The sequence below is a fragment of the Varanus komodoensis genome, unplaced genomic scaffold (assembly GCF_004798865.1).
Source record: "Varanus komodoensis strain SLA01 unplaced genomic scaffold, ASM479886v1 scaffold7_1, whole genome shotgun sequence".
NCBI classification, from domain to species: domain Eukaryota; kingdom Metazoa; phylum Chordata; class Lepidosauria; order Squamata; family Varanidae; genus Varanus; species Varanus komodoensis.
In genome coordinates, this window is record NW_025336479.1 from 13,827,186 (window position 1) to 13,899,274 (window position 72,089).

Sequence of the window (72,089 nt, forward strand, 5' to 3'; positions counted from 1 at the left end):
GAGGAGACTGAGATAATTATATCAATATCCGATTGAAATTAAACAAAATTAATACGTGATCTAAACACCTGGGAGAACAATAATAGAAAGTCTTCTCCTGACACTGGAAGGGCATTAATGTACGTAAATGCCGCAAGGCAGCGCTCTTTCACAATGCAACACACACATACATGAGATGAGCCTTAAGACAGAAAAAACAGGGAAGAAAACCATTTAGACCAGAAAAAAGGCTTATAACTCTCAGCATGCTCCATGGCTGGTTGGGGCACGCTGGTAGTTGCAGGCCTGTATTTCTTCCTAAAGGTGTATAAGATTCCATCCTTACACTGGCAAAACAAAAGGGATTTAAAATATTTACTATTAATGTGAATGAGTTTACAAAAGAAACAAAATTATGGATTATTGTAACGCACTCTACTTGGGGCTGCCCTTGAAAATGGTCCGGATACTTCAATTGGTACAAAATAGAGCTGCCAGGTTGCTGTTGGGGGCCGGTTATTCTCATAAAATTCTGGTCCACTATCAGCTACACTGGCTCCCAATTGAAGTCCGGGCCCAATTCAAGGTGCTGGTATTAACCTATAAAGCCCTAAATGGCTTAGGTCCAGAATACCTGAAGGATCACCTCCTTCCCTATATGCCCTCATGCCCCTTAAGATTGGCAGGGGAGGCCTTGCTCCGGGAACACTCCTTGATGTACGGAGGGTGTCTACCCAGAGGAGAGCCTTCTCCGCAGTGGCGCCCAGACTATGGAATGAGTTACCCAGAGAGGTGTGCCTGGTGCCGTTAAACTCCTTCCGGCGCCAGGCAAAGACCTTTTTATTCAACCATCATTTTAATAATCAAGGGTTTTAGACATTTTAAGATTTTTTGTTTTCTTTTCTGTTTTCACAGTTGCATTTCCTATTTTATTTTTCCCTTCTTATTCTTTAGTTTATAATGTTCAATTTTACATGTTTTTAATAATTGTGATTTTATTATTGTATTATTGTAATTTCATACTGTGTAAGCTGTCCTGAGCGCTTGTGCAGAATGGGATACAAATGTTTGTAATAAATAAAACAATAAATAATAAAATCAAATTAATGGCATTAAGTGTTAAGTACAGACACAGTTTTGTAATTTGGGAAAGATGCAAATAAAATGGCAAATAAAGGCACAAAAATAGCACTCAATTTCAGGTGTGTTACACCAGGAGAAGGAGTATTCCAACTTGCAGAATCTGGTTTATTTGACAGAACACACAATTCACCTAACAGGGCTTGGTGTAGAAGAAATATCCTTGCAAATAATGGTTCCCGAGTCCAGAAGTTTCATTGCACTGCAGAAATGAAGGAACCTCACAGTCTTTCAGCATGCAAATTCCTCCAGGATACTCCAAATTTTCTACATGTTCTCAGTGGTGTAGCAGTTAAAATGTTGGACTGGGATTCTCTGGTTGTCATTCAAGCAAGAAGCTCACAGGGCGGCTTTGGGCCAACCACTGACTCTTATATCAACCTATCTCACATGGTTGTTGTGAGGATAAAATGGAATGGAGGAGGATAGCTATGTAAGAAGTAAATAGTCTATTTAGGACGGAAGGGTTCTACAGTTGTTAAGTCACTTAGAGTCTGAAATCATGGTCAATCTATTGTGAATCATCCAGAGGCCAACCAATAGATCCAGATCTACTTCCTGCCTCTATCTTCAAGAGTCAGCAGCTAAAATGGCAATATTCTGGAATCCAGAGGAACAGATTTATACTGCTGGCTAATTGTTGTGCTCATCCATTTAGTAATGAAGCTGTATAAATATCTACAAGCATGTTTGGGACAATGAAAAGCTTTGTACGAGTACTTAAAAGATTTATAGAGAATCAATACAAATTGTGCAACTGGCACTTGAAGTGAACTTTACAACAAATTGCTGGAATACACTTTATCTTACACTGATTGTTGAAACTGTTGTTTTCTTTAAACAATGTGGTAAAAATTCCCAGCAAGCCCAGTTGCTACGATTATATGTCCAATGACAAATAAATCTTCACAGGCCCAAGGATACATTCATTGCCATCTGTATATTTGCTGATGGACTCAAGGATATTGCCCCTCCTCCAAGCCCTTAGATCTTAAAGAATGAATTTTCACTTCTTGGAATATTATGATACAGTAATGTATACACATCCGATTGCCTGGTGCACAGGGCCTGAAGGGCCTGTGTTCTACCTTTTTAATTGGATCTAGAAGAACAAACTTGCTAAAAGAGTAATCCTGAATGCGTGTCCTTCCAAAACTAGATGCATCAATTCAGGTCCCAGAAAACCTGTTTATTTTGATTCAAATAGTCTGTTCTATCCCTGTGGCAGCAGAGTAATGTAAGAGAGGGTCAGACAAAGCATCCATATCACTGAAAGGCATACAGTGCAAGTTTACTGTTGGGCTGTGAGCAACAGAAGCAGTGGGGAAAGACCAATAGTTCTAAAACATACTGGATGATGCAATAAACCCAAACCTGATTTGCTGAGAAAGGGATATTTGCAATATGCATATTAGAAGCCTCCAGAAATAACATACAGGCCTAAGGCCATGGTTATTTGACCAGACTTTGCCTTGATCTCCTCCTCACTGAGCCCCCCCCCCCCCCCGGCAAGTGTCCCTGAGGGTTGACCAGTGCTGATGTGGAAGTATACAGGGTGCTTCCAGGTGGGAGGGAAAATGGTTCTGCCAGCAGGTTCTGTTCCAGTCTGTGGCAGTGGTTTCGGCAGGTTTGGACACAAACCATTGTTTGTAGTGGAATGAAAATACTCTCAATTGCAATTTGCTCTTCATATTGATCCTTCTTCTTCTTTAAACAACAACAAAATAATTTACCCCTTTCTGTGTAGCTAATGAGGGCCAGTGTGGTGCTGTGTTAGAATGATGGATTGGGACTTGGGCGATCCAGGTTCTAGTCCCCACCCAGTCATGAATCTCACGGTATGATTGTGGACCACTCCTCACCGGGTTGTTGTGAGGACAAAACAGAATGGAGGAGAACCTTGTAAGAGGAAGAAAAACAGACTATACAATGTAAAGATATTAACAATGTACCTGTTTGGGATGGATGTGCTGTATCTGAAGAGTGGCAAGTTGTCATTCCTGAAATAGGGGTTTAAGGATCAACATGAGCCCCTGATTCGTGCTTGGAAACAGGCAGTCAATGCAATCCATACTGAATACATTCAACATTCCCACCACCTTTCTACATGCTGCATTTTTACCAGTTACAGTTTCTGAATTATCTCCAAGGGCAGCCCCGTATAAAATTCATGCAGTGACCAAGGAATGTACTGTTATGGCTGGATCAGCTTTCTCCAGATAGGGCCACAAACCTGATTAAATTGCAGGAAGCGCTTCTGGCAATTAATGTCACTGGTGTCTCCATAGACAGTGCTGGTTTTTGTTTTTATCTGTTGTTAATACTTGTTGTTGTTTTATTATACTATGCCCTGAAATCTTAATTTGATAAAGATATAAAAATCATTATGATTAAATAAACTGGGATTATTCAAATTCAGGAGTGCTTGATTACATGTTGAATTGGGTCCTTATAGTCCAATACTAACCATGCTTCCTCCAGTGTAAGCCCACATTGAGTGTAAGCCCACTCCGATGTAAGCCCACTTTGTACACTGAGTAGAAAGTGAATCACAAAGTCAGTTTGCCTAAGATTACATCAGCAGTTAAATCGTGCCATTACATGCCAGAAGTTAATCTACCGGTATTTTCCAAATAGATAATGAATCAAAGCCTTTTTAATGGCCTGCCTAAATGGAAGTACTTGGATTGAAACTGATTTGCACCCATCAGCTTAAAAGTGGCTCACTTCAGTTTCCCTGGCTATGGACCTGCCTGGCAGTGATTCTTGCCATTTTACATAATGAATAGCAGGAAACACAAGGCAGTCCTGGTAACAGGGTCCCTTCCAGTATGATGATATGGCCCAGATGGAGTCGAAAAAACCAAGATTATATTCCCTCCTCACTCCAAGCCCCATGTACATGTGTTTGGGGAGCATGCCACATTTGCCATTGCAGGGAAAAATGTCTAGACCAGGGCATAAGGCCTGGTTCCAGTTTAGCATCCAGTGGGGAGAAAACTGCAAATTACACAAACAAATTTACTGAGAGAGAGAGGGTCTAATGATGCACAGGCTGCATAATAATCTCTCTGTGAACCATAAAAATAATAAAAGCTGAGGCCATTTCTAACATAATCTCTGTCAGCAAGATGCCAGCGCTTTTCCAGATTTCCTAACGGGTCCCTGCTAATTCCATGCCAAAACTAGCAGTGGATTTCTTCCTTTTAATCTCCCCTAATGCCTTATTCGATTATTGTCACTGGACTCCGACCGAGCACCGTCCCTTCAAACTGTAATTCCACAACTGAAGCACTCAGATGAGGCTGCACGGCCGGTGGGGGAAAAGCAGACCCCCCCCCACGCGCGCGCACATCCCAAGAGGAAGGTGGGGCTGCAAGGGACGGGAGAGGTCAGCCCAAGTCCAGCCGCAGTTGACCAGTAGTAAACTAACATTCAGGTTGACTACTGGTGGTGCGGAGCGAGCAGAAGGGGAGGACCACCCCACGAAGGAAGATGGGCTCTGAAACTTGCTCCAGTTGACCAGGTCGGCATCGGGGTCCTGGGGGCAGGCATGGCGGGGTGGCTCTCTTGGATATGCCTCACTGTAGGGTAAGTAGAGCTCGAGTTGCCCAAGACTCTCCCCTTGCTGGCCCAGGTGGGAGCGGGCGAGGGTCCGTCCGGGATGGCTGCACGATGAGCAGAAGAGAGGCAAGTTCGTGCGCAAAGAGCGGGGGCGGGCGAGGGCGCGCCGGGTGACGGGCGAGCTCTTTGATTGCCTTGCAGCCTCCACAAAGTGCTGGCGATGGACGCCGTGGCCGACGAGGGCGACCTATACTCCGAGAACATCTCCCGCATCCTCGACAAGCTCTTGGACGGCTATGACAACCGGCTCCGACCTGGCTTTGGAGGCAGAGGCAACCCAGGTGCTTATCCCTTGCACTCCCTGTTCCTCCCTGCCTTTGAAAGCGAAGGAAGGAGCTGCTTCCGACCTTGCCTGGCCGTCTAACGCTGCGGCCCCCTCACTCAGCCACCCTTGCAGAGAACCGAGGCTGCAGTCTAGGCGCGCTCACTCCGGGGAGAGAGCCCTCGAAGACAACCATGTGGGGCCTCCAGCCGTCGGAGGGAAAGTGACGGAGCCGCGCCTTCTCGCGCCTCTTCGGGAGTAAGACCCGCTGAGGTCAATGGCGCGTGCTCCCAGGGAGGTGGGGACAGAGTTGCGGCCCTCTAGAAGGTTTCCGAGAACTAGGATCGGGTGGGAAGCTGAACTCCGGCGCTCCTCCAGTCCGTTGGGTGAAATTTCACTTGGTTCCTGCTCCTCCTGCAGAAGTTTTGCGCGCTCGAGGCTCCCAGTATTCTACTTTGGGCTCTGGCGAAAAGAAACAACTACATCTCTTTGCTAACTGCGTGCAATCAAGTTACTTTTAGCGAGAGGGGTGCAACGGGGTGCCTTTGCTGTTGGGGAGCAAAGAGCAGTGGAGAGCGAAGCGTCGCCTCAACAACTCGGTGTTGCTGGTTGATAACATGTGCAATTCCTCAACTGAAATTTCTCCCCGCCCCCACTGGTGCTCATGCAAACTTTCCCCCCAACTGCTTCCCAGGAGCGGTGACGGAAGTCAAGACGGACATCTACGTGACCAGCTTTGGTCCTGTATCAGATGTGGAAATGGTAAGAATGCGCCCGTCAACCCCAGACGCGCACCCCGAATCCCCCCTCCTAGCAGTTCACATGCATCTTGAATCACAGTGAATTGTGCGCGCCCCCCTTTTCCCTTTCCAGCCCTGAAGTCCCTCAGTTGCAAAGAAGCCTGCGTTGCTCCTGTTTTCTAGGATTCATTACGGTGACATCTGAGTGGACAGTCATTAGAGCAGATTACTCGCTTTAATCTTCTTGACAATCTCTGCCTTGCAGAGACCCGGCAATGCATTTCACAATGTACGGCTGCACGGGGAAACTGTTTTGCATAACCGCTGCCTGTATTTGTGCCTGTGTGTATGTGGGTGGCTGGCTGCCTGCTTGTGGGAACGGGTGGCCTGCTAAAAGCACGTGTGCAATCGGAACACTTCCATTGCAGTGCAAGTGAATGGGCTTTTTAGATATGCTGTGGCCTGTGTGGGAAGGCAGGTTTGTTGGTTAAGAGGGCATCAGTGCTGTAAGAAGATTGCATGCGTTTGCACCACCACCAGAATGCAGAGAATTACGCAGCAACAGAGCTCAGAGGCTGGAAGGGAAACTTGGCCAAATGCGCTTCACACTAAGTGAGAGAATGTTTTTGCTCAGTGGAAGAGCAGATGGCAGCAGGCACTCAGTTATGGAACCAGGGTGTGAGTCATCAGTGTGTGTGTGTGTGTGCGTGTGTGTGCGTGTGCGTGTGCTTATATTTGCTATAGATAGTGCACACCCTAGTCCTCCTGCTCAGAGACATTAGGACCCCTTTCGTTGCAGAACCTGGACTCAGTTTCTAATTAGAATTTTCCTGATTTTGTGCCTGCTATCAGTTGTCAAGCATTTCAAGGCTGCCGTCATGTTTGCATCTCCCACTGAAACTGGTGGGATGTAGGCTGAACTTTTCTATCTAACAAACCTTCCTGAAATCAAGGAGGCTTCTTTGTATAGTGTATAGTGTCGACTTGTATAGTGTCATCTTGTCATGCTTGAGGATATGGTCAAAATCAAGCTAGCAAAATGCGACTTTTCAAACCCAAGTGCTGGTGTTAGGATTCTTTGTCTGCCCACAGAGCCTATCTACAAAGGATTTTGAAAAGTTCTTGCAAATTGCACAGTAATGCGCTCAGAAAGGATTTGAAATATGGAGCATAATGTGTAATCTCACAAATATGAATGACATCAGTTCTTCTTCTATTACTACTAAATATAATGCCGTAAAGTTAGTGAGGCTGGGGTGGGGGCAAGGATTAAATAATAGGAAACCATGGAGATGAAGCTTTCTATAGCCAGTTTATCTACTCAGAATTACTACCTGCTCTATCAAAGGGAACACAGAATTATACTTTCAGACTTAGGGTTTAGTATTCTGTGAAATACTCCAACATACCCTCTCCTCCTTTTATGTGGCCCTGAGGAAGAGGCCAAAAGTAATCATAGAACATTAGAGCTGGAAGGGGCCAGAGGACCTTGGTCCAGCCCCCTGCTCAGTGCAGGCCTCCATGTTAACTGTCTCAGAGGCTGTTAACTTATGTTTCAGTTACCTTGAGTTTTGTAGATGTGGTGGCAGTGTCTAGGAAGTAATAGAGGAACAGTCCCAAGTAGTGACCCTCTGCCTCCTCCTGTCTGCTTCATCTCTCTCAAATATAATTGGTAAAATGAACTTTAGCAAGTGCATACCTGCTCCTGACCTTGCCCAGCCTGGTCTGTTCACTTTTCCTGGAAGCTTCATGGTTGCCTTGCCTTGGAGTCCTGTGCACACCGAGTAAGCCAGTCCTTCTTCTGAGTAGACCTACAGAAGAAGAGTTTGGAGATGCTTTATGGCAGAGATGCAAAGCAGTAGACTTTGGAAGCTTTCAGGACCTGTTACTGGTTCTCCTCTTTTTTATTGTTGATTTTTAATGTCCATATGTGAACCACTTAGAGGTACTATTAAAGTATAATATAGTATAGCATTATGTAATTATTACCATTACATAAATATAAATAATAGCACTATCATCCCAACCCTTCCTGTCACAGTATGCCATTTTGCATTGCAGAGGTCTGCCATTTTGTGTGGGTGTGTGTATTCCAGCAATAACACATGATGGGTAACCATTACAAATATGTTCTGTGTAAGCCTAATTGAAAATGGAAGGGAATAGGACAAAACAAGGGTTTAACTGTTGTGCAAATCTTATGCATTTAAACTGGTCTTATAGAAGCAAGATTTTGATGGTCCAACAGCCTTGATGAGTATGTAGAGGCCCAGAAGTTGGGTTTTAATTCTGACACCAAAAACATCACCAGTGTATTATCTTGAAGGATTTCAGAGCATAATGATGAAAAACACCAGCTAAAAAGGAGGCATATAAATAAAGACAGGACAGAGTGGATAGATGAAGCAGGAATCAGCATTGAATATGCAGCAAGACCTTTTAAACTGATGGTCCACAGGTGCAGAAACCTTTTGGGCCTTGCTTCAGGCAGCATGATGTGGTTGGCTGGCCTGTCTCCTCTTTTTCATGGACCAACCCCCTTGGAATCATGTCCTCATACATAATCTCAAAATGACTCTTCTAAAACCCATTCAGTCTATTTCCACCCTTTCTCTCGGCTCTTAGTCCAGGAAAACTTTCTTTACCCCATTCAGTCTAAACTGTTATTAAAGCCTACCTTGTCCTAAATTTGTGCCACATATCTGTCTTAAGATGTTACTATTGGGAAATTACACTGTGCTTCATGGATACTCATTAAGATCTCTGTTTTACTGATAGTAAAATATCCAGTCACTGATTAATTTGGGGCTATTTTTCATGAAATGATTAAGGAAATGGGATGGTCTTTTCCCTTCATGGGTTGGCTCTTTTGAATAACTACTTAAGGATAATAGGGATAAAGTGATTAAGTAGTGAATGAAATGTGGTTAACGTGAGAACATACGCTTTCCAACCATGTACTGTTACCACGAAACGGGGGTGGGGAACATGAAGCCCTGGTGCAGCCCCTGTCCTAATTCCATGAAGCCCTCAGATTAATTTCAAAACTCTTCTGGAAGGGGTCAGTTCACACCTCTGGGATGAGTGATCTTTTCCTCATGTAGTAGTCCATCAGCTGGGGAGGAAGGTCACAGAGTGGGGTGGAGAAGGAGGGGTGTTTAAAGGTTAGAAACAAAAAGAAAGGAAGGTACAAAGCCAGAGAGTGGGCCTATTCTGCTTTGGTTCTGGTCTTGTTCGCTGATGGATTGGCTTTAAGGGGATGCAGCCTTCAACAGAAAGTCTGGCCCTGATGGATCTTTGGCTGGTTTCTTATTCCGTAGGAATATACGATGGATGTTTTCTTTCGGCAAACATGGATTGATGAAAGGTTGAAATTTGGTGGGCCTACAGAAATTCTGAAACTGAACAATTTGATGGTCAGCAAAATATGGACACCAGACACCTTTTTTAGAAATGGAAAGAAGTCAATTGCTCACAATATGACAACACCTAACAAACTTTTCAGGATAATGCAAAATGGCACCATTCTCTACACAATGAGGTAAGAACTCTCCCAACTTTTCCTGTTTTTCCTCTGACGCTAATTCAGCTCAGGCTGCACACCTCAACTCTCCTCTTGTCCTTCTTAGACTCACCATCAATGCTGACTGTCCAATGCGTCTGGTAAACTTCCCTATGGATGGGCATGCTTGTCCACTGAAGTTTGGGAGCTGTAAGTCTGCAAATAGTACATATCTTTCATTAGACACAAAGCTTAGTTAGTAGAATATAGGTCTCTTGATACACTGTTGTTTGAAATATTCACATAGCATAAACTTCAGTAGGCTGCCCTGATTGCCATGTTTGGGCTTCAAATTAAATTAAATTAAAATTTGAAAATACACTGCAAATACATGTAAAAACAAGCCCTAAAGAAGGAATTCATCACACTAAAATTTACAAACTAAACCAAATGGCCAGTGATAACACATGGAGTTTACAAATACTTACTTATTTAAAGTATAAGCATATGAAACATTGCAGCACAAAATGCCAGTGTCAGTCACAAACAAGAGTATGCTATAATCCCATTTATATGAGTCAGAACTGAGCTATGGAGGCCTGGCTTGTCTCTGATTGGTTTTAGCTTAGTTTATAAGTGGGATGTGTGCTAAGATTTGTGGTGGTTTTTGTGTCTAAAGATGCACAGAATTCGGCCTTAAGAACCCTGAAAAAATAATGTCATATTTGGTGTTCCCAGATTGGTGCTTCTGGAAATGCCCCACCTACTTCCCAGAATATTACAGGGGGTCTTTCCATTGCCACCTTCAGTTTGTAACCCTTCTGCTTTTCTCTGCTGTGTCCATCATTTTTGTTTGTGTGTTTTTAGAAAAATATTCATTAAGGAAGAAAAGATGGACTAGGAATACAGTGCTTTTGGACTGATAGTGCTAGGAACCTTCCATCAGGAAGCATTCAGTTACCTGTTTCCAAAGTATAGCATATAATACATAACTGGCAACCATCCTCTGGCCTAGTATTGGTTGACTCTGACCACTTTTTCTCTCTGCCTTTCTGGATTTTGTCTGTTCTAGACGAGTTTAATAAACTTGCAGGTATGTCCAGTCAGGTTTTGGGAAGGTACTGGATTGACGTAAAAGGTACAGATGTGGTTATTGCCTGAGGATTATATTTTTAATATTGAATATACATATAATGACTCACTACTGGTCTTCAACTGCCTTTTTTATACTTACCATATTTTGGTAAGCAGCTGATTTTACTAGGAACATAACCTTTAACTATCTTCTGTTCCTTGTTCTGGTTGTGTTTCCATTTTCTTGCATGTATCTATTTAGCCGGAATTAACAAATACAAAATTGATTCATGTAAAATTGGTGGATCTAAGCCTCTTCGTCTCCTTCTTCTGCCACTGGAACATGCCCCCTTTACCCTCCCTGAACCCCTCTGAGGAGCCTGCTGCACTCTTGGAGGCCAATTCAATGGAGTGCGTTCCATGGTGGCTGTAAGGGGAATGGGGAAGGAAGAACACACTTGGATTCCTTTGCCTGAGGTGGTAGCAGTGTCTACAGTATTGTGGGTGGGAAGCCATAGCAATCGGTGGCTCCATAACAGTGTTCTGTTACTATGATAAACGTGTGCCTTTGCCATATCAGGCAAGTGCATTTCTGAAAGTAGTGATGGAATAAAGACTTAACATAAAATTGATTAGTAATTTGCTCATAAGACATTTCTTTATTATCTGAGAATATGTCTTCGTGCCTGCGAAGAACATTATTTTGCCAACTATTTTAATTATCCAGATGGCTGTCAAGGAAAAGAGAGTTAATCATTTTTAAGTAAATAAAAAACCCTGAAGAAATAGGAAAGAAACATAGAAACAAAGCAAGTCAGAAGGGGGTTCCTGGGCCATATAGTCTGACCCCCAGCTTCAGCTAATGACATGTTGCTATTGAACCATGGGCTATTGTGTTGTCTGAAACCAGCCAAGAAAACAAACCATGGTAAACAGGCCACAGTTCACAACCCAACAATAAACCTTGGGTTCTTTTCATGGGTTGCTTGTGGTTAACAAGCCATAGCTTCGCAATGCAGCTGGATTCAACAACCCAACATCAACAACTGATTGTCAACATGCACTTAACCCCTGAGTATGGATCATCCTGTTGTATGGATCTACTTCTTCTCTTTCCATATGTATCCTGCTGTCATGAGTTCGTCTCTCCTTCCCTCAGGTTCCAGAACACAAGGCAGTTATATGAAATGTTCTTTTATGCCACAGTTACCAGAACAGTTTAACTCTGAATAGTCTTTTACCAATGCTGGAAGGAGAAGCTTTGACTCCTGTGCAAAGCTCAGTCCAAACTGGAAACTTCAGCTTGGTTCCTTCCTTTCTGTATGGCTGCTGGCACCACTCTTAGGGGAGTTCTCGCCTTTGGAGAACAGTACCGTGAGAATGATGGAGATTTTCCAGCTGAGCAGCTTGCCTCTCCCAGTACCTCCTTACTGGGTCATGGACTGGGCCTGCATGTCCTCGCCTTCCCCTCCTGAACCCCCCCACCCCGTTTCTTTTGCTGTGTGTGAGAAACTGGAAGGAGCTTCAAAAGATTGGGCTGCCCCCCCCCCCCCCCGCCCCCCCCCCCCGGCCCAAACATGACAATGGCTCCAGTACAAACCTGCAGTGAGTGAGAGACTGCCGCTCTGCATCCATGTTGCTATACTGTTTTGGTTATGAAATTATCACTTGAACTAATTAATTGCAAGGTTCCCTTCAATGAGTTGAAGGAACAAGTCTTACCCAGCTGATTTATTTTTTTCAAAAACACTAAATAATTTGTAAAACATAAATTTAGAGTGGCATGCATTTTATAAATATGTTTCCATCCTTGGAAGATGGAAATTTTCATTTCCATTTTCATGCAATTTAGTAGAAAGGAAATTACTTTAAAAAAACATTTCAGTGGAAAGAATTTCAGTCAGTTTTTCACAGGTTTAGAGCAGGGATCTTGTGCTTAGTTATGATGTGTCTGGGAAGCATGTGCAAGTATTTCATTGTGTAGTCATTCTACTGGCGGCTTGCAGCCTCCCTGGCTACCTGCATCTCAGTTAAAGCCCAGAAGAAATGTATTTATTTATTTGATTTATATCCTGCTCCATTAACCAAAAAGTAGTGCTTTCTTCAGGTGACGTTTTCAGCTTAGGAAGCACAGACAGCCAAGTAGCTAGCAGAATGAGAGATACATTGAAACAAGTACACACAGCACCATCTTTTACACAGTAGAGTTAAAAAACCCTACCCCCCCAAAAAAGAAAAATCAGTGCATCTTGAGAATGATGAAAATGAAAGTCTCTTTCATTAAGGATGAAAACTTTGGGGAAATTGTAAGGCAGGTTTTGATATGGTTCAATCTCCATCTCTTCCTCAGAGCTGGACACACCATCATTTTCTTTGTACCTGCCATGGGTTTTTGGGAAAGGATTGGGATTATATGCATTTGTATTTGAGGCCAGATGTTTTCACAATCACCCCATAGAAATGCAGTATTTGGGAGAAGCTGTGCAAGGGTTTGAACTCCTAATCAGAGCTGAGCCAAACATTCTTATTTTTCTGAAATGTTGCTTTTTCTTACTCCCCTAGAGATAGAAGGCCATTTTGCAGAATTTTATCCACCATCTTGCCCGCCATAGTGGCTGACTTCTCACCATTCCACATAATGCCCTGGAATGACAGTAGGTATGGGCACATGGTGACCAAGTTGCTGCTGTTTCCAAAGAACCAAAAGCTTTTGGGAAAGGAAGGACACTCTGTTATAGCCACAGCTGGTGGCAAAGTCAGTCTCCAAGAAATTGTTGAAGAATTTCTTCACCCTTAGAAAAAATACAGCTGAAATGTTCTTTGCCCACTTACAGGATGGAGAATTGTGAAAGGCCATTTGCACATGACTATAATTTGCTTAGGTATTTTTCAGCCTGAAATTCATCAGTTGCGACTGGCAAGGCAAAAATATTTTCCTGGTTCATGTTATTTTATCTCTACCTGTAGAGATTTTGGGATCCAAGTTAGACCGCATGATAGTGATGTCATATTGTCTTTCAAAATGGTGCTTAGACCTATTGTTTCACAGAGGCAGAAAATGTTCCTGCTACTCTCATAGCCTCTGTGCTGCTTATCCTATTCATTGTTAGTCATATGTTGGGTGGGTTTCCACAACCTGACAGGTTACTGTGGTTGCTTGTGCAAGATGGTCTGTCATCTTGTCCAAACCCTGTCATGGTATTTCAGCATGGTATGTTTGGTTTTCAGAAACCACAGTAAGGAAGAATGGCCTGTTCTGTGGTTTCCATGCTTCACCGTGGTTTCTCTGGCGGTCCAAACATGACATTGTGGTTTCGACTGTTCCAGTATGGAGGTATCAGAGAGTTCCCTGGAAAGAGCAGGAGCTGCTCCAGCCAACCAGGGGTTGAATTTCAGGGGTGGTGGCTGATGGGATATGTGCCACTATCAGGAGGAGTGAGCAAGAAGGGTGGAAACATGCCGTGGAAATCAAACAAGGTTGCTTGTTGTGACATGTACACTCAACCATTATATAATTAATTATAGAGAATAAAGCATCTGTAAATCCATACTTTCAGAATGTGCTTACTCCAACGTGAGAATAAAAAGCTTATTCCAGCAGCCTGGTTTGTTCTGGGAAAGAGTGAGTGTGTTAGTTCATATGGGCTGGTTGCTTCTGCTTGCAGCTCCTGCTGCAAGTGGAAGTATTTAAACAATTCAGGGATTCTGTGTTCCTGGGCAGTTTAGCACTGTTTCCAAGCTAGACCTCTAGGTTGTCTAGTAGGGAGGCAAGCCAGAAAAACAGTTGTCCTTTAAGTCTGGATTTCAGTGTTAATATAAGTGACCCATTTTCAACCAATCTTGAGTTGTCATCGCATGGAAAAGTAGTGCACGTAAATTACAATGCATCTGCAAATTCACAGTGTGCGCGTACATACTGGGGGAAATCACCAATGAAACTCTGCAGTCCTCAGAAACAATGTTTGCAGCAGTAGACTTCACTCTGGGGTAAAGGCATGTTCAGCTAGATTGGTGTAGAAGAAGGAAGAGGTTACATGCTGTTCCCTCCCTTATTTTCTGGCTCCACTATTTGCCTGGGGAAAGTGCTGCGCAAGGATGACTTAATGGTAAGACAGAAGTTTGGCAAGCCACACTGCACTTGTGTCACCTGCACTCACATTCCATATTAAACCCTGGAATTGCTAGTTAGGGATGGAAGATAACCTGTTTCAGGCAAAAAATAGCTGTCTCAAGGAGTTTGCATTAGGATGTGAAAACAAGTTTGTCTTAAGTTGCGTCAGAATTTCTTGCCCAAACAGAAGGGGAAAGAAAGCATCCTGCCTGGACTGCCTTTTGAGTTTTCAGTCTTCTTTCCTGCTGAGTTTGACAGAGAAAGGGATACTTGTGGCCAGTCCAAAAGGTAGAAACTGCTCCAGTATTCCTCTTTGGCTAAATTGAAAGAATGTGAACTTGTTTACCTGATTATATGGAAGCGGGGATGATGCCCGAGGATGGTGTCAAAAACCTAATTGTTCTACTACACAGAAAGGGTAGTAGAATTGTTCTACTATACAGAAACTACACACAGGCATTGATCCTAAAGGACGCCCCACCTCATCTCTTTCAGCCACTGGTGTGCTGGTGACACTGAAAGGGGAAAAAAGAAACATACAGTAGCTTCTGCTGGCATCATCAGTGACTTACGATTATTTATTTATTTTCCGATTTATATCCTGACTTTTTCCTACAAAGGGCTCAAGGCAGCTTACATCTCCTCCTCCATCTTATCCCCACAACAACAACCCTGTGAGGTAGGTTGGGCTGAGAGTCTGTGACTGGCCCAAAGTCACCCAGTTGGCTCCATGGCTGAGCGGGGACTAGAACCCGGATCCTCTGAGTCCCAGTCCCATGCTCTTAACCACCACACCACACTGGTGTATACTGTTGATATTGCTAGAAGTAAAGGTCTATTTGGCAAAATGGAGGCATTGTGTTGGAATCATGGTATTAAGTTTCATTGGCTTCCAGAGTAATTGCTGTATAAGTTGTTGCAGCAAAAGCAGCAGCTTATGACACCTGGAAGACCAACAGATTGAAAGCACTCTCCCATCCGTGCTTACGAACTGGGTGGGGCTCATTGAGAATGATGGGGCATATTTTTAGGAAATTGAACACAGGAGTGCACTTCTATTGTAGCACATGCTTCTGAGGACTAAAGCACGTTCCATCAGATGTCTGAGGCATTGTCCTAAATTGGCCAGCCATTTACCCACTCACTCAGTGGGTGGGTTTGCATGATATGAACAGCCATGGTGAAATCTTACAGTTGTGGGTTTGTTATGCTGTCCAGACCCAGTTCTGGAATTCATATGTGGTAGGATTAGTTTTCTGAAACCACAGAAAGACTAAGGTTTCCCTGCTTCACTGTGGCTCCTTTGGTTTTCAGAACCTAGAATCACATTTTACCATTATTGCTTTGGGAACACCATAGAGCCCCTGTCAAGAGCAGTGGTGGAAATGGCTGCTTCTAGCCTTCAATCTGTACTGCCCTCAGCTCTCTAGCAACTGATGTGTCATTGCTCACTTTATTCTATAGGACAAGAAATGGGTCCATCTCTCTGTTTACTTTTGACAGTAGGGAGACAGTGCAAAAATACATGGCGGAGGAGAGAGGGGTCATGGCGAAACTTTTTATTTTCATTTCATAAAAAATATGTGGAGGCTGGGGCAGCTGGGAAGTGTTGTAGACTAGCAGGCATGCTCCTGACTCCTAGGATGCATGCAAGGCTTGCGGGGGCGGGGTGCAGAATGGGGAGTGCAGAAGCTGTACTGCCTTGGTAACCAGGTCAACATCTGGCCAGTAAGTTTGGGCAAAAAATCATGCACTGTGGAAGCAGCATAGGGTTGTTTGCTGTTTGTATGAATCCAGCCAAAGTATAGACAAAACCAGACCAAGCTAATTGCACTGAGAACCCCTTGAAATCAGTGAGGCGATTTTGATGACTTAAAGTCTACTGAAGATTCAGTCCAGCTAACTTAACTTGGCTATTACCCATTGGAGCTGAATGCCGATTAAATACCAGTGTTGCAGTTGGTGCAAGTTCTGCATGAAGCTTATATGCACACAAAGTAAACATAATGGGCATCTAAAAGAGTACAGACTGGTGAATGAGCGCTGTGTTTCTCTTGTGGATGTTGATATAGAATAATTGTAAGTTATACCTCTTGCCGTTCATAGTTGACCACACTGTCCACTGATTTGAATGGTGCACATATAACAGAAGCTCATGCAAATACATGCACAGAAATAGAAATTGCTTGAATCATTAGCTTTCAGTTTAGCAAACAATATAGAATGTCTTTCACCACAACAGTTTTAAGTACTCACTTTCCATTTGGAATATTGAGGCAACTGGGAGCCCCAGAAGCCAAAGTACTCTATAACCTGCTCCAAGCCAGTATTGAATGAATCTGGAGGACATGATTAGTAACACGGTGGAACAGTTTGTTTCTGGGAAGAACCGCTCACAGAGCAAAGATCACACTACACTGTGTGCTCTCACAGCGCCTACGAAAATACAAATTTGCTATTTCATTTGGCACCCAACATTAAATGCAATCAATACATAACAAAGATCTCTCTCTCTCTCCCCCTCTCTCGGCTCAGATGCCTATCCTAAAAGTGAGATTATTTACACCTGGAAAAAAGGACCATTGTATTCCGTGGAAATACCACAAGAATCTTCCAGTCTTCTGCAGTATGACCTGATAGGGCAAACAGTCTCTAGTGAAACAATAAAATCCAATACAGGTAAGAGTGCAGCTGTGTGTGGAGTGCTAATGTTGGAAAATGGCGATTGAAGTAACTGAATTGAGTTTCTGATCACATTTAGTGAGCTTGATTAGTCTAAATCTTCTGGGAAAGTTCCACTGACTTCCTCTGGTATTGAGCATGGTGCTTTTGCAAGCACACAGCATAGGTTGTCTCCTTATGTGCAGTGGCACATGGGCCCAGCTCCTAGTTACATGGGAAGAATGTTAACAACCCAGTTGCCAGGGGTTCTGAGTGCTGCTTCCATTCCAGGTTTACTTGCTTTGCTGTGATGCAGAAAGCCAATTTAGGTTGAAGACAAGTACGGTGTCATGAGCAATACAAATCAATCTTTGCCTCTCAGTTTCAGATCTGGGACTGCCTATAATGCTAACTAAATAAGACCACTCATTTGCATGATGGTGTGTGCTGCAGGAGCACAGGGGAAAAATGCAGAATTGGATACCGAATTTAGAGTTACAGTTTTTGTGTTTTGTTTTTTTAAAGGAAGATTAGCCGATAGAGTTTGGAGGTTTCTGCTTGAAACTTTGTGGATGATGCCAGATGGAATCTGGCAGGATGAAAGCTTGGTGGAATAGACCTTTCATGTGCTCAGGGCTTTAATGTACGCTATGCAGCTCATTGTACCTTCCTAATGACTAGAAAAACTGGTATGCAAAATGCAAACACAAAATGCAAACTGGTCTAGAGTGGAATATGCACATTTATTCTATTTGTGCAATTTGGTTCATGTCACGAAATGCAGCTTTCTTACCATATAATATTAAATACAGCCCCACTTGACTGGTTATTTGCAATGTTCCAAGATTCTATAACACCGCTATACTTGTTTCCTGACAGGTGAATACGTAATAATGACTGTTTATTTCCACTTACAAAGGAAGATGGGCTACTTCATGATACAGATATATACTCCTTGCATCATGACAGTTGTCCTTTCACAGGTGTCTTTCTGGATTAATAAGGAGTCTGTTCCAGCTAGGACAGTTTTTGGTATGCCGGTGTTATGATCTGTGCCTGAAAATGCACTTTGTCATTATATTTTCCCATCTTTTCCCATTGCTTCTGTGTGTGCGTGCATGTGCATGTGTGTTTGGTGACTATTGGTTTCATTTGTTCTGTTGCCTCTACAAAGACGAATAGGCTACTATCTCATACAGACACATGTTCTATGCATTACCACTGCAATTTTGTCTCATTGCATTGTGGATCAACAAAGAATCTGTTTCAATGAGAACTGGGGCTGCTATTCATGCTTTTTTCTCATTATCTTCATTCATTTCCATTCAGTCAATATATTGTACCTGCTGCTCTATTGTGATAGACAATTAGGTTGTTGTTTTTAAGGACTTTAACAGAGGAATTAAAGTATTGAGGGTTAAACTGATCCCAATGAATCAATGGCAGTGACTTTAAGCAATTACAGGTAGGGTTAAACTGTGGCTGGGGAGTGGTCAGACAGTGGAGATTCTCTTAGTAAATATACTTTGGATTTCACCCTAAGGCTGCAGTTCTGTGCATACTATACTAAGAAGTAAGGTCACTGATAGCGGTAAGGCGTTTGAGTAACATAGGGATGTCAAATTTCTTTCAGGCGAAGGGCTGAATTCAATTTAGGAGACATTCTTGGGAGTAGCATTTCAGTGAGAAGCCAAATGCAAAGACATAGGACCAAAATAACACAAATACTAGCATATTTTAGGTTAGAAGAGGCTTTTCATCCTTTTGCAATGTAGGAAATCACAAAAGGAAGTCATGGAAAAAAGAATGGGACCATGGGAAGATAGTCCAGACATCCGGGCAATCCCAGGGAAGCACACTGGGGCTTTGCTAGTGGGGTGGATTTGACCCATGGGCTTGTGGTTCAGTATCCCTGGAGCAAAGCACACACAATTGTGGTACTAAGCACAGTTCCGTAGAGTTTCAAGCTGAATGACTTGGCCCTCCTTTTAAGTAAGCATGACTTAGAGCTCAGGCTGTAAATCAGTTAATTGGCTGAAAAGGTACGTGGCACAAATGGAGGCGAGTCTGGGGATTCATAGAACTAGCAAGCCTACAAAAAGACAGTCACGGACATCTTCCTTTTCATCTTATTTTGCAGGGATCACTACTGTCCTAACGATGACCACGCTGAGCATCAGTGCCCGCCACTCTTTGCCCAAGGTGTCTTATGCTACTGCCATGGATTGGTTCATTGCAGTGTGCTTTGCCTTTGTCTTCTCCGCGCTTATCGAGTTTGCAGCTGTCAACTACTTTACGAATCTTCAGACTCAGAGAGCGATGAGGAAGGCAGCCAGGGCCGCCGCACTAGCAGCCGCGCTCTCAGCAGCTACCGTACCGGCGGAGGACGAGATAGTCTCGGTAATTGCTCACATTTCTGATAATAAGCATTGAATAGGAAGAGACAGCCAAAGTAGTGAATGCCAAACAATTGAACAATATTAAAGTGATCTTAGTCTGGAAGAGATTATATAACCAAAGTGCATCATCCATTCATGAGTTAAATAAGTGGTTGCTCAAAACTTCTCAAACTGAAAGTGAAGCAGAGTGGGTGTTGTTTTGTATTTTAAGAGATCAGTGGAGAGGTTATTCTGCATCTGTTTTATTAGAATAATATTTTCCTGCCATTCAGGTTTTCATGTAAGGAATTATGTAAGGCACATTCTTGAGCAATGTCAGGTCATGGAGAATACTGTTCAAGGGGATGTGCACTGGCCAGATATTCTTGGATCAGTTCATAACTCATTTTCTTTAGGAGGGTCACTGGGAGAAAGAAGGGAAATTAGACTTTACATAAACTAGGCATCTTCACATGTGTTTGGCTATGTTGGAAGCAGCCAAGCCAAAGATATGGAACTGGAAGCTCCCTGTGCCCGACTCGTGCTAAAGTGCACTATTTCATAGAAAGAAAAGATGCTGCACCAATGAATCCGAATGTTGTACATGTTCTGTATAAAAGAGATACAACTGAAGAATGCCTTAGCACAGGGTTCTCAAACTCGCGGCCCACGGGCCAATTGCCGGGCTGGGCTGGGCGGGGCATGGGGGAGGGGCCCTGTGGCCTTCAAAGTGCCGGCGGCACCTGGGCCGGCCTCCGGGAGCCACGTGGGATGAGCGGCCCACCGCCACCACGGTGGTGGGGTACTTGATGCGGCCCAGCCTCACCCAGACTCTACTTCCGGCGGCCTCCAGGTCAGTTGAGTTTGAGACCCCTGCCTTAGCAGCTGCAGCAGTCTAGGCCAAGTCTTTCCTTCCTTCTTCTAAATATCTTCCTGGTCCAGATTTGTACCTTGAGATTTTGCCTCCCTCTTTCATTCTTCTACCACCTGATTACCTATTTCCTTTTACCCAAGATTACCAGGTGCAAAAACATAGCACAGCACTCCTGCACATTCTGAAACTCCCTTTTCTACACCAGTGTTACACTAAAAGTAGACCCATCAAATTTTCCCTTGACATCAGCCCTATTTCCCTCAACCACACAATGGTCGGATAGTTTCTTGGCTTCTGTGCAGTTTTTTCCCCTTTTCGCAAAGGTCAAAATATCTCTTCTAGGGTTTAGCAACTGCCAGTAAGAATTCGAAGCAATGGGTATTTTTGGTCCCATTCCTTTAGGCTTTACTCAAATCTTCTCTGCCTTTAGCTCTACTCACTCTTGGAATGTGGTCACTGAAAACTTCTCCAAAATGAAATTCAGTCCTAAGAGTCAACATCTCTGTTACTAAGGCAGTCAGAAGGCAGTGAAAAGGAGAAGCATCTTGTTTATTGCCCCATTTCTTGGAAAGCCCTTGCTCCCTTCCTGACTTTTCTTTGATGCCACCTGTGTTGCACAGAATCTGCACTTCTGTGTTCTCTTTAGCTGACATTTATACAAATTCAATCCCATTTCTGGATAGCCTGCTTCAGAAAAGACATGCATCTTTTCTTGTGAAAGAGGTGGAGAACAGTCACTAAAATGATCAAGCGGATTCCTGTGAATAAAAAATAAACTCCAATTTTTATATTAAAAATACAACTAAAGGAGAACATTGCATTGGGATCCAGAATTGGACATGGTGGAATTTCTCTGTGTCTGACTAAAACTCATGGACACTTGATGAAATTGATTTCTAGTAGATTCCAGGGAGAGAAGAGAAATCTTTCTTCATTCAATACATAAATTAACTTAGGGAATTGATTCACTACTGCAAAATATAGTGATGTCCACAGGTGTAGATATCCTTGAGGAATTTAGATAAATTAATAGATGGTCTGCAGGAACAGAAGGTGGAGGTTACAGAGAAGTAAAGGATTTTGCCAACTTGTAAATATGGGGTGAGTGTTATGAGGATTCTTTTCCATATATGTGATTATGAGTACAGAATACAGGGAGGTGGAGTGTCTTTTAGGCTATTTCCCAGGTTAATTTAATCAAAGGCAGGAAAACAAATTTTGCATGATACTAGTGGTTGCATGCTTTCCTAAGTCACACTCTCAAAATCACTTAATGCAAATGATTTACTCCTTTACTTCTGTTCCGAAATTGTCTGTCTGTCTCTGAATTCTGGAAACATTAAAGAAATAATACAATATTCACTCCTACAGTTGTGGTGCAGCTTTACAGTAATATTTGGGTCTTTGAGGGCTACATGACATTAGACTAGTTGCTCAATAACTCCATCTCATTTAATCTTTCTTCAGTTTGCCCTCAAAGCGCAAGGAAACTTCTCTTAACAGGTTGTGGTAGCTGCTACCCATCATTGTTTCTCCTCCGATAAGATTCCTGTTCTGCCAAAGTATCTGCCATTGTTATGAGAAACACAAGGGTTGGTGTATTAAAGTTATTGTTAGTGGGTGTGAATGTGAAGAATGGAAAGCTTCCATCTAGGAGGAGTTGGACTGGGTTAGTTCTCAGAATTTACATCCTCCATCCACCTCTTTCCTTCTTCGTTTGTACTTGTGCCATTCGCTCTGTGCCCAGGTTATTGAGCTTCGAGGCTGCTGAAGTGTAGGTGGCCAGTCATGTGGCTGATGATCAAGCTGTGTAGGTTTTACAAAGACTGAATTTGTGGTTGAGTCATATCTGTTTGCCGCTAAGAAGATGGAGATTTCAGTAGAATCTCCTGTTTTTGAGCTGTAGAGGTTACCATTGTTTCATCTTTTTATGGAGACAGGCTGTCTGGTGCTCCGGGCAACTGGTTTTGGGTGTCGTGAAAAGAAAGCAAATGGTTAGGAATAGGTTGAGGAAGCAATAGGTTGAGGAATCTATGATTGCTGTACTTGTACTGCCTGGGAGAGGCTTTTGTGGAATTTTCTGCCTCAGGTACAAAATGATCCAACCAACCCTGGCTCCTGTGTGGCTTGACTAGAGGTGTGGCAAAGCATTTGCTGGTCTTCGGGCAGCCTTGGGTCAGTCCTTTACTGCACACCGTGCAGGTGGTGGTCCGTGGGAAAGGGCAGTTTTATCTGGGTATATGCTTATAGTTTTTAAAGAATATGCAAATCCAAGGAATGTGTGTTGCTATGTAAAGAAAAATCCCAAATTCAAAGTCAGGTAATGCCTTCATTAGGACCAGGCAAAATTCACCAAAGGGCAAACAAGCTGGACTCTTCATTGGTCTCAGACTGGACTGAGGAAGTGTGGCAAGGTCCCAGCAACCCCTCCACTTCCGAGCTTCATGCATTTCCACTGAATGTACTCAGAATCCACCCTGCAGTCAGGAGTATGATGTGCGCAAGTTTCCCAGTTGTGAGGCTGAGTCTACATCAATTCAGCCTTTAGAACCATGGTGGGCAACACATGGCACGTCGTCTGCTTGCGGTTCCCCATGTCCATCTTTGCAGCTTGTCCCCCTCCTGCCCCCAAATTTGTAATGGTGATTGTCTTTGAGCAAGGTATGCAAGGAGTAGTGATGGCAAACCTATGATGCTTAAGCTCATGGAAGTTTTCTGAATTTGCCCCTGAAGCTCACTTGTTCATGTCTATAAGTGAGATTTATAAATCATAAAAATGCACTTTTAATTGGGAAAAGTGCACATTTTTGGAAGTTTGTCTCTAAAATGCACCCATTTTCTCATGCAGGGTTCACAGTTGGGATTATAAACAGTGCTTGTTGGATTGTTCTGCAAACTCCTATTAAATTGTTGTACATTTCTATGAGGGAGCATGTGCCTTCATTTGCGAACAGAATCACCCTCCCAGAAGCCTACTTGACATGCAGTTTCACTTGCAATCATTGCTGGGTTTCTCTGCTGCCATAGAAACTTCAGCAGTGGTGGGTTTGCAGTGTAGCCTGCAGACCCCAGAAGTTGTCAATCGTCTGCTTTAAATCCTATTAATTGTGTGAATGTTGGTAATTGTGGGGGGAGTTGGGGATACTGGGAACATGTGTGATCCCCCTCGCCCCCCACCAGTGTTCTTTGAATGCAAGTACGTCTCATGTCTGAATAGGCCCTGCGAATGTAAATTATACATAGGACCACAGAAGTGAAGAAACCATTATGACCTTTACCCATATAGTATGCATTTGGGGAGAATTTGCCCACTTTTGGAAGTGTGATTTTGCATAAGGGCATTTGCACAGAATCCAAGTGCATGGACAATGGAATGAAAGGCACCTGAAAATCCGCAAAATATAGTACATAAATAAAATGCCCAGGTTACTTTTCTTGGACAGCTCTGTCCAAAAAAGTGTCCAATCTAACTGTGTAGCCCTTTGCCTTTGAAAGCAAGCACAGAAGAAGAAGGATTGGCTTTTGCTTATGAATATCTCTGTGTTGTTTTTGTCTTTAATCCAATATCCAAATGAAAATCAGTGTGCTCTGAGAAGCTGCCTTTTGGTTGCAATATTTATTTTTATTTTTTAACAGCACTCCCCCCTTTTCTGTTCCCAAGTCCACTTTACCGTGAAAGCATCTCAAGGAGCAGGCACAATACCAGCCTTAAACTCTGCTGGAGCCTGTGCCAACTCCATTGCTACTTGACATTGGCACGGAAGTACATGTAAGCCCCAGGCGGCACCTTTATCTCCACACCTTTCTTTGCAGCACCTTATAGAAACATGTAAGAATAAGCATATGTAATATACTTGCTAATGTTCAGGAAATGCTGTTTGGCTTTTTAAAAATGTCATGACATTTGAGAAGGCCTGGGTAGATATGACTGAAATATCATTTGATTTGTTGGAATCCTACTGCTTATTAGGTGCACATTGTTAGAATGGAATAAGGTTACAAAACAACAATAAGCAAGAAAGTTTGGGTTTGCATTTTAATTGATATGTGTGAAATCAAATGTTGTTTGAGCAAGGCTTTCTCTTCCCTCTGCTTGATGCCAGATCTTCTTCAGAGGATCCCTGAAGTTTCTGGGCAGTTTTGGGCTGCTAATGGAATGGGACATCCAGTAGGTTTCCAGTCTACTTGCTGATGACTACCATTGAACCTAACCCTAAGGCTAGATCCTTTTAGGCATGTTGGGGAAATCTGCAACAGATTCAGATGAATGTGAATTTCTGTGAAAGCAACCCACAGTTTCTGTAGTGGACTGACTTTTCCTGAGTCACACAGATGTGTGATGTTGCAAACCATTTTTTTTAACTTCCATAATTTTAGGCAATTTTAGTCATAAAAAATACAAAAAATAAAAACAAACAAAAAAAAACAAAATGCAAATTTTCCTGCCATTAACTTCAGCATTAAAATATGTTGTTTGTGCAGATTTGTGTAGTTTGGGTGGATTTGCACATTTGTGGAAGTATGAATTTGCATAAATGCAGTTGCAGAGTCTCCAATTCCATTGATGTGTGGATAATAGGTTGAAAGGGATCTGAAAATCCCCAGTATGCAGATGGCTTGGATTTAACTTGGATTTAACAATGACTGTACATCCTTAGATCCTTTGCACATTTATTTGGGAGTAAGCCTTGTTGGACTCCATGGGAGTTAAATCTGAATAAAAAGGCGGAAGATTGGATTGAACACACACAGTTGAAGTGTAACTTCACTGCACCAGTGCTGTGGGGAAGTAGTGACTGCAGTCAGTGTTGGTGGTCAGAGCATTGGGCGAGCATCAGGAAGGTGCAGGTTCAGTTTCCACACAAATACAAAGCTCATCCAAAGACTCTGGGCTCTTCACTCCCTGTCACTTACCTCTTTACTTACCCCACTGTGTGCACTGTACTGAGTTTCTTGGTGAGATAAAACATAAAGGTGTAATCCCAAATTTAACAAGTCGCACAGGACAAATGGCTGAGCCTGCCAGAAAATGGCTGGTAATAGCAAGTAACTCACAGGCAATACAATAAAAGGTTCAATTGCAAAAATTATTTCCAGTCTAAGGAATAGTTCAGATGTTCTCACTGTCTCATTTCCTCCAAGTTTTTTTTTTAAATGTCGGGGGAAGTCAGTTTGTTAGAAAGCACCTGTCACATCATGCCAGAGATTCAAAGGCTATGCCAAACAATGACCTTTCTTGGATATGTAACCTTGAACTTGTGGCTCAGTGTTCATGGCGGGGGGCGGGGGGAGGTTAGAAACAAGCACCTCCTCACACGAAATTTATGGAAAAATGCATACACGAGAGTCCAAATTTCTTTCAGAAGGCTGTATATATGAAATGGCAATATGTTCACAGGTTATGAAGAACACTGAAATATACCATGCTCTAAAATGTAGCCTTTGCATTAAATAAAGGCATTAATTCCTAAATCGGAACTAGAGCAGTACAACACAGGATAATCTGGTGGAAACTTTGTGCATTTCTACTAATTTCAGTGGAAGGTGCACAGAAGAATATACCACTAGAATATGCTCATGGATTCATAAAAACATTGATTTTACTGAATTGTGGCTCAGATTTTCAAAGCTGCAATTTCCATCCTTAAAGTGGCAGTATTCTTGTGTCCTCCTCTCCCTTGACACAAATGACATGGGACCCAGCCCCTCCTGTTTACAGTGTACAGTTTTGTCATTATTCCAGTTTAGAAATTACAGGCAATCTCAGGAAAGTCCAGCTCTGTTGACAAGAATAATCCTTTTTTGACTCAGTTGCTAATTTTTTTTCATTAGCTTGTCCCACACAGGACTACGTATGAAGGCTGAAGAAGCATCAAGGCTGTAGATATAACACAGTTGAATAGAACAAGAAGTACAAAGGTGTATGAAAAGGAAGGAGCATGAAACCTGCAGCTCAGTCCATTGTGAAAATAGGATCAGGACGTTAAAACTGCAGTTAGGCAAATTCTCACACATGTTTTTAAACTACAGTACAATCTTAGGCTTGGAAAATGCTGCCCATTCAGTTAACTTCTGTTATGGATGTAGTTCTGCTTATTTTCTAAATGTGTAGGAAGTTGTGCAGCAGCTTGATCCTTCTGTTGGATCCTAATGAGCTGCAGAGGCTCATACAATCAGAATTCACGAATTTGTCCCTGTCTCCCTGCCCCAGTCAGTATGTTATTTATCCCATCTCCTCTTTGCTGCAGCTGTTCATCCAGCATCAGGAACTCTTCAGTTGCAAGATGGAAGTTAATTATTTGGGAAGTCTCATCCTTCTTAAGCTGCTTATGCTTGTTAACTTTGGTGTCTAAGGGCAAAAATAAAAGCAGGCATATGTCTGTGATAAGCTGGGAGTCCTCTTGGACTGCTGAAATGTGTATGTTAATAAGAGGCAGAATGCTATTGTTGATAGGGTCAATGATTTTATCATTACGTTAGGCCAGTTCTTGACCCAGTTAAGCCAAAATACTTTCTGTTAAGTCGCTTTAGTCCCCAAATCAAGGAGACCAATTAATCTCAAATCCAACGACTAATACAGCAAACCAGGCTGATGAATATGCTGATGGTGATTGCCAGTATGTCATTCTGAGGTGCTTTTGCTCCCACCCTCACCAAAGGCTGCCAAAAACCACTTCTGGGCAGTGCTACTACCAGCAGGTGCTGCAGTGTTGCAGTCAATGACTGCAGGCCTGGGCTGGTTCATTTCCTGGATGGGGGACTGCTTAACATGCCTACATGTGCTGCCTTGAATTTTATGGAAGAAATTCAGGATACAAATGTAATTTAAAAACAAAGCAGCAACATAGCATTTTAAACCCTCAATGATAGTGGAGGCTATAGACTAGAATGGGAGAGGCCAACTCCCATCAGCATGGTAAATAGGAGTTGGCCCAAGATATGAAAGGCTGCATATCCATAACACTGCTATATAGTAATAGTGACGTCAAGACCGAGAGTGCTCTGAGTGTGGGCCCTTAAATAGACAAGTGAAATGTATCAGCAGGCTGAAGGCTTTTCAGGAAAAGAAAAATGTCCATTATGGGGAACCCAGAAGCGGCTCCATAAGGACAGCATGCTTTGTATATTCCATTCTCCTTCCCCTTCAGTTTTCTATTTTTCCTCTTCCACCAGTCAGTTCACATCCCATAACCAATAATGTGGAAAAGAACATGACTGGCTGTCTGGCTGAAAGCCTAAATGCTTTGTTTGTCTCATGATGGAAAACATTGCAGCCAACATGCAAAAGGGGTTTGGAACCTCCACATATGGGTGAGAGTGAAATACTTGGTTGATCATTTAAAAGAACCAGATAATCTAAAAGAACATCTAGCAGTATGTGGATACATATTCTTGGATGCTTATGTGATATTTCAAGACAAGTTCTATTTATGTGAGTTATTCATTTTTTGATCTGTACCTTAAATGTTTATAGATCTAGGAGCCCTCCAACTGACTGTAGCCCCCTAATTACTTGGTTTTAATAATTCTAACAATAGGATGCTTGAGTTCATGGACAGGCAGTAATTCTCATATCCAAAAAGCAAGGCATCTAGAACAGGGAATTTAAAAAGTTAAATAAAATATAGTTATATAAATTGAGCTATTTTCAGTGGGCTTCTTTTTGGTTTATTTTTAAATGTACTTTTTATATTTAATATTTTGCATATGCAGAAGATTGTACAGTATGTATTTCTAGTTATGATCTGATTTAAACTTGAGTTGTGTGCTGTAGCTGTAGCAGAACATATTAAGAGAGAACAACTGTGTTTATAAATTACATGGAAGGAATGGCATCACTCCTGTTAGAATAACTATGCAAATATTCAGTGATCTTGGTTGCAGACTGTATATGCTCCCTTTAAATTGCTAGATTATTCCTTTTACCAGAATTAACAAAGTAAAATCTGGCTCCTAATATTGAAGTGAACATGATATAAAGCATCAGCAGAAAGAAACTAAACAGTCATGCCTGAGTTTGAACAGTGTTGTATAAATGTTGATGTGTTGCTTTTGGGAGATTGCAATGACATAGAGAGATAACACATCTTTAAGAGAAGCATAAAAAAGCTTTTTACTTGAGCACAATCCTATATATTTCAGACCTTTCCTTCTGCTACTAGTATAACTGCCATTAATAGCACTGAGGGATGCAAGTGCACGCATTCCTCTCCAAATGTAGAAATGGATAATGGGTAACCTATTAAATTAACATGAGCCTTCCTTTTATGCCTCCAGACTGAAGGTTTGAACAGGTAATTCTGGAACAGGCACAGGCCAAAAAGGATAACAAATAATTTCTTTTAAAACTGAGGAGGACCGTATTTAGTTTTTGAGTCATTGATGGCCTAATGGAAAAGGACAATTTCTGTCATTCTGTTCTGTGTGGCACCTAACTTACAGTGTGCTTGCTTCGTGCATAGTAGATATACTGACATGGCAACTGGTTGTGGGTAGGCAACTGCAGTGTCACGACTACCAAGAGATCATGAATTAATATATTTCCTCCACTGCCACTGCCTCCTCCTCCACCTCTTCCCACCAGAATTGGAACTCTGGAGAAATCAGTGATAAAATTGAGATTAAAGGGAGGCATGGGGCATTTAAGATCCTGAATGTAATTCCAGTTGTTTAATTTCAGAAGGGATATCTGAAATGGTACAAAGATAGGCAAGGGCGCATATACTACATCTAGACTTAGTAACTATAAATTCTGCAAGCCAGCAAGACTATAGTAAAAGTTGCTTCAGGGCACGGAGTGCTTCTCCTGCTCCACTTGGCAAGTGTCAGCCTTCCCCTTCCATATAGCCAAGGAAAATGGCTAATAGCATAGATTGATGGTGACTTCCTGACTTCCTTGCAGCTTTGCTTCTGACAACCAAACATTGCTCCCCTTCCCCTGCAAACCCAGAACATTCTCTCTTTTTTTTTTTCAAGCAATGGTTGAAAAAGATAGGAAAATACTGTTCACTCTTTCCCGGAGAAATCCATTCCAGTTCCTTCTGCTTCCTTGCAGCAGCTCCTTTTTACAACCTAAACTATTGTTCTTGCTATCCTGGTTTTGTTACCCTACTGAACTCCAGAGGACAAATGGATGTGGCCTTTCCTTTTGGTTGAAACAGGGAATGAGAAAGAGAAGCTAGTTGCAGGTGGGCCTGGGGGATGGAGAATGGCTGAAGAAAGTGAACCAGAACTTTGAAATAGCCTTCTGTCTTCTCCCATCTAGTCAGTTAATCTCTTTAGATGCAACCCTTCTGTGTTCTTAAGAAATCTACCTGCAATCAGATAGAAGCAGCACAGATCCAGTTGACTGGGGAAGATTCTGAATTTATCTTCAGGATGAGGGGAGGCAGACTGCTTCAGATCTTCTTTAGCTGGTGCTGCTGTATTCCAAGAAGAGAAGGAAGCCAAAAGAAATGCATGCTGGCACAGACCTGCATGTGGAGAGGGAAGGAAAGAACCGGAACGGCATTGGAGAGAAACTGAAAATGCTGGGGCAATACCCCACTGCCTCAGTCCAGTAAGATCTTAAGAGTTTCATAAAGTACAATGAAGAAAATGGACAAGTGAAGACATGTGAAAGGAGTGAACTGTAGGGGAAAAACTGGAAAAAGAGGTTGAAGGATCCTGGAAAAAGAAGTGGGAAGAACAACATTTTTCTGACATTTGAAAAAAAAAAAGAGAAGGTTCCCCCCAAGCCTTCACATCTTAAGAAAGGACAAGAGAGAGAGAGAGAGAGAGAGAGAGAGAGAGAGAGAGAGAGAGAGAAGGGGGGGAACCCTTGCAGATGCCAATCTGAACTAAAGAACCCAGAGGCCCTCCTTGCATCTGGATGGGATAAATGTTAAGGGCGCAACAGTGTACACAGCAGCCTGCACCCATTAACCCCAGGCACATGGGCTTGTTTCAGCCATCAACCACTCCTCTTGCCAACAGGTGGGGGCAAATGTGTCTTTGCTTTTGGTATACAAGGATGCTCAGGAACAAAGGCTGCTAGAGAAAACTGATGGAAAAGAAGGTCCATCAGTTTGGGAGAAGGCCCAGTCAAGTTCAGGACATCGGGGCAGAGGTGTGGATGTGAGCCCCACTACAAACATATCTGGACATGGGGGCTTCTCTAAAGACCTACACTTGTTTAGCACAAAGTCTGGAAAGAGTTTGCTAAATTCATTCAGCTGGACATGCTTGCAAGCCGCTGCAAAATCTGAGACCCGCCTGGCCAAATAGTGCTAGAAATGCTTTTGTGGCTGTGCAGGGCAGCCAGTGTTGCTGTGAGTGCATCCACAGAAAGCAGAGGCTGAAAGGGAAGCCATCTTGACAGTGGCCTCACTGAGTTCTTGTCTGAGGTGAGATTTCAGCTGAGAAAACCCCAGCTCACCGCACTCAGCCAGGCTGCCGCACCACCCCAAGAAACGGTGTGTGATGTGTGCCTGTTCATTTAATGAACTGGTGCTATACTTTGTGTGTTTTTAATGTCTTGTTTTATAGTGAACATTTTAATGTTTTATGGCAATTCATGCTTTTCATGACAGGCTGCTTTTGAGGGCCATTATGGCTGAACAGCAACCTAAAAATCTCAACAGGAATAAATGGATATATATAAAAATAATTAAAGGCCATGATGTGCAGAACAGCAGCCCCAGGAAAGGTACCAGTAGGTGAACTTGTGTTCTGGTGACCCACGTGGAAATGCATGCATGTAAGTAGATGCTCCCGTAGATGGTGCCTCCATGCCAGCATGGTTCGTTCATGGTGTCGGCAGGCAATAGGAAGCTGGGGACACTTTTGCTCGCCACTGTCCCTCATGTCTCTGGGCGAGGGAGCTGTGCCTGCAATAAGCCATTAAATTGTTGAAGGGGTGGCAGCTTCTTCCTCCTTTGTAGATGCTTTGTTCCTTTAAGAGCACCTGCACAAGCTCTAATAAGAACCCTGTTGGTAAGTGACAGCCATTGTCTCTAGCCTCTTCCAGCCATGTATCTGCTCGTTTAATTTTGTGCATGCATATTGAACTTAGGCAATAATCTCATTTTCTGTCAATAACAGTACAGCAATGAACACCTGTATCCTGAATCTGATATGTTACAAGGGGAATAAGAGAATCCCATTTCCTGGAAGCCAATTTGAAGTTACTGTAATTGATTTGTTTTTTACTTTGCTGTAGTTGCCACAAGGGTACATAATTCCAAGGATGAAAGGAACATAGAAATGATGATAAATATATATTTGTTGATTTAAGTTTTTATGGTATCTAGGAAGATAGAAAATATTTTATGTGATAGCTTTACTGCAAGCTGTTCTGATAGCAAAACTAAATAGCCATAGTACAGAGCTGTGACAATTTGGAGATATTTTAATAGGAATGCTGCTTGAATATATTCCACAAAAATATAAGATGGTGGCTATAAATTGTCTCTTTAAAGCACTGTGTGAATAAATAATACAGACAAAACAAATAAATGCATGTCAGCAGAATGCAATGCAGTAAATAATAATATCTATATTTAAAGGCCTTGGACCTGCAGTACAATCAGGGAGCTCTAACAAATATCTATATTTATAGCCCACCAGGGAAAGTGAGAGCAGATTACAAACAAACATTAAATCTAATAGAAATTAAAGCTAAGTACAATTAAACCTGAACACAATAGTAATGCTAAAGTTCATCCAAATTGTCAAAAGTCAGACTAATTTTTTCTGCTTAAAATCTAGTTTCCTTCACATGTTGCCAAAACAGATGTGGTACATTTATAATGGGAGAAGGATGTGCATATTGCACTGGCTATGGATGTGCTCTGACCTGCTTTATTCGTTCCGTGTGGAGGTTCTGTGCAGGGGTTACAGGTTCAGCACAGGGCCCTTACAACCAGGTGGAAGCTGTGGCTGGGCCATCATACTAACTCATACATGATTCTTAAGCAGCCTTCTGTAACTACAGCACCTCCAGTCCTTGACACGCAGTGGGATAATTCAGTAGCCATTAATCCTTCATCGGTTCTCATCTGTCTTGAGCTTCAGTGGACAGGCAACAATCCCCCCCCCCAACACACACCTGCCATGTACCAGCAGGAAAGCAGCAGGATCATCAAGAAGGAAGAAGGCACAGACTGGCCTTCCTCACCTTGGTGCTGCTCATTCCTGCTTATTGGCTATGCTAGCTGGGTTACAAGAGCTGTAGAGACAAGAACATCTGGAAGGAATGTGTTTGGGAATGATTGGCATAGATTGTTAACAGCTTTGTACAATACTAAGGGAGTCTAACCAGATAATCCTAAACAAAAGCCCACCTACATGGGCTGAAGAGATTAGCAGAACATTATGGTTCTTTTACTTAAAAGCAATCAATGCAATCTAATCAGCATTTTATTGTCTGTTTTTCTTCATTTCAACCTTATCCACCACACACTTAAACTTATATTTAAAGACATGCATTCTCATTGATTTTGGTGAAACTGTATTGGTTCATACCTGCATTCCCAATGTCCTCAAATATTCTGGACTACAACCCCCATCAACCCCAACCAGTGTAATCAACAGTCAGATAAGATGAGAGTCATAATCAAAAACATTTGGAAGGTGTCTGGGTGGTTTAAACCCAAAGCATCTTCACTCTGCCAACAATGAAAAAGCAGCAAAGATCCTTTATCATATCTTTGTACAAATATGTGAGTATTTTGGGTTAGCCTCTTTTTTCTTCAGCCTCGCACTGCAAGTGTACAAAAGGCACTGTGTAGGTAGAGCATGCCCCAACAAACCTATTATTAACAGAGCAAGACCCACTGAACTCGGTGAGACCTACTTCAGAGTAAACATGCATAAGATTGCACTCTTAGCGGGCATGTATATATGGAGCTGCCTGTCTTGGTTTGGATAAGCATAACTGCTTGCCATTTACAAGGGATGACAGTGAATACAACAAGTCAGACAGAGTCATAGGCTGGTGTCAGTTCAGTTCATTTCAGTGGTGGCGCTTTTCTTGACTCACAGTCTTTCTCTTTGATCGGTTCTCATCAGAAAAGCTACCTGACTGTGGGCACAGCATCTCCTCATGAATTCAGAAATATTAGGATATGAAGGGGATAACAATTGCAGGATCCACAATGGGAATAAACTGCTAACATCAGCCCATAGATGGTAAATAGCATATCAGCTGCTGATTCGTTGGATCAGTTAGTGGCTGGGAAACTATGTTCCCACTAAGTATTTTTTCTTAGTGGCATAAAACAGCTCCAAGTACAGAAGTAGCCGCAGATGGATCCGCTACACCAAACAGGAAAACTGAATATAATGTTGAGACCATGGGGCTCATTGTGTGTTTGGTATGCAGCCAAGTACTGTAATCAGCAATTTGTTTTGTTTCCTTTGCAACCCCATATTTTCCAGCACGTGCTGTTTTCGTTATGGGATTTGTCTTGGTCCAGTAACTGGTGTGGAATGGATTTTGCCACCAAAGGGTGTTTTCTGCTATCTGTTCATAAATTGCCAAGTTTTATGACAGGAATAAGGAAAGTGCAACTTTGAATACAAGCTCATACCCATTCTGGTTACTGAAAGGGGAAAATACTGCTTTGGGTCTAAACTTTCCTGCCTTCCTTGCTATTTTTAACCCCTGTCCAAGCCCCTGGTAATCAGAACTGGAAGAAACATACAAAAACCTGGAACCGTCTATGCCCATCTACCTGATGTGCAGAGTCATTGGCATGGGGTGTAACCCTCTATTCAGGTGCTGAAAGGAACGAGGTTGCAAATAAAAAGCTCAAAGGCCTTCTATGGCACCTCCACTCCTTTGGTAAAGCAAGGCACCCCAAGCAAAATCTGAGAGTGACTGTGAGCAAATGCAGTGGCTCAAAGACTCTGTTTATAGAGCAGGATTATTATGATGATTAGTGCAAGTGGACATGGATAACCCTCTTTCTGTCTCTGTGACACATCTGTGGATGATCTCCCCTTAAATCTGTCTTCCGCTTGCTATGCAAGAGGAGAAATAGAAAGTCAGACATCTGTGTTCCTGATAGGCAAAGCCCCATCATCTATACGTACAGCCTTTCGAACCATCTGCAAAGCATTTTCTCTGTCAGTTATTTGGGTTAATGTGAGTGGCAGTGGGATGAAGATTCAAGAAATGGACATTTCAGCATGGGGAGATGAGACAGGAGGGGGCAGGGAGCAGATTAGTTAGTTGGGTCTGCAGAAAAAGTAGGTCAGCATAAGATCTTCCTTTGCTAAAAATCACATTTGATGGGAGAACACAAATTGCCCTATTGTTGGGGGCCTGGTGCGTGTACCTAAGCACTGCGATGCCTTTAAAGCTTTGGTTCCCTTACTCTGAAGGAGGCCTCTATTATAGGAGGTGTTGCCAGGACAAAGAAAACTCTTTCCAAGCCTTTCCTCCAGCTTACTTTGCTATATTCAATTTCTCGATCCTTCTGTTTATGTTGCTACTCTGGTCTCTGGGGCAACTCCAGCTTCTTTAACCCAGTTCAGACAGCAAGTCTGAAGAGATTCCAGAGGTCCTATTTGCTTTTTCAAAAATGTGAAGCCTTAGAAAGAGGGAAGGGGGATGAGGAAGGGAGTGAGGCGGAGCAAGTCTCATGTGATGTAAATATTTCCTTACATAAGCATTGTAGCCAAAGATACAATAAGACACAGAATACTTGACAACAACGGGCCTTCCCATATAATAACCCAGAAAAAGCAGATGCTTTTAAAGTCTAAACAGGTGTGGTACTTACCGTACCACATGTGGAACTGCCAACAGCAACCTGAGTTGTTAGTGGCGCTTGCCTCACTGACACTTGTGCTGCTGATCTCACAGCATGTGCAGAGGAAGCTCCCTTTCTGCTCCTCTGAAATAGAGTCTGCACCGGGTGTGAGGCAGTTGTGGAGGCAGTCCCACTGGCCCTTTGGAGGGTGGCCAGGGCCAGGTGTGCTGGGAAGCTTCCCAAGCATTGCTGTCCGCTAAGGCAGGTTTTTTCCCCCCAGTGCCATCTTAATTGGCTGGGCATGGACATGTTTTTCACTTTACCTGGCTATTATCACTTTAGGAGTTTGTAGATAGTTCGCACTTGGTGAAAATAGTTTTCACAATGTGAAAGGTAGATCAGTGAAGGCGACAGGACTGTGCCCCATACATGAAGTCCTGCATGTTTTGACTGGGTAACCTCCCAAATGGACAAAAGGAACACTGTGGACACAATCTACCTAGACTTTAGCAAAGCTTTTGACATAGTGCCACTTGACATTGTGATAAGCAATTAGCAAAAACTGGACTAGATGGAAAAACTACTAGGTGAATCCAAAATTGGCTGCTAAATTGGACACAATGAGTGCTCATCAATAGCACCTTCTCAAATTGGAGAGAGGTAGCAAGTTGGGTGCCACAGGGTTCAGTCCTAGGCCCAGTGCTCTTCAACACCTTTATTAATGATTTAGATGAAGAAGTGCAAGGAAAGATAATCAAAATTGCATATGATAGAAAACTGGGTGGAATAGCAGTCATTCTAGAAGACAGAATGAGCCAGTGTGGTGTAGTGGTTAAGAGCCTGGGACTGCAACTCAGACGATCTGGGTTCTAGTCCCCGCTTGGCCATGGAGCCAACTGGGTGACTTTGGGCCAGTCACAGACTCTCAGCCCAACCTACCTCACAGGGTTGTTGTGGATCCCCTGGAGGAGGAGAATGATGTAAGCTGCCTTGAGCCCTTTGTAAGAAAAAGGCAGGATATAAATCGAAAAATAAATAAATAAAATAATATAAAATGAAGATCCAGGGTGATCTTGATAAACTTGAATGCTGGGCTGAAAGCAACAGAATGAGATTCAATAAGGACAAGTGCCAAGTCCTCCACCTAGGAAAAAGAAACCAAAGGCATCAGTGCAAGATGGGGAATATGTGGTGGAACAGAACTGAAAAAGAAAAAGATCTCAGAGTAATTGTGGACAGTAGACTAAACATGAGCCAACAATGTGATGCAGCCACCAAAAGGGCAAATGCTATTTTGGGATGCATTAATAGAAGTATTACTTCCAAATCACAAGTAGTAGTAGTTCCTCTATACTCCTCCCTCATCAAACCTCACGTGGAATACTGTGGCCAGTTCTGGGCACCAAGTTTTAAGAAAGATGCAGAAAAATTAGAAAGGGTGCAGAGGAAGGCAACAAATATGATCCAGGGTTTGGAAACAGTGCCCTATGAGGAGAGACTGAGAGAACTGGGCATGTTCAGCATTGAGAAGAGAAGACTGAGGGAGGACATGCTATCCCTCTATAAGTACCTCAAAGGCTGTCACAAAGAGGCTGTCGAGATCTCACTGATACCAGAGTGCAGGACACGGAATAATCAATTCAAATTGCAACAACCCAGATTCAGGCTGGACATCAGGAGAAGCTTCCTCACTGTCAGAGCAATACAACAGTGGAAAGAGCTGCCAAAAGAGGTGGTGGAGACATTCACCAGAGACATAGAGACATTCAGAAAGAAACTGGACAGCCATCTGAGCAGGAAGGTGTAACTTGCTGTCCTCCAAGAACAGGGGGATGGACTCAATGGTCTTTATAGCCCTTTCCAACTCAACTGTTCTATGATGTGATGATATGGCGGTGTTCTTGAGTTCCTATGACTGGACAGGTGCCTGTAATGGATGGCAGGGTAGAGCCTGTTGACCAGATTTGCTGCAGCTGCTGGGGAATGGACCAGCTCTTAGCCTAACTGTGCACCAAAACCCAGGTGTCATCATAGGCAGAAGGCTCAAGTTTGTGCAGGGAGGCAGAGTAATAGTCAGATGAGTTCCTCAGTCCGGTTCTGGGGATGTCCAGCATTTTTCACTGCCAAGGCCACCCATGCCAGCTTTCATAAACATAAATCTGTATGGACTTCGGGGTGCATTTTTTAAAAGTGCATTTTTTGTATGTCTCTGCCCACTGAGAAAAATGTGTTCATGCAGAACATGGCATTTTTGAAAAGTATGCATTTAAGTGTACATTTTATCAGGCACGTTCTTTTTGGTCTGGGGAATGTACTGGAAGTACTTAAGTATATAGATTTTTGGATGCAAAATTTGTCTGTTCCATGTTAGTTTCTAGGGGATGCTGAATGAATAATTCTGTAAAATACAAATTTAAATACCCATCAGAGCTGGTTCCTGACACAATTTATCAAGCAGAAAAGAGCAGAGAGGAAAAGGGCATCCCCTCCCCTCTGTTCATTGATTTCAGTTGAATTACTGATTTATGGCAAATGTTAAACTGGGCAGAGATGTCATCTAAGGCCACAGTTAGCCCTGTTCTTGTCAGCCACAGCAGCTGACAAGACTGCTTGTCAAGATTATGATGCACAGAGCTTCATAATCTTTGCAGGATACTCCCAGGGCCAGCTTGTTAATAAGCTTTTCATAGGTGTTTTTTCTTCCATTCTCCATGGATGACCATTTGATGAAGAGACCATTCTGGGAAATACCCTGTGCACTGAAAATGGCCATGTGAATGAATGAATATGCATCCGAAGCAGAAGCCAGACATTTTGGTAGCAATTCAGTTACCAGCTAAGTCTGCCCCGCAGTGGACCTCCGTTTTGTCTTCCAGTAGGCATGCTGCTTTTTGTTTTGTTCATCTCAGTCCCAATTTAAATGATCATGTATCTTTAAAAGAGTTCACACAATTGAAATCTTTTCTTGCATTTAACTCAATTAGTTTGTTCAATTGATTATTTTTCCACCTGGGAAAGATTGCAACTTTGCCTGATTGGTTCCACCACTGTATTTCAGCCAGTGCAGTGGGAAGAGAGAAGCAGGACTGGGCTGTTATATACTAGCTGGTCAGCTGCAGAAAAGCAGCTAGTTGGAGGTGTTGCAGAGCAGAAACTGTGTGGAGATGGATTATAAGCTGACATCCTTCCTTTCCTGTCAGTTTCTTTCCTTTGCTTTTACTACTTTGCACTTTGGTAGTAAGTGCAGTGTTGAAAATTTCTTTCTTGCTGCAGAAATCCCCAAGCTCAACCTTCAGGGCCTTTAGGAGCAAAGATGCTTCTGTCTGAGTCCTGGGGTGAGTCTTTACCAGTCAGAATGGACAATACAGAACCAGCTGGATCCACTTATCTGGCTCAGTACAAGGCAGCTTCATATGCTCTTGAAACAGAATGTTCCTGGATGTTTTGTTTCCCCTATAATCTTCTGTTTCTCCCAAGCAGACCCTTAAAATCTTGCTGAGAATCTGAAATATCTCTGTGAGATGCCACGGATTAAATTACTTTTGCGTTTCCAGTGAAAACAACAAAGAGCTTTATGGCATCTTAAATATGAACCAATTTATTACAGCCATGTAAGTGTCTGTGGTAGACTATAGTCTACCTCATCAGACGAACTCCTCTGTCAAACTGTAGGGAACGATAAACAACCAGGACTATTACTGAAGCAGACTTGTTCCTATGTCTTGCGCTGAAGAATGATGTAATAAGAAAATGAACTTAATCCAAGAATGCCTGGCAGTGAATAGCCACAATGCATCCAAATGACTTTTTCAAGAACAAAAATATTTTGGTCTGGAGAGGGTTTTTGTTTGTTTGTCTGTCTGCTTACCCCCCATCCCCCAACTGCTCTTCTAAAGATGGAGATCTTCTCTCATGTCTTGGAGAAATATTTTTGCATGTATCCCTGTATTAAAGAGGCAAGACACATATTTGCTGGGTTTAAAATAACTATTTAAATTTATTGAAATTAAGGGATCAGCAACATAGCTCCACCTCTTAATATATTGTGATAGTGGAGCTTCCTGCCTGCTACCCCAGTCTTTTTAGGTGAGCCCCCAAGGTCCCTCAGAGCCCACACCTTGAGGCACCAGGGTGCTTATGTACACTTCACCACCTTCTGGGCCCTGTGGCTTTGTGCAGGTGAATCAGGCAAACCTCAGGTGATCCCACACAGCCTTGAAGTAGGCATAGGAGACCACCCATCATCTGAAATGATGCTTCAGAGTGTTCACCAATGTCAGTCTGGGTTTTCCTTCTCTTAAATACACAATGCCCATGCCAACCTGATTTGCACCCACAGGCCCTGCAAGCAGCTTCCCTAACAGGTCTTTGTGGTATAAGCCAAAACAAGCAAAACAAAATCCTTTGCCAGCATTGTCCAACATGATGACAATTCCCACATGGCTGCTAAACCAGGGACCAGTAACACAAGAAACATAACCCAAACAAATCCAAAGCTACCATCCCCAAACTGTACAGGTTGCCTGCACAGATTGCCAAGATGAAGCATGTGAAAGAAGCGGTTAACACAGGAAATGCTTTGAATGGTGCCGCTCCACCACTTCTGCACCAGGCACATAAGCGTTGGATCTGTCCCTCTCTTGTCTCACCCAGGGGTGGGGTGCAAAAAGTGCCGGCAAGCCGGTCAGCATAGCAGCTACCTCAAGAACCAACACCAGTATTTTTAATCATGGTTAAACTCACATAGATGGGCGAGATGTAAGAGCTCATATGGTGAGATACATCTCATCAAGGACCCTGTTAGGCAAAATAATCTAGCTTTGATTCAAACAAGGAGGAGAAGATGCTCAGCAGCAACTAGTTTGGTGTAGTCTTAGACCTCTTTTGCATCATGGTGGCGTTGATATCATCTATTAGGGATGAGGAGATTTCATTGGTTCTTACATTGTTGTACTGTTTTCATTTTCCTGCATTCCACTCCTTTTGAGTTTGGGTTAATTAAAAGCATTTCTACAAGAAATTACCATATCAAGACATAGGTAATATGCTCCACTTTCAGTTCCTCAAGATGCTTTTCATCTCCTTCCCTCTGGTACTGACGTGCATGCCCAAACTGAGGGATGTAATGGCCATGAAGATCATGAGGATGGAGTATGTGCAAATGCTACAAGATTCTTCCTGAGTAGTGTTTCAACAATGTTAAAACATCATACAAAAAGACTCCTTATAGACCCAGCCATAAGACCTTATCAGAATAGCCTTTTTTTAAAAAGTCTGACACTTCATTGATATGTATAGCTGCACAGTTGTATCCCAGCATAAACGCTTGAGTGATGCAAACATATGCAGTTGCCCCTCAAGGGCTTTTCTGCAGTGTTTTATAACAAAGGTGCATGCATCACTAATTCAGAGAAATGGAAAAAGATGGCAGGAGTGAAATTTGTGGCAAATTGCATATAGAGAGCATTATACATAAAATTTGGTGCATCGGGGAGGGCAAACCAACAACAATGAGCAATAGAGAGGAATATTGGTTCCACTTTAAGCAAGACCCTGTAATTTGGAGTTCTGAACACAAGGGATGTTCAGGTGGTGAGAATTCCTGAATTCCTGGATGTTGCTCATCTGTTGGAGTGCACAGCAAAGCTAGGTGGAAACATAGAGATCCTCCAGTACTCAGGACCAGGTGTGAATAAAAAGCACAGCTTCTTTGAATTTATCAGTGACTATGTTGCACCTGCTCCCACACCTGATCATCCCCAAGTCCTGCTTTCAGGCATTCATCTACAGTCTTGCAAAATCACAGAGAGGTTCTCTTCAGGAAATGATTTTTACCTATACTTCCACAATTGTAGTTACTGTTTGAGTTTTGCTATTTTATATTTCCCAGCTCATTTAATTATGTTTTTATTTTGGCACATTTCTGTGAATGTTGTAATTGTGTATGTTTTTATTCTAAGTCTCAATATTGAGAATAGCTGGAATACAAACTAATGTAATACTAAAAATGAAATGTTTATTATAATAACTGTTACATGCAATTGCTGCTTAGCTTGGGTAAAGCAAAGCTGAATTGCTAGAGAGGAGGCAATTTTACAAAGTTCAGTTTTTAGGTGACTACAATACCTAAGGTTAGAATTTGTCCCTAAACATTACAGTTTATTAGAGGAAAATTGCAAGCACTGAGGATGACTACAGAGCAGTAAAGTCTGTTATTTTTAGTATGATGTTTCAACTTTTTTCTTATTTGTTCACTTTGGTTTTCAGTCTTTGTTTTTCAGCTTTCCTTTAAAATGAAAAAATCACTTTGCTTTTTAATATAAACAGTATCTTGTATACAATTCTGTGTCAGAGTATTCTACTGAATATAACCTTCTAATGAATGATGGAGATCGGAGGATGAGATGCACAGACATTGGGACGATGACAATTTATTTCTTTTTAAATTACATTTCTTCCCTGCCTTTTTTTCCCACAAGAAACCCCAGGCAGATTGCTCAATTGTCCTCCACATTTTATCCTCACAACAACCCTGTAAGATAGGCTAGGCTGAGTCTCATGGAATCGGCAAGTGTCTTCCAGTAATTTCCTGAATCCTCGTCCAACACTCTGACCACTGCCCCACACTGGCTCTCTTCCCCTGTGCTTGTTCGTTTCATGTTAAATGTGGAGCAAGTAGTAGAAGAGCTTGAGGAAAAATATAAAAAGAGGAAGAGCAGGAATACTAAATTTTAATATTCTGAAACAATAGGGAACAATGTAAATAACACTTCAGAGCATGGCTTCATGTGGTAACTATACTTTCTCCTTGCAGCATTCTGACTCCAACTGCAACCTGAAGAAGCGAATGAACTCTCTGACCTCTCAAACAGAGCACTCCCCTGACATAAGCATATTGTCCAACAGTGCATCTCAAGGCCAACCAGCATCCGTTCCTTCGCCTCCACCGCCAACTCCACCACCACCACCACCTATTGGAGGCACAAGTAAAATAGACCAGTACTCTAGGATCCTTTTTCCGGTGGCATTTGCAGGATTCAACCTAGTGTACTGGGTAGTGTACCTTTCAAAAGACACTATGGAAGTGAGTAGTAATGTTTCATAGAACGAGAGACTGTGGGTGCTTCCAGATAATCAGATTCTAATCAAATGCTCATCAAAAAGCATTGTGCAGCTATTCTATCTTGCTGTTCTTAACTGATTTTCTGGGTTAAGAAAAAAGACAGAAGCAGTCATGGAAGTCAATGTTGACTGAACTCCCTATGAAATTGTGTAAATGGGACAGGACGATTGCGTAAGAAAATCCTCATCTGGAAACACCTCATGTCTGTTTAATCCATTACTCGATTTAATATTATAGCATCAATTATTTCAGCATTCTTTCAGGAAGATATATGATTGATATTTTAACATCAGGGACATGATGGGTATATGGATCTTTTATGATCAAACAGGATTTTAATTCATTTTGATAAATGGGGAAATCCATGCATGGAAGTCTGTGTGCACAGTTCTGCCTTCTGCAGTGAAGTGACTGGATGAACTTGACAAGGGCTGATGAGTTAGAGAATATGGCTGCTACCCCAGATATTCTCGGGAAGTGGTATTCCTCAAAATGGGGTGCTTGCCTACCCAGATACCTTGAAAGGTTTGGATTCTTTTCCTGAGATCAAATGGACCGTGCTGAGGGGAACATGCCATAGTCTCAGCTTCACACAGAAATGAGAAGCAAATGGAGTATTTACTCAGAACAAACTCTTAACCAGATATTGTCTAGGCAGCCAACATTTATATTGCATTCTTACCTTACTCTATTTCTGAAGAGGTAACGAGCTTCCTGCCCAATAGTGTTATGGATAGATAGAAGCTGGAAAGAAAAGAGAGGGTATGAAAGTTACTACCTGTAGGTTACTACAGTTGCCCTGTATAGCAAACCTTTGATAGAACTCTCTTGTGAGGGCAGGAGGGGTACAAGCAGTTCATGCTCCTGGCTGGTGGACACCTCAGTGGCCCACTTCCATTTGCTAAGCTTCTGGTTCTTACAGTCTTTTCCCTACACTTTCTTCAACATGATCAGGACACTTCCTATTGTTTCTCAAGCTCATGCTGATTGCTTGATGGGTGCTTTGGTTGCTCTTGATGCCACTTGTGGACTTACAGATGTTCTCCCCTATGACATGACTAACTAAAGGAAGCTAATGGAAGAAATGTCTCCTCTCCTCTCCCTATAAAGCTTCCTGAAACTTCTGAAAACCTTCCCTGGAGGGTTGGGAGCTGTCCTGAACAGTCTGTGCATGGGAAATGGGGCCTGCAACCAGAGATGGGAAATTTTCCTTCTGTCATTCCTGAAGACTGTAATGCTATACCTATTTAACCTGGGAAGAAAGCCCAACTGGATGTAATGGAATTTGCTTCTGAGTAAACATGTATACAATAGTACTTTAGATGAGCTTATATTAGGATCCTCCTTTGCCCCCTGTTTCTCCATGTGCCATTTCACATTGTTCAGGAGAGCCTTTTTACCTCCTGGAGAGGGTTTCTGATAAACAGTAGTGGTTCTGGAGAAAGGTGGAGCAGGATGGAAGCAGCCCTTCTGTTAATTGCTTTAAGTTAAAACTTACCGCCTGACCCAAGCCAATGCGTTGGAATCATCAGCCAGTCTGCCCAGCTGGGATAGAGGAAACAGCCAGTTGTCTTGATTGGTCACATGGATTATGGATAAGTAGGACTATGAATAACTGATGCACTTGACACTTCATACCAGCTACTACAAGCATTTGGAAGCATTCAGGTATTTTTCTAAGCTAGTCCAACACATTTCTGTTCCAATTCACACAGGGCAGAAAATCTGGCATCAAATCCACTGTTATTGTTGGCTGACCTGAGGTAGTCTATATCTGGAATCTACTTTTATTGAAATTATTTAAATACTTACAGAACAGTACAGTTCTGTTGGCCACCAAATGGTGGTCCCCAAGGCCCTCAGATCCAGTAGCAGAATTCCCTTTCAGACTTGCTTGGGTTATTGTGTTATTTAAAGATCCTGCTTAGTGTTATCTCTGGTGGAATTTATCTGGGGCAAATGGCAAGTTAAAAAAAGGGCATCTAAGATGGAGCTGTGGCAGCATTTAGACCTGCAGTATGTACTGACGGTCATGTTGTGACAGTCATGCTCTCAGCCTGGAGAAATATGCGCTTACTACTGAAAAGTGGGCAGATGTTAAATTGCGAAAACATGGATGATGTTGTTTATAATTTACAAAACCAAGCATTAAAATCACTGTTGTAACTGGACAGACATCCTCTTCTACATAAGATCAATTTGTAATTAAATTAGATGGGGTGTATCAGTACGTGGCTTCTCTATCACTTGCACATAAAATTGGACCAATGCCATGCATTTTGTAGTTTATCTAATGCAAACACACTCTTCTGGTAATCACAGTAGGATTTACCACTGTGCAAATTAGCACAGTCACGAGCCAGATTCAGAGGCTGATGGGGAAGGATTTTTCTTTCTGTTAAAGTCATTGCCTCTGTGAATGCAGGATTAGGGACAAAGAGGCAGGACTGGCCTCCAAGGTAGCATGGATGAGCATGTGCTAGGGTCCCATACCCCATCAGGGCCCACTAAAGAGACCCTTGGAACTTTGCCTCTTCTTCACCATGGCAACCTTCTCATTCACCTGCCCCCTTTTCTGGTCCAGGCAATGGTACCAGTGAGAAGCAGCAGCAACAGCAGATGCCACTGCCTGTCTGCTCACTGGCTCTTTGTCTTCCAGCAGGCAGGTGGTAGCAGTAATGAAAAAAAATGAGGAGAATTCATGGTGACAATGGAGGTAGGCTTGCTGAGGGTGAAAATATAAAGGACAGGGTGCCTGCCTAAGGGCCCTCAGAAACCTTGAGCCAGCACTGAAAAAAAGCGTAATTGCGTTTGGAAATAACAGAAGTAGATTCTTTCTCACCAGTTATGTTTGTTATCATAAATTGTGAGCATAATATTAAAACACTTTTGACCACTTTAATAGACAAATGAATATTTTAATGTTCAAGCCATGCCTTACCCAAACTCTTTTGCTGATCTGTTAAGATGCCGTGCAGTTTCAAGTATAATCTAACTGCTGTGGGGCAGTAATAGAATGTTGATGAATAGCACAATTTCTGAGGGAGGGGTTAGTTTACTGAGAATAAATCTCACAGTTTATGCTTCATCAGGCTGGGGAGAAAGGATTTTGGAGGAGTGGGTGGAAAAAGAATTCAAGAGGGGATGTGGCAAAAGACCAAGGAGGCAAATGCTATGGGCAGATATTAAGTGGAAAGTAAGTAGGCTGAAGAAAGGATGGATGGAGATGAGGGCTGGTTTGCACATCACAATATGATACCCTGGAAACAGACTATGATCGGTTGGCTGATCGTGCCACATTTCTCCCTCCAAATGATCGGGCACCATGTGCTTTGCTGCTGCTTGTTTCTCCTCTTAGTCCTCCCACCATTCCTGGCATGTATCTTATATATTGTACAGAAGAATCACAAGAGCTGCTGAATTGAAATCTGTCTTCATTTTATAAGTGATACACATGTTGATACCAGTTCCTAGGCCATGTTCAGTGGGAAAACACCCTCTCTGTTGTGCTGCATTACACCTGTGACAATTAGAGGGGGTTGTATTATTTGATTCAGATTTTTTCCCATCTGAAACTGCATTCTCAAGCTTTCCAAATATCTCAAAATTCTAGTAAGAATGAATATATTATTGTTGCCTCTTTGTTTCTGTAATTGCATTTTTAAAAGAATAAACTTTTTATATGTATTTTGTTTACTGTTCTGCAGAAATGTTTATTGATCGATTACATGTTCATACCACCCAGTAGCCAAAGCTGTATTTGCATGGGAGATCATAATTTCTCATCAAGCTGGAGTAGTATAGGCAACTGGGAGATGTATATAGAAGCAAATCCAAGAGTCATTGTCCGGGACACTTATTATTGAGGTTATGAGTCAAGTCAGCTATGATTCTTCCATACAATATGTTGCTGATTTAGGCTTTCCGAGACAAATGAAAATCAATAGTAGCTGTGTTGCTGATTGACTGCCCTCCAGGGAGTATTTTACTGAATTTTCCTTTGAATTTTTCCTTTCAGTTCTTTGAGCCTACTGCAATGCATCTTCGAAATGACCATCAGCCCAACTGATGAGCACAAACACTGCTATGACACAGGTCTGAAAGACTTGCTGAGCTCAGTGATTAGTTGAAAGGGCGACTGTGAAGCTGTGGTCACTGTGAATGCTAAATACTTCATGTTTGGAAGACATCCCCCAAAGACATGAACCCTTGGCACGTGAAAGCCACAGTCCACATAATGTATGCACCCTACCGAGGATGACTGTGAGCACAAGTTCTTCTGATGACTCACTTTATGTTCTAGCTTGTTTGCTAAATAGCTCAGGGCTGAGGGTTGGGATTAGTTATTCAGGTTGTTCTGGCAGAATTGTCCTTTACAAAGTGTTGTCTTAGGCCAAGTACAAATTCAAGTATACACTATAGTATTACTGCAGCGATACGATGCTCATACAAATGCCAGGATAGGAGGCTGTCACTGAAAAACATTCCAAACAGATATAGGTAAGCTGATGTGCAGCTTGGTCATGTGAATACTTAACTCGTGTATTTCTGCTGAAGGCATTGGGGCCTGCTCCCTTGTAACTGTGCATAAGACTACAGCCTTAGTCCCACTAACTTAAATGGGGGCAGTGCTAGCTTTCCTAGAGCCAATGTTGTATTTCACTTCATCAGGGACTAGTGTACTTTGTAATAAAACCTGCATTCAGCAAAGCAGAGCCATAATCCCTCAACGTCCTATATCTGTCCTTGATTACTGACAATCAAGATAGCAAAAGAGTGGCATTTTATGCATTACTGGAAATGTAATCAATCAGCAGGGCTATCCTGTGTGATTACTCTGAAGTAAGTGCCACTCTCTCCAGCTGGGCTTACTGCCCAGTGAATGTGTATAGGATTGCTGCTTAAATTAATTATAATTATAATTTAATCTGATAATTATTTCAGATTAAATAAAACGAAGTACTAGGGTGCTTTGCTGGACATTGCTGTTGGATGCACAGAATCTCCAGCAACTATAGATAATAGTATGTTGAATGTTTGATTCAAATGCGAAAATGATTGCAATATCTTCCTAAAGTAATGCTATAATACATGAGTCATACTGGACATTACACGAGCAAAAGCAGCTCTCCGCATTATATTTGCCAAGTGAACAGCTAGGGGTACTCACAGTGCAGGATCAGTGGGGAGCTAGAAGATGGCCCTGGCAGCTGCTGATTCTCTCTAGCAAATCTTCTCTGAGGTGGCTTCACAGGTGAGCTCTCTACTTTTGGAGCCCAGTCTAGGGGAAAACCTGGAGCACATTTTCTGGGGAGATGAGAAGGGGTTAAACATAATGTCCTGTCTGCATTCCCTTCAAAAAATCCACCCATGCCAAAACCTGCATTAGTGTTGTGATGAAAGGTTGGCTAGACTTTCCTTTCTATGTTAGTCGGGCTTTAAAAGCAGTTCGTCTCTACCTTTATTTGTTCCCAACGTCCTAGACAATGATTGACAAGACTTTAATATTGCTTTTTTGTGCAAGATCCTACTAGTTTCTTGGATGAAGCTGATTATTTGGATCTTTTCCAATCTAGGTTCTGTCCTGGGTTTGCGACAGAAACAGCCTTTGTTGCATTGGTGGATAACATGTGCTGGTAACTAGACAGGGATTGCATCCCAGTTGGACCTATTAGTGGTGTTCCCAACTATCAACTGTAGTATCACTTTGGGCATGTTAGCAAGTACAGAACTTGTGGAAGGTGCTCTGAAGTGGATTTGGCCTCTTTGGGCTGAACAACTCCAAGAAAGGGATGCTGAACAACTTTACTTGTAGTCTGTGGAGTTCCTCAGGTTCTGTTTTGTCCCTGTGGCTTCTAATAACTACATGAAACCACCTGGCAAGGTAGAATTTAGTGGGTTGGGTGTCACTGCTCTGCTGATGGTGCTCATTAATATCTCTCTTTGTCAGTGGGTGTTAAAGATTGTTCTTCTAGTCTTGAACTGTTCTCAGGAGGTAGACTAAAAGCCAAGACAATGCAGATGAGATGGAGGTACTTTGGTCAGCATGCAGGATTGGGGTTACATCCTCTTCTGGATGGGGCTGCATTCCCTCTGATCCACAGTTTGGGAGCACTTCTGAATCCAGCATTGCTCCTCAAAGGGCAGGTGTCTATTGTGGCCAGGCGCACCTTTGCTCAGATTTGTCTAATGTACCGTCGGCGCTGCTTCCTAGGAAAAATCAGAAATGGCCACAGTGATCTATGCCTTAAGTAGATTACTATCCATGTGCTCTGTATGGGCGTCCCTTGAAACTAATACAGAATGTAGTGGCCAGACTGCTCTCTGATAGACCCATTGTTGACCATGTTGCACCAGTCTTGTACTGGCTTCTGGTTGGTTTCAGAATGCAATTCAAAGTATTGGGTCTTAAAAACCTAAATAGTTTAGGGCCAGGTGATCTAAATAATGGATAATCTCCTCCCATATGATTCTGCCCATACTTTAAGAGCTGCTCCAGATGCCCTTCACTTGTCATGCCACAAAGAAAAGCTAGGTTGGTAGGAAGATTGAAAAGTCCTTTTTAAAACCCAGCTTTTGAATTTCCTTTCTAGGAACTGGTTTCATCTTTGGTTACTTTTAATTACAATTACAGTTTTGCCCACCCCACATGTCTTTTGGATGATTTTAAAATTTGATTAATCTGTCGCCTTTTAAAAATACTTGTTTCTCTTGTTCTTTGTAGGTTTGTTGTGGTATTGTAAAAAAATGTTAAGGATTTTAAAAAGCGATATTCAATGGTAATATTAGTATTAATTTGTAAGTTGTCCTGGGGGACCTTTAGGACCAAAGTACAAATGCTTTTATGAATTGAAGCAGGCATTGGAATCTGAATGGTGCAGCAGTTTGACTCAGACAATTGTTCTGAACCAAAGTGCAGTTTGCTGTAGTTCTTGTTTTCATTGCTGTTTGCTGTAGTTCTTGTTTTATAGACCACACCTGTAGCCCTGGTAGGTCTCTGGTGATGTACATTGCCACTAAAACCAACAATGAAATAACTCTATAAATACAATATTACAATACAGACAAGGTATAGTAACTTAAAAACATCAGTATAAAATTCACAAATACATAAGGCTATAAAATCGATTATTAAAATACCTGGAAAATAGAACAGGCTTTGCCTGGTGCCAAACGTTAGTAATGAAGGTGTCAGGCGAACTTCTTTGGAGAACCTGTTCCAGCGGTGGGGCACAACCACAGAAAAGGCCCTCCTTCTATTTGTTACCCACCTCACCTTGTTAAGAAAGTTCTCGGACTCAGATCTTAATGGATGGGAAGGTACATATGGGGGAACACAGTACTTCAGGCATCCTGGTCCCAAGCCATTCAGAGCTTTATATGTCAACACCATCACTTTGAATTGGCGAACCTCAACTGGTAGCCAGTGCAGATGGTATAGAATTGGCATGATATGGGTGCATGGACTAGCTTTTTTCAAGAAGAGTGCAGCACTGTTTTGAACCAGTTGACTTTTCCAGACCATCTTGAAAGGCAGCCCCATGAAGAGTGTGTTACAATAGTTTAATGAGGCTGTTACCTGGGCATGGGTAATGGTGGACAGGCTCTGTTTGTCCAGGTAGGGCCAAAGTTGGTATGTAGCTGAAGGAAGGCACCCCTGGCCACTGAGTCTGCCTGAGACTCGAATGGTGGCTCTGGGTCCAGGAGTATGCCTAAGCTATGGATCCTATCCTTTAGGGGAAGCATGACCCATCCAGAACAGGTTGAAGACCTCCCAACCTGTCAGATTGTCCGTCCACCAACAGTATTTGCATCTTGTCTGGACTGAGCTTCAGTTTATTGGTCTGCATCCAGCATCTTCTTCTTTCCTGCTTATGTGACTAATGTGGATACAAAAAACTGTGACAAAGACAGACCCACAAAACACAGTGGCACCCTCCACCAAGATGGGACTGTATGATTCCATTAATTTTTTGTCCAGTGTTTTAGCTGTAGTGCATATGCATTCTTGAACACTGGTAAGTCATCACATAAAAATCTGGATATAGCTACATTACATTAAAGCTGCTTGATCTGCAATTACATCAGGACTACATTTTTACAGTGTGCGGGAGTGTTTACAGTAAAACTGCACATAAAGAAACTTGAAACATGGTTGACACCAAGTCCAATAAAAAAGCAACAAAAGTAATGCACATTTGCACATTGGGAAAAATGAGCAGAGAAAGGCTGAGGTGTCAGCTCTACATCAGAAGCAAGAGCAGGAAGTTCATATCTGGAAGGTAATTTTGGAAGTTTCCTGTCCAGTTCTGCCATTATTTGAGCTTCTTAGAGAGTAGTTCTATTTGGGCCTCTTAGAGACATTGTCTAGGGGTCATAGGGTAATTTGAATTCCCAGAAACAAGTTCAGAGACAGGTGAACTCCCATCACCACCATTCTCTCACAGCCCAAGCAGGAAGAACTGTGCCAGCTGTCTCTCTGAAGTTGCATCCTCAGCTTCGAAGAGGGGTAATGAGGGTGGGACTGGTGCCAACAGGATATGAAGTATGCTCACTCCACTCAAGTTCACGGGGCTTCTGAGCTTCAAGGGCACAGTTGATGGGACTGCAGCCTTTTCCCATTAAAGTCAAAAAGACTAGATTTTATTTATGTATTTATGTATTTAAAACTTTTCTATACTGTCTTACAATAAAACAAAGTAAAACACAGCATCGATTCTATGCAATAAAACCCCAATTAATATCACAATCTAAACCTTACAATACTGGGAAAATAAAAAGGTTTTGGCCTGGTGCTGAAAAGAATGAAGTGTCTGTGCAAGGCAAACCTCTTTGGGGAACGCATTCCATAACTGGGGCACCACCGCAGAGAAGGCCCTCCTGCAGGTAGCCACCCTCCTAATTTCTTTCAAGAAGGACTCCCAAAGAAGGACCTCCGGTCCAGATCTTAACAGGTGGACAGGCACATAGGGAAGGAGACACTCCTTCAGATGTCCAGGTCATAAGCCTGAATATCTGAAGATCCATGTAATGGCTCATGCATCACTCCTTCTAAATCAAAGATTAGAATGACTGTTACGAGTAATGGAAAAGTAAGAGCTAGATTTTCAAGTGGTGCTATCGACATGATTCTACTTAATAGAGCTAATTAGAAAAAAGGTGAGAAAGAAGCAAGAGTGGCTGCTTTTCATCGTTTGCTTTAGTCTTTCTAGACTCAATTGTTCTCCTCTGCTATCTTTTCCTGTATTGTGGTTATGAGAAGTTCAGAACCTGCTGTTTCTCTGTTAGCTAAGGCACTGACTTGACAACTTGTGGTTTATAGTTGACGTATTTCAAACAAACCATCATGGATATAGTCACAACTTCTTGGATTCCAACAGCACAATAATCGATTCATCAAAAATGGAAGTTTACCTTTCAGCCTCCTCCTAGTGGTTGTGCCAAAGGAGGAGAACAGAGTGTAGGCACTGCACAAGCCAGACTGAGGAAGGAACAGGCCAGGGTTATTCATGCAACGCTCAACTATAATTTAGCATCGTATCCAAAGCATACGAACAATTTTCTTCTTAATATTTTTTAAGAAGATGAATGCTGTGCATTTCATCCTACTGCATCCATTTCCCACTTCCTTCCTTAAGTAAAAGACTGTAGTAAGCACTTGCCTACTGCTTGAAAGAAGATGAAGCACCATTGATACGCTCTGTACTTTTGCACCTGTATTTCTTGTATATCTTTATATAACATGTTTGTTCAAGTATTAACAATGAGTGGTTCTTTCCTCTCATATTTATCTGGAGATATTCCACTCTGCTGTACACTTTTATAATATGTATTTTTGTTACATATTTTTTAGACTTTCTGATCGTAGAAAATCTTGACATGAATGTAATATTTTGCTGACTGGCTTGATCCTGAACCCGTTTTCCTTCCAGCAAATACTGGACTGGGGGTCTATCGCATGGCAGGACATGCAGACAGGATGTGCTCCATTTGCTGCACTGTGTGGTTGAAGCTCCTTAGAGCATTACAGGAAGCCGTGGGAGAGGCACTGCAAATGCCTCCCTCCTCTGCTCCCCCCAGCACAGCAGCAAAGGGGCTGGGGACTTGCTTATATTCACCCTGCTGGGATATTAGGCGCTTCAGAAGAAGCATCTTGTGCATTTCCCCACGAGATGCGCATGTTGCACTATTATGCATTAAATGGAAGCATGAAAAGCACTCATCCCTTGTGTTTTACTTCACTTCTCTAACATGCACTTTTACATTTTTTCTTTAAAGAAAAATATATAATGTATATTATATATGTCTGTCGATAAATACACAATCATAGTTTTAAAATAACTTAATATCTTTTGTAACACTGAAATCTATGGATGTATTAGATTTTTGAAAAGAACTGGTATGAAAGGATGAATTTATTTGAATTAACTCATTTCTATAATATTTTGGCGTTATAATAATAATGTAGAAAAATATAGAAAGGTGGATAGTAGTAAAAGTCTGAATAGAAAAAATGGTAAATTTTCTTTTGAATGTACCCTTTGAAAGGCAGGACTCTTCAGTTCCTAAGCCTGTATTACCACTCTGCAGTTTAACAGCATTAAATATTTCACACAAAGTCATTGAATGGCTCAACCCATGTCAACTTTGAGATAACTGGATTTTCCACTTTTTATTGATGGTCCAGTTTCTGTTCAGGTGACCACTGAATCTTCTCACAATCATAGGTAAGGGGAACAAGATTTGGTACCATATCAGTAAAGGGAAATTTATGTTGGCTATTAAATGCTTTGTAGAAGTATATTATTTATGGCTGCCCTACTATTTTCTGCCACTTTCTAATAATGTCACTTCCTACTTCATAATAAATCCAATGATTTTGTTTTCTGTGAATCATGGCATCACTGAACATAATCCAACTTGGAAACATGAGCAAAGCAATGCATTGAAAGTGGGGATATTGGAAGATTTAAGTTAGTTTGCATTTTTAAGCAAACTAATCTTATTTGCACTTTCCAAACAGATGTGTGGATCAGGATATAGTTATCCTTTGGTTTACATACTTCTATGACAGTTGTGGTACAGTTTGTACCAAAATGCACATTTAAGGTTAATGTATATACACAAAGGCTCCTGTTTTGATAAAATGCATGAAGAACATGCTCAATGATATACAGATAATTTACAAGAATGCAGATTAGTTGTATGCATCCTGGCAATCTTGGATTTCTTAGTCAAGCAGAGCAGTTGGGGGTTGAAGCCTGCACAGTGATATGTAACCATGTAGGAAGACCTAATTGATGTTTTACAACTGTTTCTGATTAGTACATGGGGAGATCTAGATTGGTAAGTTGGAAAGTTTAGAATTGGAAAGTTTCACTTTACAGTTTTCGGTATATGTATTGCCATATGCAGTTCATTGTTGATAGGTTATTTCATGATGGTGTCAGTTGTGCCTTGATGTTGTTGATAAAAGAATTTAAAATCATAAATACAACCACAGCTTCAGGTGAAATACTCCCATGGAATACTTGGTGAAATTTTGACGCACTTAAAAAATTTCATATTGATGCAGAAATTGGAATGCACATGCAAAATCTAGAAATAGACCGTTTTTCTAAATTAATAGATATTACCTAGAAATAGACAGTTCAATTCTAATTATAAGAGCGGCAACCTAATTCCTGCAACCTGAATGCAGGAATACCTGTGTGCCTGTCTACTTGCCTTCCATCCATCTATCCATCCATTTCATCTCTAAGCTTCCCCATAGCCAAAGCTCTTTAAGTGGTTTACAACAATGTACAAAACAAAATGCATAGAGAGAGAGGCAGATTGTACATGCTATCCTTGCCCTTGATTTTCATACATTGGCCTGGTTCACACATAATGGTTACCTGTGCTTTGTTGCCTTACCCGGGGTTTGTCTGGCTGATAAGTAAATTAGCTTTTTTAAAGGCTTTGGTGTTCTTGTTTCCCTCCTTTCCCATCCCCATTCTGTATCCTAAATGTTATATCGTGCTGTAGGAAAGGTATGTAGACTGATTGTTTTTTGTTGCTATTTTTACTGCTATTACCCAACACATCCATAGGCTGATGAAGCAACCCATGAATAACTCATGGTTCAAGGTTCACACATAGCAACAACCCATAGTTTAAACACCCCAGAGTTCACAATTCAGCAATAAGCCATGGATTCTCTTCTGGGTTATTTGCAGTCATCAAACCATAGTTTGTTATCACTGCTGCATTCACATGTTACAACATGCCAGAATTCAGAACTCATACCATGCATTACCATATGTGCAGGTCAGGACATCAACAGTTCCTTTGCAAATGAAGCTCATGAATGCACAAATTAAATATATATAGCCTTTGTATACATGACTGGACAATCTCTGATCACCTGTAGACAACCTATACACACATGGTATATAAAGAAATGGGCTCCATTTGAAGATCTGATACTGTTTTAAAGGTATTTAACATTGCTTATATTTTGTTGTGAGCTGCCTTGGGAGAAGTAGAATCCAGAAAGATGGGATATAATTATAATCATGGATTCAATCCTCCTGAGATACCCATAATCTCCAAACTCGGAAGATTATTTCCATCTTCCATATTTTATTTTATACATTTTATTACATACATTCCATTTTATTTTTTTTCAAAAAAAAAAAAAAAAAAAGCACAGAGGTGAAGGTTATCTCTGTGTTTCCCAACCTGAAAAGTACTTTGACATTTACTGCAGCTGTCTAAATGAGTGCTTTGGAGCAGAAGGGAAGGAGGCTGTGATACCACCAGGATCCATCATCTTATCCATCATCTGCCATGCCCATCTACAGGAATTTCCCAAAATGCCCTTCAGGTTTACTCTTGAGACCTTGGAAAAGCAGCTGGCATGCTTTTTTTCTATGTCAGTTGCAAGGGAAGAGTGGAGGCACCAAGCATGGATTCCTGCTATGGGGCTGGAATGATTATCTGACCTTGTAGCTGGCAAACTGGAAAAACCTACAGCCATCTAGGATTTTAGCGATAATACAAAATACTCTGCTGAAGAATTAAAAGAACCATTGAGAATTATCTTTAAATAAGCCTGAGTTAGGAGATAGGCACTCATCATGAAGAGGAAGAATGACTTTTCAAAAGAATGGCTTAATGTCAAAAGGAGGACGGTTGGAACAGTTAGTTATTGTTATTTTAAAGATAACTACGGCAGTTCTGTTTTAAACTGTGGAAATTGCCTGTAAAAATGGGCTATCTGACAACCACATGAATCAGTTCAGTTTCACCAAGAGGCAAAGTACAGGAAAATGAAGGTGCTATATTTTAATTGGATTGGCTTCAGTTAATACAAGTGTGCAAGTTTGTGCCAGCAAGCCTCTGCCAAAAATCTTGAACACTCAACAGAGGTAGGTCATAGAATAGATGCTACTTTACCTAATTATATTTTGGCCATGATGGCAAACCATGTTGCTGGAAAATGAATGATGGTTTGTTTTGTTGTTATTGGAAGAAGGAGTTAACTGCCATACTGCAAAATCTAGAAATTCAGTCTAAAGAATGTGTCATAACAGTGAAGCAGGGATCATGAGATTTGTTTTATTTTTAGAACTTCCTACCCCTGACTGCTAAATATAAATAAATGATTTTAAATGTGAAAAGAAGATGCATTTCCTGTGTGCATATACCCTCCTTCTTTGGTAGTTTTATGCACTGGAAACATGAGATGGATACCCTAAGCTAAGAATCATCCAACAAAATGAATTAAAATGCCCACTGCACCCTACTGAGCCCGAGAATAAGGTAAAATCAAAATTGTAGAGTGGACTGTACCACTTCAGGCTCCAGGGTGGTGGAAACTTTTTAAAATCTCTCCAGTGTAAATGACAACATCAACAACTGCCCTGACAGAATAAACAGGCAGAGAATAGGTAAATGTTCCAGTCTAGCCTTCTGTCTGTTTTTTTCTATAGTATTTTTATTGTAAAAGAACCAAAGTAAAAATGCCATCCCACTCTAGATTCTGAAGTGGCGCAGTCCATTCTACTGACTCAGGATTATACAATGACATTCTGTTGCATGTCCTGATCCAGCCATGGTTGTCAGGAACTTCTGAGTACATCAGCCCTCCAAATGACCACTCCATTATGCCCCGAGAATGGTTGTCTCTACATGACTTTTGTGGTGTGGGCATTTTCTCCTTTATCCAACTGCACAGACACTATTTTATATATCCTTATATTTACATTGCACCAGTTTGTATAATGACATACTAACCCTGTTGTCTTAAAACACACACAAACTAATCCTATAAATTAGATTTTGCAACCGTTAGTTGCAATAACCAAAACAAAGCAAAGGCACCCTACAGCTCCATCTGGTGTTAGGTTTTAAAACCTTTCGGCACTTCTGGCAGAGGTCAGTGGCAGCATTGGTGATTGTGCGATGCAATAAAGCCTCGCCTAAGTCCCATCGAAAGCTGTCTGCAGTTTAACGGTAGAACCCAGGCTCTCTGCGTGTACTTCCCAGAGTAAAAGAGTTTAAAGATGTTTTCCATGTGACAAAAAATTCAGAACTTCCCCCTTTCCATGAAACAGCACTAGCCTGTTCCCATCTAGATAAATGTGGGTTCAGGCAAATCGCTGTGCTTTGTCTGCTTGCGGTTGTCTTCTCCTTTTTGAAGCGCTCTGCATGAAAGTGCTTCCAATGAAGACAGTGCTTGGCCTTCAATTGTAATGCTCAAGAAGGGGCAAGGGGATTCCCCCCATTTCTTTATTGTTCCAATTCAGCTGGGCTGTAATCTTCTGTCCTGGTTTGATGAGCAAAATTCTGGAATTGGAGCAGGCACATTTTGCCCCAGCTTAAAGATTTGCTGACTTCTGGTTTTTTTCCTGTTCCCACAGTGCCTCCTGCACTGATAAAACACTACCCCCAAATCTTCAAGATACACAGTGTGTGCTTTACTGTTTGGCAGATGTGGCCCCATGGTGGTAAACCAGCCCCACGAGCAATCTTGATGCAAATGGTGCAGAGTCCCATCGAGGCTGCTTCCCCACTCCGATGGCTCATCGGTGCGCGCATGCACGATGGCAAGGCAAAAGTGGGGAAAGGCATGAACGAACCTAAAGAAGATAAAGTTGTGACAGACCCTGCATGCAGAACTACTCCCTGAACCTTTGGTTTGTTTAATGGATCTATACAGTATTTCTTAGACACTGGTTGAAGTTTGGAAATACCAGATAATCAGAACTCCAAAATCTGAGGAAAAAGTCAGATGAGAAGAATTTCTGAAATCTCCCTAAGAAGAGATCTCTTCCAGATTCCATGCCCCACCCCTTCCCACATGTTATAATTCATTATTGTATTTCTATCCCACTTTTCTCTCAAACACTGTATCCAAAGCAGCTCATATCAATTAAGCAATGAAGCTCAGATTCTGCCTTCAGGTTTCCAGTCTAAAAAGAGAAGGAAGGAGGAGGGAGATCAGCTAGCTAAAGCCAGAACAGAGTGGTGTGAGTGGTAACCAAACATTTATGTCCAGTTAGGACCTTGCTGGATTCTTATTGGCTGTATTCACATGTAATGCTAAGCCATGATTTATGTTAACTATGGCCTGTTGCTTTAGCCATGCATTTCAGTTAAGAAAACAATGACTTCATTTTCCTCTTCCTGGTTTGTTTCTCTTCCAATCATTTTGCCAGCCTTCAGACTGGTTTCATTTTCAGGCTGCTCTTGCTGCATGACTCAGTTTCAGAGAGCACAGCATCCCAAAGAAGCCTAGAATAAACTATGGTTTAAACAAGACGTGTTCACAGCATCAAACAAACTATAGTTTCTGTTTCTGGGTAGTTGGTTGTTAGCGAACCATGAATTATTTATGGAAATGAGTTCAGACACAACAGTTAGCAAGATTTCAACAATTCATGCCATGGTCTGGGTTGTGTGCAAACCAGGCCATTGGACAGAAATGCAACTATCTGATTTAATAAGACGATAGGCAGCCAGAGCTAAATGTGTTGCAAGCAATCCAGCAGGATGAATTAGTCCAGTGTTTCTGTTGGGAATTACGACTTTCAGATTATCCAGCAGAGAGGGGCTTGCTTAGCCCTTCTGTGGAACTGTGGGAGAAAAGGACAGGAAGAGGAATGGAGCTTTAAAAGAACAGGGTAAGCCATCATTATCTGGAGCTGAGCATACAATGAAGCCATCAAAAGACAGTTCGAATCCCAGATTCATCCTAGATGCATACAATGCACATCACACTATATCAATTCAGTCAGGAGAAGTGGCCCATTGTCATTGGATAATTTCTTCTACAGGGAGAAGATTAGCAGAAGATTAGCACATAGTCAAGTTTAGTACAAAGCTTTTTCTTTGATTAGCATGTGTCACAACTGTTGTTTGTTTTGTTAGCAAACTTTTTCTGTGCACAGACCCACATATACACATATAATGAAGCATCCCATCATTCCTGCTATGTAAAAAACAAGTCTGAAATGTGAGCTGCAGAAAAATGTCATTCCAGGTTTTGGAATTCTGTTCTCAGCTGCTTGTTTTACATAAACTAAGCATTCTAGCAGTGTAATTACACTGCATTTATTCAGAGTGATAACTTTGACTCTGAATCTAGATCATAACAATGAGAGCAACTGCACGGGAATTCTCTATCCATTTAAAGTTTGGTGCTAAGTTACAAGGTAAAAATATAGTTACTAGCAGTCTAAGCAACAACCCAGAGTGGTACCTGCCTGGAACAAATTGCACAGGAATAACATGGAGCTGGTTTGAATTCTGCACCATCACCCATCAGACAAAGCTGCTGGGAGAAAGGTTGATGTGGGAAAAACCTAGAGAGACCCTGGGTTATATGTTGCATGAGAAGAAAGACCAGAAGCTATTTAAGAGTAGAAGCATGATTGATTCTTGTGAAGGAAAAGAACTACCCTCTGTTTTGTACTTGGTTTGGTTTAGAATATTATGAGGTTAGTTCTTTATTTTGTGTGTACTAGTCAGCTTCATCCAAAACCGTGATGGGTTTTTTGTGTGTGGGTTTAGTTGTAATATAGAAATCAGGATCTTTTTCGTAGGAACTAGGAGATTATAAAGTTCAACAGAAGGTCAGAGCAAGGCAGAAAAAGCTTTGCACTTGGGAAATAGAAACATAGGTTATAGAAATGAACAAAAAAACTACTTACTGATTGACTGGAGTTCAGGGGAGCAAGAGAAAAATAATCTTATAAGATAAAAGCCAAAGGCAAGCAAGGCAGACAGAAGAAAGGAGGGAGAGGGAGAGGGAGAGGGCAGGTTCACACATTTTGACAAGCCGTGGTAGTTTCTTGTACAGGATTATCTGTTGTATTGTCTGAACTCTGCTGTAGAATTTCAACCTGGTGTGTCTAGATTTAGAAACTACAGTATAAAACGATAATATATTCTATGTCAGGATGTGTGAGGGACCCATTTGCAGGTGGGAATCCATTGGATTTCCTGGCTCAGCTCCCTGGACTTCAGTTTGCTTTGCAGCAGTCCTCAGTCCAAGTTCCTGCTGAGCACATGGTGCTCACCATGAACTGGCTCCACACGCTGCAGAAGCAGAGCCCCTCTTCCATGCCCGGAAGGTTGGTTGCTGAGGTGACCTGGAATGGCACTTGGTACAGCCAGTAGTAGCTTCCCTCTTCCTTCCTGACTCTGCCACTGTGGGCTGCCCTGGGTGGGGATGAAGGCTGTCGCCGGGGTTGCCAGGACCACGAGCAGCACCCCTCTTTGGCATCCTGTGGTTTATCTGGCTGTCTCGACCTGGCATCATGGCTTCCATAGGCAGAAGAATGGCACCTGTAGGGGATGCTCCAACTGCACAGGTGATGTCCCCTGACCTGGCTGCAAGCTGTTGCTCCTGTCCAACCGCTGCCAGACGATCCCCTAATGATGATCATCTCTGTATGTGCACCAGGTGATTTAATCTGTCATTTGTTCACTGATGAAGTTGGATTTTTTAAGTCACATTTTTCTTGTACTAATTCACATTAGCGTGTGTGCATTAACGTGTGCATTAACAAGTGCGGATCAACTCATTTATATGCACATATATAAATGCCAATGACCTTAAATCCTCCCTAAACTGAAACCAAACCAAACCGGTCTTCTGTGATTCTGAAAAAGCCAGGATCTGCAGGACATGGAGAACTCAAGGCTGAATTCATAGAAATCCAAATTTGTGAGTTCTTAAAATAGAATTGGTTGGCATTCTTGTGCTGAAAGAATCAAATTAGAATAAAATGACAACAGTGGAAAGTGAAACTGGAACTTCATCTAAAAAACAAACAGATCAAAAAACCAATTGGACAGGTCACCAAAACCAAATATTGCAACAAATCCTTCTCTTGAAGAGTCTGGTGAGTCATTCCTTCCAACCAGAGCTTTTCATTCCTTCCTAGTCCAGTCTCAACATTCCATGCATTCCATGCCTGCTTGGTTCCTCATTAGGCTGGTTTTCTAGAGCATTTTATTTTATCCTTTTATTTTAATCTCATAGAGTTTTGTTTTTGTTTTTGAATTTCAGTAATGTAAACATCTTGATGTAACTGCTTCTTGTTTCTCCTTGGCCCAATTTGGCTTTAATTCTGTCATCACTCACTGCTTGGATTTGTTATTAGAAAAAGTGATACATACTGTGTAATATTCCAACTGTAGCAATGTTTGGTTAGTGAGATCTTGCAAAGGGTAATCTAATAGGAATCTCCCTACATAAACGCATTGTTACTTGCTAAGAAAGTTGCTTTTTCTGTAGTCCTCCTGCCCAGACCCTACATACCTAAATACTAGATGAGACAAATATGAATGACTGATAGATGGCAAGTAATGATGGACGGTAGGCTGCTTTAAGCTCCAAGTATGAGAGTGTTATACTCCTATTAATTAATTAATTAATTAATTAATTAAAACATTTTTATGCCGCCCCATTCGCCAAAGCCTTGGGGCGGCTTACAACACTAAGCTAAAATAATTATAATATAAATCAAAAATATAAATATTAAATTAAAAATACAAAAATACAGTATAAAATAAGCCGCCCTGGCCAGATAAAATCCAATAATATTAACAGTTAAAATGCCGCTTGAATAAAAAGGTCTTCGCCTGGCGCCGAAAAACAAATAACTATTCTTGCTTGAGTGAGGGTAGAAAGTCAGCTTTTACTGAGTCCAGTGTACAAAAAAGAAACTGAACCATTTACGAATTTGGCTCTGGAACTGGTTCAACATTTTAGGATGATGGGTTGCTTTTGAGATTAGCAATGTGTGCTCAGAGTGTTAGGAAGCATCCCGCTAGAGTAGGAGCCCCAAATCTCTGGGAGGCCATCTAGTCCATCACCCTGTTGTCCACGGGCACTTGCTGAAGTCAAGGTACAGGGGCCTCGATGATCTCCGAAGCATCTAATCCTCCTTGAATAGCTTTCTGAAATTCCCCCGTGTTTCACTTACAGATACCCCTGCCTTGACTCTTTCCACCTGAAATCAGATGCTCTTCTCCCTTGTCCATGCATCCTTTTGTACAAAGGGGCATGACTTAGGAGAAAGACAGTGCCCTTTAAAGATAAAGACATACATGTGCATGTGCTCATGCACACACCTGTGCACACACACAAACACTAGAGACTATGTAAATTAGCACATGCACATTTTCTCTTGAGGGCCTGACCCCAGATCTTTTCAGTATCCAGCAGTGCCTCTGTGTTGCTTGTTCCCATCAGTGCTGTTGTTGCTAGTCACGAAGTCATGTCCGACCCATTGTGACTCCATTGACAACATTCCTCCAGGCCTTCCTGTCCTCCACCATCCCCCAGAAGCCACTTAAGCTTACTCTGACTGCTTCAGTGACTCTATCCAGCCACCTCATTCTCTGCCATCCCCTTCTTCTTTTGCCATCTATTGTTCCCAGCATTAGGCTCTTCTCCAGGGAGTCCTTCCTTCTCATTAGGTGGCCAAAGTATTTGAGTTTCATCTTCAGCATCTGGCCTTCTAAAGAGCAGTCAGGGTTGATCTCCTCTAGGACTGACTGGTTTGATCACCTTGCGGTCCAAGGGACTCACAGGAGTCTCCTCCAGCACCACAATTCAAAGGCCTCAATTCTTTGGCGCTCAGCCTTCCTTCCTTTCACAGTCATACATTGCAACTGGGAAAACCATAGCCTTGACTATATGCACTTTTATTGACAGGGTGGTGTCTCTGCTTTTTAGTATGCTGTCTAGATTTGCCATAGCTTTCCTCCCCAGGAGCAAGCGTCTTTTAATTTCTTGGCTGCAGTCCTGACAAAATAAAATCTGTCACTACCTCCATTTCTTCCCCATCTATTTGCCAGGAAGTGATAGGACTGGATGCCATGATCTTAGTTTTCTTAATGTTGAATTTCAAACCAACTTTTGTGCTCTTCACCCGCATCAAGAGGCTCTTTAGTTCCTCTTCACTTTCTGCCATTAAAGTGGTATCATCTCCATATCTGTTGTAGATATTTCTCCCGGCAATCTTAATTCCAACTTGTGATTTATTTAGCCCCGTCTTTCTCATGATGTGCTCTGCATATAAGTTAAATAGGCAGGGCAACAGTATACAGTCTTGCCAAACTCCTTTCTCAATTTTGAACCAATCAGAGGTTCTGTGTCCAGTTCTCACTGTTGCTTCTTGAGTGCAATCGTGCGGTAGTTTGAACATTCTTTGGCATTGCCCTTCTTTGGGATCAGAATGTAAACTGACCTTTTCCAATCCTGTGAGTTTTCCAAATTTTCTAGCATATTGAGTGTTGCCCTTTTACTGCCTCATCTTTTAAGATTTTGAATAGCTCAGCTGGAATACTGTTGCCTCCACTAGCTTTGTTGTTGCTCAGGATTCCTAAGGCCCATTTGACTTCACATTCCAGGATGTCTGGCTCGAGGTCAGTGACCAGCCATCATGCTTATCAGGGACATTAAGCTCTTTCTTGTATAGTTCCTCTGTGTAATCTTGCCACCTCTTCTTAATCTCTTCTGCCTCTGATAGGTCCCTGCCATTTTGGTCCTTTAGCATGCCCATCTTGGCATGAAACATTCCCTTCATATCCCTAATTTTCGTGAAGAGATCTCTGGCCCTCCCTATTCTATCATTTTCTTCTATTTCTTTGCACTGTTCATTTACAAAGGCATTCTTATCTCTTCTAGCTATTCTCTGGAAATAGTACATGGACAGTACATCAGTGCTGCTCAGATTAAGATAAAGCTATTAGAAGTTTTAGAAAGGCCTGGCAATTATAGGCAGCCTCTAAATACATGTATAAATAAACAAGTTTTGCTTCATCTCACCTCCAAATTAATAAAGATGCTCATAAACTTTCTACCAATTGGGCAAGATTGAAATAAAATGCTTACTATGGAAAAAGGTGCAACAGCTATCATTCATAGTGGACAAACCACAATAATGGTAATTGGAGATCAAAGTAGATCCATTTGATAGCAAACTGTTGATATTATCATATTTGCTTATATTTTGTATGCAACATGGACGTTCACATATAAGAAAATGCTTTTGTGCATTTAAGGAGCTCTCCTTAATAAATTCATACAGAGGATTTGTGCCTTTAAAAGAAATTGAAACCAGCTGGTAAATAGGAATCTTTCCACATCAATAATAATAAAGATAATTATAATAATAACTCAGAAGCAAAAATAAAATCCAAAAGTCTAATTCTAGCTCTGCTATTCTAGTACCAAATCTCATGATTTCCACACCCTATGTTAATTTGTAAGTGTGTCATTTGTTCAATCCTGCAGTTTTATTTTGCCATTTTTTCAGTGAAGGACTTGCCACTTTTATAATAAACACCTTCCTAAAATCCGGCATTGTCAGAAGAAGCATCTTCAAGTTAAATATGTGTGAATAGAACAGCCTAACTTAAGGATTCCATTTGCAGCTCCAGGCAGCATCCTTCCTTGACACGCACCTGAGTTGTGCAGACCTCACCACAGTGTCTTCCAAATTAGGAGAGTGAGAGCGGCCCCATTTTTAAAATGTTTTAAAAAGATGTAATAGCTTGCAGAAATTCAGACCTGTTCAGCAGCTGACATAATGCTCCAAGACAACATAAAATTATGAAGTATAAAATTATATAGAGGACAGTCTTGTTGTGGCACCCAAAAGATGGGGTGCCAGGCAGGCCTCAAGGAAAGCTTGTTCCATCACTAGAGAGCTGCCACTGAAAAGGGTCTTCACATGGATGGCCCCATCTGGGTCTCCCTCAGAAGTGGGAGCTGGAGGTGAGCCCCAGATCGATTGTGATTAGGAGAGTCATTCCATTAGGAATTGGAGGCTTTATACAGTAGGTTAAAACCAGAACCTTGAACTGGACTTGGAAGCATATGGGTAAACAATGCAAGCAGATCAGAGCCTTCTGAAGAAAATTAAGAGGTTGACTATTAGGGAAAGGACCTGTTGGAAGCAGCTCCCCATAGAAGTCCACCTGGCACCCTCTCTCCACTCTTCAGCACTAGGCAAAACGGTTTTTTCATTTATCTTTTTATTTGCCAAATATATTAACAGTTAAAATAATTTTAAATGACTTTTAATATTTTTTTTATTTGGTATTTATTATACTGCATTGCTACTATACCCCTCGATTAACTTAGGCTGTGCTGTTGCGTTTGTTTGTTGTTTTTGCTGTGTTTCATGGTTGCTATTTTATTGATATACAGTATTTCTGTGTTTGATCCATTTATTGTATATATTGCCTGTTATGACTTTGTAACCTGCCCAGAGAGCCATTCTGACTAATAGGTTGTGTAGAAATTAATTAAATAAATAACTTTGGACCTTCTGGTCCTGGTTATTATTCTGGGTGCTGCATTTTGCACAATCTCCAGCTTCTGGACAGTTTTTGAGGATAGCTCCACATACAGTGGATTGTAGTAGTCTAGTTTAGAGGTTGCCAGAGTGTAAATTACTGAAACCAGGCTATCCCTGTCTTGATAGGGGCATAGCTGGGCCACCAGTCCAAGCTGGTAGAAGGCATTCCGAACCACTGAGGCCCCTGAGCCCCAAGCCACAAAGGGGGATCAAGGAGCACCCCGAGATACAGACTTGCCTTTCAAGGGGAGTGTGACTCCATCCAGAACAAGTTGAATTCCCTCCATCCAATCAGAAGAGCCACCCCTCTACAGCATCTAATGTCACAGTCATTCACAGTTTAGCACATACACAGCCTCTCCTTCTGAACACAACAAGGAGAACTAGAGCTGCATGGCAGCAGTAACGTAATGGTGCGACACTCCAAAACTCTGGATGACTCCACTCGGTGATCTCGTGTCGATGCCAAATAGCATGGGGGACAAGATCAATTCCTGAGAAGAGTCCAAGGGCCAAGCAAAATCCTTCAGGCATCACCTTGTGGAACCTCCTATGCAAGTAGGAGCAGAAAGCACTGCAGTGTAGCACCCCCTGTTGCCAACTCAGCCCCCCCCCCCCCCGGGGCAAAAGGCTTGCATGTCAAAGGTATCAAAAGCCACCAAGAATCCAGGAGTACCAACAAGGTCACACTCCCCATCTCTCTCCCAGCATAGGTCCTCATACAGGGTGACCAACGCTGTTTCAATGCAAAAACCTGGAGTTGGGTGGTCACCACCTGCTCAAGAACTTTGCCCAGGAAGGGGATAATTGCCGCCGGCGTAAAACTATTTTGCTGTTTCATGTGGCACAGTGTCCAAAACTACCCAGGAATTCCAGTTTTTAAATCGTTGATTTTCTAAAACAGGTTGCTTATTGGCTTTCATACAGACACTTCTGCCAAACTAGGTTTGGTATTCTCGGAAGAAAAATGGTTTTTCCATGTCAGCACTTACATATGGGATTGCAGTTGTAGGATTCCCTACATACAAGCCCCTGGATATATGTAGTGGTTGTTTTTCAATCAATGTGCAGCTGTTAGAGAGAGGGCTGGCACAGGGACATGGTGCTGGGAGTGGGACTAGCAACAGCACCTGACCTTGTTCCACCATATGAGTGCTGTACATGAGAGTAATGCACAAATCATTAAGTTAATGCAAGGCAGCATCAAAACCAGTTAATCTTCATTCATTATTCTATAATAAAAACAAAGTAGCAACATAGCTAAATGTAATATTTTTTTACTGCACAGAAAGGTCTTACATGCATTCCCAATTTACTTTAGATATTTACATATGGTGATCATGCATCAATTAAATTTGCTTTGTATATGTCGTTCGTTGCCACACCGGATGACTGTGAAACAGTTCTGAGACAGATTTCCTGCTATTTATTTTGTTTCTTTTAAACAACAAAGAAATGTTTGCAAAGACTTCCAGCTGAATTTAGGGTGGAGGCTTATGCTATTGATCTGAACTGGCAACAACATCTTTTAAATACTCTGATGAGGGACAGAAGTGGGCAACTTCCAGCCTTCCAGATGTTGTTGCATTCCAGCTTTCATCAGGCCCAGCCAGCACAGCCAAAGGCCAAGGATGATGGGAACTGGAGTCCCACGATCCTTGCAGCTGGAGGATCATGCTTTTTTCCATCTCTGCTTCAGATGGTTAATAATGTGTGCCATACAATGGGAAATAAGACATGCAATGGGAGATGAGTAAGGAGGAAAATGGGAACATTCTCAAAGAAATGTGGGCACTGAAAATTGTCTGTAAGACTGAAAGCAAGTTCAAAGAAATTTAGGGCTAGGTAGGAGCAAAGGAGCAAAGAGTAGCCATCTATGCACTGGAGAAGTTGCACAAAAGACTGGAAAAGACACAGATATAAGACCAAGAGCCTTCACTGTAATATAGATCACCAGCAGAAGATGCAGCTGGACGTTCATGGTAGTTCTGGCCCCCTGCTTTGAGTCCTATGGGGCCGCTGTCCCAGCACAGCACTTCATAGGATGAGACTATGGAGGCGAGGGAGGAGGATTTTAGTTTGGAATGGAGTCATGCAAGAAGTCATGCTGAGGGACAATCTTGCAGAAAAATTATATTCCTCCATGCAGAAGATAAAAGAATTAGAATTTTTTGCAGAAGCAAGCACCAATAATCGGAAAGTTATTTCTTTACAGGATAAACCAGAAATAAAATGATATATATTATAAAATGCAAAGTACTATGGATTCTTGCAAGCAATTTAAATAGGACAAGGTGAACAAACACCTCAGGAAGGGTGAAAGTCTGAAGTCCATGTTAATAAAAGCATATTCTGTACACTAAAAATTGACTAGTTGCCTGCTCCAGGGTCATCTTGATGCTCACATCCCCAATTTTGCCACTGCCTCTTTCAATCTCCTTTTACCAACTTCACCTTGGCTTTAGCATGGGTAGGGTAATCCTAGAACTTCTAACATAAATTTTGAGGGATGTTTTATTCCATACGGTTAGTGATGGGCAAAATGCCTGTATTCAGTCCACACCTGAGCCCTTGATGCTGAGGAATGAACTGAAGAATAACTCAGTGCTCGCCCACCAGACATCCTCTTGCTTTTCTTGTCCCATAGGAAAGCACCTCCCAGTCTCCAACCTTGAAAGGCTCTCCTGGTGTCTAGATTTCATCCTTTTCCACACTGGGTGAAGAGCTGCTTAACTGTCCCATCACTTTTAGTCCTGTTTTAATAGTGACATTAGTGTGCTTTAAGATATTTGCACCATTGCTGGTCTTTGTTTGGTTTTCACTTTAGCTTTATTCTGTTTTAAACTGTTAAATGTGTTTATAGTATATTCTATTATATAGTTATTGTGTTCTATGATTTTTAACTAAAAAATAAAACCCTGGTGGCCTAGAGGGATACTGTAGCCAATGGCTTTGAAAGCAAATGAAAGGTCTAGTACAATCAATAAGGTCAGTTTCCCTCTGAGTGTCCTGGTGAAAGTCATTCACCAGGACCATCGAAGTGGCTTCTATTAAAAAAGCAGACCCGAAGCCAGATGAGCAAGAATGCGATAATCAGTTTGTCCTGCAGGACGACCACACCCCCTAATAAAGTTATCTGAGACAACTGAAGCCGAGAATGGCTTATGCTTCATCAAGTCCAAGAATCCAGTCATGCCTCCTCTTTCACCCCCTGAAAGAGCACTGGCGATCCTCCGGAAGAGATGCTCTCCCCATGCCCTCAAGCGTCCCAAGGCAGCCAACATCATGGCAAGGGTCAAGCAAACAAGTAAGGATCTGGTCAGGAAGGTAACTCCTGGATCTGCTAATTCTGACTTGCTCAGTCCTCCAGAGAGACTGACTCTTCAGGTCGCCTTCCTCTTGGCTGACCTCCAAAGCACCAGTCCCGAAAAAGCATCCTCTAGATGGATGGCAGTGCATCATGTTGTGGATGGATGGCATAACTGACGGCAAATGAGGGCAGTGTTAAAAGCCATTTTCAAACTTTAAAAAGCAAATTGCTTCAGAGTTTGCACTGAAGTCACTGCGCAACACAGCTCTCATATTAACAAAGCTAGTGGGGTGGGGGAAACCCTTATTTTAACAGCTCATATTTAGAATTCTTAAACTGTGATGTTAAAAACCCAAAAGGAACAGAAGTACTTCCAGAGTTATATCTTCTGTAATACCTCCTTCCCACATATTTAAAAATGTTACACTGAAAATAATTAAGATAGCTTAATAGCTGGTGCTTCACACGACTTCTGTTAATCTGCTGTGTCAGTGCGTACCATTAAGCACGCGAAATGCATTGATTTAAAACTCATTATAGCCATTACAAACATTTAGGTCAACAGAAAAGTTCATACACTTAGCGATATCAGGCTAGTATAATAATAATGATCAAGGGCTAGTCATCAGCTGAGAACACCTGTGTGTTCGTAATTGTAATGGTTTTCTTGTAATTGTTTATTACCATTTCTATTTCTGTTTTTAATTTATCTGTACAAAATGCAGACAACCTCAGTTCCAATGATCATGCATCCACACATGTATAGCTGTTAGAGAGAGGTGGCCCAGGAAGCCCCGTAGTCTCCTCCACCCTCGGTGTTGCGCTTTGAGAAGCCCACCCTGCTTTCCCGCTGTGGCAAGGCAGGCAAACATGGACCATGGCTCTTCAGAGCCAGCCTGAGGTTTCTCTTTCAGGGCTGCCCAGAGGGAGGCCTGGGGTGGGTGGCTTCTCCAGCAAGGCAGGCCCTTGCTCCTGAAAGTGCCGGCAGTGCGGAGGCCCACTGTGGGCCCACAGCTCCTGAGCGCCATGCTGGAGTGAGACAAGATGGTGCTTCAGAAAGCTGTGCCACGTTCTTCCTGCAGAGGGAGGGTGGCCAAGGTCCATAGAGTGCCAACCTGCACTGAGCCTCAGCAAATAGGGCAGGGGCAGGGGCAGGGGGAGGGACAGGGGCTTACCCCATATGGCCACCCCAGTCCACTGCCCCAGGAGCCTGGGAAGCCCTGTTGCAGGAAGGAAAAGGGAGGAGGCTGAGCTAGTACCTTACTAAAATCTGTCCATCAATATCTTGGCATTTTATTCCCCATAAAACAGACTTCCTCTTCCTCTTAGTGTCATTCTGAATCTATTTTGGTGGTAGTTTTGAGCTCACCTAATCACTGCTGGGTGACACAGGGCTGTCTGTCTCTGTCTCTGTCTCTGTCTCTGTCTCCTCTCCCTTCCATTTCATATTTTCCAGTGCTCTGCAGGCTTCAAGGTTGCCTACACTTTCTAATCTAAACAACTTTATGGAATGATCAACCTATATTTTTTCCTCCTTCCATGGGCTCTAACTAAAGAGCAGAAAGCTGAGCATGCTACAGGATGATGGAGAGATGATTGTAGAAAGAAGGACAAACTACTTTCAGACACTCTTCAGCCATTTTAGGAAAGGGAAGCACAATAATCTTTAACACATCTCACAAGAATTTCTATGCAACTTTCCTCTTTGAATTTCTTCTTGAAAGTAATTTCCTTTCTATCAGATTGAATATGAATGGTTAGAATAAAAGTGGAACATGTTTTCAGAAGAGCACTGTTCTATAATATTCTTCTAGCAAACTGACATTTCCACAACTCTTATACAATTCAGATATTGTTGTGGCAGGGAAAGTAAAGTAAAATAGTTGCCAGCAAGGAAAGAAAACTACAACACACATTCCCCCTTTGGTATTTTTCATTTTCCATGTTCTTCCCATCAAGTGGTCAAAAGTTGTGTTTCTTTGTGCTTATCATCACACACAATTAATGCTTAAAAGGTGTAGTTGCTTCATCTCAATGCAGAAAAAATTAGAAAGGGTCCTGAGGAGGGCAACACAAATGATCCAGGGTTTGGAAACACTGCCCTGTGAGAAGAGACTGAGAGAACTGGGCATGTTCAGCCTTGAGAAGAGAAGGCTGAGGGGGACATGACATCCCTCTATAAGTTCCTCAAGGGCTGGCACAAAGAGGAAGGTCAAGACCTCTTTTTGCTGATACCAAAGTGTAGGACACGGAATAATCACTTCGAGCTGCAACAACCCAGATATCAGGAAAAGTTTCCTTACTGTCAGAGCAATGCAACAGTGAAACCAGCTGCCCAGAGAGATGGTGGGCTGTCCCACACTAGAGACATTAAAAAAGAAACTGAACAGCCATCTGGGTGGGATGATGCAACTTGGTGTCCTGTAACAGCAGGGAGTTGGACCCGATGGCCTTCATGGCCCCTTGCAACTCTACTATCTGATGATAAGAGTCCTTCACATGAATGCAAATGGGCTGCAGGGCCATCTGTTTCGATCCACCCCTCCTGGTCCACAAAAGAAATCTAAACAATCAGTTCAGGCTGCAAAAGTTATAGCTTAACTTGGGGGAGGGGCTGCAGCCATTTTGTACTTGTGCTGACCACCAGGCAAGTACTGCAAATGCAGCCCTTTGTAGACTGACATAGAGACCCAGATCTATTCAGGCAATCCAGATGAGACCGTCACAACCAGAGATGATCCAGGGTCCCTATAAAAAGTACAAGCATGTGTGTGCAAACATGCATGCACACATGCACACAATACACACACAGGCACAGAGAGATGATATTTGTGTTTCTGAGCCATAAAATTGGCTGTAAAATTGATTTGGACAGATGTGATCATTCTGTGGCAAAGCATTTCCCAAGCAGAATTTGCAAACACTGGATGGAGCTGTGATAACTTTTGAAACAGCACATGTGTAAAGCTTAATATTTGTGCGCAAAATGTTTTCTTGCTTTGAGTGACAAAAGCCAAGGCAATTATGACTAGAATAATTGGTGTGGGAAGGCACAGAAGGAGTGGAGCTGAAGACATCTTTAGTGTGACAAAGAACATTGAAACAATCCATAACCATCTGCACCCCATGCAATGAAAGACATGCAGATTGTTACAGAACTCTGAGAAATCACTGCAGCAGTGCCATGAAAGGTGTTCTAGAAAGGATGGATTCAACAGGTTCCATGATGACTTCCGTCAGAAATCACAGAGCTCAGAGAAGCCCAGCCACAGAAATGTACCAAGCAAGGGGGTTGAGAGCAAGCTTTGAAGATTAATGGAAAGTAGATCCAAAATGGCTGCATTTTCCTCTGTGCTAAGGCTTTTGTTAAAGGTCTTGCGATATGGCGGGAATTAGGAGCTGCATGTACAGAAACTGGACTTGTGCACAGTAGACAAACAGTGTGGAGAGGAAGGAGGACAAGGGTAGGAACCAAGGGTGCTCCTCGCTCATCCTTTTGCAGGGTCACCTGGGAGAAGAGGAAGCCATGTCAGGAGCAACACAATCCTGAGTTTCTTGCATGGAAGAATAAAAAGCCTGGACTAAAATACCAAACTGCTATTGCAGTTCTCGTCTGTCACTTTTGCATACATGCTGACTCCTGTCTATCCCATCCCAGTTTTTGTGATTTTTTTTCCAAATAAAACACATGAAATTTGCATTATA

The 72,089-nt window shown here is 42.1% G+C and overlaps 1 protein-coding gene across 1 annotated transcript; it reads left to right on the plus strand.

Moving 5' to 3' along the window:
- The first annotated feature begins 4,672 nt into the window (after positions 1-4,672).
- Positions 4,673-46,275, plus strand: GABRA6 (gamma-aminobutyric acid type A receptor subunit alpha6). Its single transcript, XM_044453785.1, has 10 exons — positions 4,673-4,710; positions 4,885-5,024; positions 5,700-5,767; positions 9,066-9,286; positions 9,375-9,457; positions 16,968-17,111; positions 17,973-18,125; positions 19,234-19,493; positions 41,898-42,167; positions 46,225-46,275. Exons 1-10 carry the CDS (start codon positions 4,673-4,675, stop codon positions 46,273-46,275), a joined length of 1,428 nt encoding a protein of 475 aa, XP_044309720.1.
- The last annotated feature ends 25,814 nt before the right edge of the window (positions 46,276-72,089 follow it).

What these genes read in the sequence shown, in the direction of transcription:
- GABRA6 (XM_044453785.1), top strand. Translation starts at nt 4,673, where the DNA reads ATGGCGGGGTGGCTCTCTTGGATATGCCTCACTGTAGG. An exon ending in TGGAGGCAGAGGCAACCCAG is followed by an intron (nt 5,025 to 5,699) that starts GTGCTTATCCCT and finishes ACTGCTTCCCAG; the next exon opens with GAGCGGTGACGGAAGTCAAG. An exon ending in CTGTATCAGATGTGGAAATG is followed by an intron (nt 5,768 to 9,065) that starts GTAAGAATGCGC and finishes CTTATTCCGTAG; the next exon opens with GAATATACGATGGATGTTTT.